Here is a 72,089-nt window from a genome sequence, read left to right on the forward strand (position 1 = left end):
AGCCATGTCGTGGATATACAGTAAGTTGTGTACTGGGGAAGAGTTATTTTAATTTCAAAGAACAGTGTGAGCACACGAGTGATAAAAATGAGCGATGAGACACCCGGGCAGCAGAGATACAGCAGTTAGAGCATGAAGCCAGAGCAATGATTGAGCTGTGAACCGTGTTCATTCAGCTCTTGTGATCCAGGTCCCTTCTCTCATTACTGGATCAAAAATGAAACCACATTCCGAAATCATCCTCCCAGGTGACCTTGAGCCGCCCACCGCTTCCCACCTCAATTTGTGTTTACCGGCAGTTGCGTCTAAGCCCGTCCAGCGGTGTCTCAGCACTACATCAAAATGGCACGCAGGGGCACGGCACCTCATGCCGCCGCTGTGGAGTACAGAGGGGGGGGGGGGTAAAACAGAGAGGATGAGAGAGAGAGAGAGAGAGAGAGAGAGAGAGAGAGGTGGAAGGTGAACTAGCAGAGTATGAATATTGAATACGTAATGTAATTTCCTTCATGTGCGTGTGCGTCCACACTGTCAAAGGGATATTAGTGGCAGGAAAGATTCTCAAGGGGCACAGCTGCCTCCACTACTCCAGCTTGGCCCCTGCACCTGATTCTGCCCACCTTACTGAATGAACCGATGCTGTACGTGTGCTGTGAATAATTACTACTGATTTTACTGTACAGTCTGAACTTTTCTTGAATCGTTTAATGTAGGCAGTAGACGGCAAGATCCGTGTGTGCCGAGTGAAGCTGATGCTTTATGTGTTAAAGCTGCATTCTCTCTAGTGTCCACCAGGGGGCGACTCCTCTGGTTGTATAGAAGTCTAGTCTAAAATGACTCTACTTCTCTCTTGATTTATTCCCTCAGTAAACATTGTAAACGTGAGTTTATGGTCTCAATCTCTAGTTTACAGTCTTCTTCAATACAGCATGATGTTCATTTAGTACATTATGGTCCATTTAGAGTCAAACAGACCATAAAGAGGGGATGATTTAGGGGCGGGGCTACAGTGTTTGTGATTGTGATGCTTGTATTGTTTTCACCTGGTGAGTCAACAAAACATGTCACTGGAGACACCTACTGTAGCAGAACCACTCCAGAGGAGGTTTTGAGTACTTTAGCAGGTTTTTGACATTCTGTTAACAGATATTGTTACCGCTATAATGTCACAAACGTGCAGGATGCAGCCACAAAACTTGGGAGATGCGTGGTCAAGATCAAAATGAAGGCAGATTCCGGAGATGGGTTCCCCCACTTTTCACACCTGGCCCAACTTGGCGTTGCGGCTGGTGTGATTCCTACTTAATTTTTAACAGGAGGGACACCAACTGTGTGTTTCTTTTGGTTCTGTATTTTTTTTTAGATCCAAGACGAAACTGACGGAAGGGGTTGACGCTCTGTCCACCACCTTTGCTCAGAACGATATGTCTCAACAAGGAAAGGATCTATTGCTTGGTGAACTTTTCATTTATCGCAATTATCAGGTCAGTATTTTGATTTGTCCAACACTTTGGTTTATGAACAAATACATGCAAAACATTCCTATCAACCTCAGCTGTACCGAATGTGCTAATTAGTGAAAGTTAGCATGCGACTGTGCTAAACTGAAAAAGTGAACATGGTTGATGTTAATCTAGTTTAACATTGTCATTGTGAGCGTGTTAGAACCCTAAAGTTTGTGCTTGTATACATTCTCACAGAGCTGCTGGCTGTATAGACTCTCCACTATTCATGTACCTAAATGTATCAATGTGCTTCTGCGATTATGTCCATCCATTTGAATTAGCTTAAGCTAAAGGAGCATCACTTGTATGATATACAATGAGTGGTCCAAGGCACCGTGTCTATTATGTTGAATGATCTAACCAGCAAACACACAATTTACCTGCAGAGTATGAAGCAATCCAATACAAAGGCCTTCAATATCGTTGTCCCTATGTCTTATCACTTATTAGGTTCAGTGTTGTTGACATCGTCTCAGAGGAATGTTCATTCAACTCTGTAGCAAGTTTTGAGCCAGCAATGGTGTTACATTTATGTATTGATTGAGAAACGTTTTATCATATTCTGCAATCCATAAACGGGGGTAAAGCCTGAGAACCACTTACTGGTGATGCCCAACGCGTCTAAGAGTCGGTATGTTTAGCTGCATCGTCAGCTCAGCTTGTTTACAGACGGACCAACTGCTGTCTCTGGTGTTCATTGCTGAAATGCTCCATGGCAGTGCTCCAATGATGATGATGATAAAATGACTTGCATACATTCTTCAGATGTATTTTTTTTGTCTCAAACTTAGACCACCAGACACAAATCAATTGCTTCCCTTCAAGCATTTCTCTGTGCATTAATTGACTTGACTTTGAGGGTATATATTAGGATAAAGCAGCAAGGTAGCAGCAACCTTTAGCTTAGCACAAACTACAAACTACATATATTTAGCCTTAAAGTACATCTTTGCATATATTACACAGCTCAAACTGGATGGTAGAGAGACACTGCTGCAAGCAAAGTGACTTTTTTCCAAGATGAACTCCTTCCCCAAAGTTTTTATTCTGCATATCTGGCAGACAATTAAATATCTTCAATAATGTTCCCCATACAAGGAATGCACACTGTGGAACACAGATGTATTTTTGATGCTCTTAGCAAGCTCTCAGAAATGTGTTCACACAAACACGCACACTTGTCTGGAAACCCCTCCGATGCCTCAGATGTTCTACGCCACAGGGCATGTGTGGGTATTTCTGGACTGCGAGGTGATAATTACAATTTACACTCGGAGGGCTGCTGCAGAGATGCAAAGACCAGTAGGAGGCGTGATAGCAAACAAAATGCAAGTTGAGATAACCACAGGGTTTGTACGGAGGTCTGGGAGAGACAGAAGTGCACGGAAAAAGTTGTTTCACAAAAACATGAAATGCTACAGACTGTAAAAGACACATAATGAAAGAACTATTTAAACGTGAAAGAATATATGCCACTGTTTGTTTCCCATGTGAGCATCTTGAGGTGAGATACAGCAGAACAAGGTGCAGTGAGAAGGTCGATGTGGTGCATTGTGTCACCCTCGTGTTGTTAAAACATCATCATGTCAATAGGTGTGAAGCCCTGATAAAGAACAATAAAGAATCCAATATTCATTTCATCCTATAATATTAAATTGATGAAGGAACAATTCATATAATAAAACAACTAGCAAGTTCTAAAATAAATTCCCAAAAGTCTGGAAAGACTCTAGGAGTGGCTGAAGCCCAATGCAAGTGAAGAAACCAAGGCATGCTGTCCTTATGGCACTTTTGTACCAAGTTATCTGTCATTAAACCCACATGTCAACTCAAATGCTAACTGGAAAATCACTTGGCAACGTCACAATCATTGGATGCTTTAGTAAGGACGACAAAGGAGACGCAAGGAGTTCAGGCTTTTAAAGAGGAACAGACTGAGCTGCTTGAGCTGCTTGGATATACGAATAATTCAATGTTGACATCTCGTTTCACAAGGGGCACGAACAACGGTCTCCTGGGTGAAACATTTAGTTTGAGCCCTCCTCCTCAACCCCGCCCCGCCCTGTGTGGGTTTATACTTTGTGGTTCCTCATTACGTGGATCACATGCAAACTGATTTTGTGGGATGTCTATGAATTGCAGCCTGCTCTATAAGCCCACTGATACACAAATACAGCAACGTTAGCACAGTGGAGTTTAGCCTCTCTGTGAAACCCAGAGGAGTTCCTCCAGTGAAAAGCTTAGCAGCAGTTCATAAACTATAAAGTGAAAAGATGAAGACAGAATGAACTGAGCCGCTTTTGCTGGTTGGACTTTCACAAACAAAAAGTTTTCCTCATCTCTCTTGCAGTCAAACACACTCACAGCATAAGGCCTTTGCTTTCACAAGTCATCTGTTCCTGCCGGGTAACAGACCCTGCTGCTCAACACCTATCTGACTGCAACTGCAGACCTCCTCCCTGCATCACGCCACGTCAGCTGTAGCACTTATCACAGTCAGGTGGTTCAGGTCAACGATTGCTTGTTAATGACAGGTGTTAAAACATACGCAGCCCACGTGGCTAAGCTCCGTACCGTTATTGAGGAACGTAATTAGCCTCTCAGCGTCTGGCGTCTGTGCTGGTTGTCGATACCTTTGACCTTACTTTGATCCATGTCGTCAGTTTCGTGATAAACTGGATTGAAGCAGAACATTGTCTCTCTTCTTCTGGGACACCAGGACGGCAACGAGAAGAAGCCGAGCCAGAGTCGGGGATCAAGTGTGTGTGCGTGAGTGTTTCTCTTAGTTGTGTGAGTGACCTTTTTGTTCACCTGCTATGACTCTTTAGTAGTAAAGTCAGTCTAACATACACCTGCTATGACTCTTTAGTAGTAAAGCCAGCATAACATACACCTGCTATGACTCTTTAGTAGTAAAGTCAGTCTAACATACACCTGCTATGACTCTTTAGTAGTAAAGCCAGCCTAACATACACCTGCTATGACTCTTTAGTAGTAAAGCCAGCCTAACATACACCTGCTATGACTCTTTAGTAGTAAAGTCAGTCTAACATACACCTGCTATGACTCTTTAGTAGTAAAGTCAGTCTAACATACACCTGCTATGACTCTTTAGTAGTAAAGTCAGTCTAACATACACCTGCTATGACTCTTTAGTAGTAAAGCCAGCCTAACATACACCTGCTATGACTCTTTAGTAGTAAAGCCAGCCTAACATACACCTGCTATGACTCTTTAGTAGTAAAGCCAGCATAACATACACCTGCTATGACTCTTTAGTAGTAAAGCCAGCCTAACATACACCTGCTCTGACTCTTTAGTAGTAAAGCCAGACTAACATTCACCTGCTATGACTCTTTAGTAGTAGTCAGCCTAACATACACCTGCTATGACTCTTTAGTAGTAAAGTCAGTCTAACATACACCTGCTATGACTCTTTAGTAGTAAAGCCAGCCTAAGATACACCTGCTATGACTCTTTAGTAGTAAAGCCAGCCTAACATACACCTGCTATGACTCTTTAGTAGTAAAGCCAGCCTAACATACACCTGCTATGACTCTTTAGTAGTAAAGCCAGCCTAACATACACCTGCTATGACTCTTTAGTAGTAAAGCCAGCCTAACATACACCTGCTATGACTCTTTAGTAGTAAAGCCAGCCTAACATACACCTGCTATGACTCTTTAGTAGTAAAGCCAGCCTAACATACATCTGCTATGACTCTTTAGTAGTAAAGCCAGCCTAACATACACCTGCTATGACTCTTTAGTAGTAAAGCCAGCATAACATACACCTGCTATGACTCTTTAGTAGTAAAGCCAGCCTAACATACACCTGCTATGACTCTTTAGTAGTAAAGCCAGCCTAACATACACCTGCTATGACTCTTTAGTAGTAAAGCCAGCCTAACATACACCTGCTATGACTCTTTAGTAGTAAAGCCAGCCTAACATACACCTGCTATGACTCTTTAGTAGTAAAGCCAGCATAACATACACCTGCTCTGACTCTTTAGTAGTAAAGCCAGACTAACATTCACCTGCTATGACTCTTTAGTAGTAGTCAGCCTAACATACACCTGCTATGACTCTTTAGTAGTAAAGCCTGCCTAACATACACCTGCTATGACTCTTTAGTAGTAAAGCCAGCCTAACATACACCTGCTATGACTCTTTAGTAGTAAAGTCAGCCTAACATACACCTGCTCTGACTCTTTAGTAGTAAAGCCAGACTAACATTCACCTGCTATGACTCTTTAGTAGTAGTCAGCCTAACATACACCTGCTATGACTCTTTAGTAGTAAAGCCTGCCTAACATACACCTGCTATGACTCTTTAGTAGTAAAGCCAGCATAACATACACCTGCTATGACTCTTTAGTAGTAAAGCCAGCATAACATACACTTGCTATGACTCTTTAGTAGTAAAGTCAGCCTAACATACACCTGCTATGACTCTTTAGTAGTAAAGCCAGCTTAACATACACCTGCAATTACTCTTTAGTAGTAAAGTCAGTCTAACATACACCTCCTACGTCTTTTCAGCAGTTTTTTCAACAGGAGACTTTGATCTTTGCTAAATCAAACAGGCTGTATGTCGTTCCATTCAGACCACACTGATTCACACTAGTTCTCAATATGCGGATGTCATATATTTGAGTTTAAAACATTTACATATATTTAAACAAATAGATATGATGGATGGTGCTATTATGATGAATCAAACTCCAACAATGGCTTCTTCACAGAACCGAACATACACACACAAACCCAATCATGTGAGCCCACACACACTTTGTGTGTAGCTTTGCTGGAGAGGCTTTGATGAATAAAAATCAATTACGTTGTCTGAGTTTGTAATCAGCCTCTTCACACCAAATGACTTCAGACAAATTTCCCTTCAGACAGACGGAAGCCCAAAACAACAGAGGAATGAGAGACATGGGCTTTAAGTTCTGTTTTATTTTATGGAATAAAGAAAACACTGAATATTCTGTTTCATTTTAACAAATGGCTATTAATCACACATGCTATTAATGACACATGCTATTAATCACACATGTTATTAATCACACATGCAAACACACATATTTGGTGAACACCTTGTTTGATGAACTGATGACACTGATCATGACAATCTGACTGCTTGACAGATGATTTGATCTCAATCCGTTTCTGCGGTAAAACTGCATTTCAAACTGAATTTATTTCCTCCAGAGCAGTGAAACGCATTAAGTGTTCGCCTCCTCTGCCCCCCCCCCCCCCCCCCCCCCCCCGCCCTTCCCATCCGTATAGAGAACCAGTAAGGCCACAAACAACCCATAATGCAACATGCTAACTCTGTAATACAGGGTCCAGTACCCCATGTCATTTCAATATGATGAAAGTTTACACTAAGTTGAAAGGATGATTGAGTAATTGCTATTATCAATACAAATAAAAACAAACTATTGCATTTATTCCCCTCATTACTGAAAATCTAATTAAAAAATAAAAATGATAGGAAAAACATTAGGTGGTGAACAAAAATAGTCTCACACAATACCAAAGGCAATTAAAAGTTCACACCTGATGTCAGCAGTGGAGTTATCATTTTAACTCGGCCAGCATTGGTTCAGCATCGTGTAAATGAAAGAGTTGTTTTCAGATTCATTGGTCCATAAAACAAAAGGCCACTGGTGAGCCTTGACGATTATTTGTGCACAGGCAAAAGATCAAAATAGAAAACTGTTTCCTCTTGGATTACTTATCCCAGGAACAGCAGCACACAAACAACACGTACAGGATAGGCTCCTCCCCCTGTCCTTCTGCTAGAGTTAGTTAAACTATCTGCCCTCTTTATCAGTAAAATAAACAAACAGGGTTTGACCACCAGCTTCACCAGCGCTGTAGAGCAATGCTTTTATGAGCGGGTCCTCATGTTAATTGTATCACTGTTACTGCATGAGGCCACAGCTGCACACTTCAAGGATGTGATACAACTTTCTAGCTGGTGGCAGCAGGAGGCGCTAATGTACAATAACAGCTACAATATGTGAAAGAAGATTGCAAGCTGATGTTAATGACGCATGTTTCAATGCTTTAAAACCAAGCCAAGTTGACGTAGTTGCCAAACTATGTAATTCTAACTTCTGGGTCCATCACATGATGCCATTGGACACAAAAATACTTTTCCCACAGACTTAAATTGGGACAGAGACGTCTATAAATCAACGGATAATTTATTTGAGGTAGTTCAACCCAGTATGAACACTTAAACAGCCCTTATTTAAATCATTAGATAGGGAAGCAGGGCGGCTCTGTGTTCCCCACTGTGTCTTCAAGTCCCCAGTGTGCCTATGTGTGTGTGTGTGTGTGTGCGTGTGCATGTGCATGTGCATGTGTGCGTGTGCGTGTGCGTGTGTGTGTGTGTGTGTGTGCATGTGTGTGTGTGTGTGTGTGTGTGTGTGTGTGTGTGTGTGTGTGTGTGTTTGAGTGTGAGTGTGTGACACCTCTCTTGGCTCATCACACACCTGGCAATAATCAGCTCATGAAGATCCACAGAACAGAATGATTGGTTCGTCATGCTTCAAGACTGATTTTTACAGAATCAAATTGTTGTCACGCAAAGTAGCCAGTTATGCACATTGAAACAGTATATAAAAAAAAAAAAATCACGTTAGACAAATTCATATTTATTAGGACCCAAGCACCAGCGATGGTCCCATGGAAACTGAATTATTAATATTTATGCAAATAGTTGGCTTTTAGAGGCCAACAATAACATGCTCGAAAAGCTGTGCAACGTGGCACACTTATCAAGACTGGTGAGAAGGGGGGGGGGGGCTTTTACAGATGTATTTTTTATTTTCTGAAATGAAATCCTCCAACAGAGTTAATCTACTCGTTCACTGTAAATCCAAATTCGCTCATTCAATTTAAAGATTTTTTGGAAACGGCACACAGAAGTAATAGTTTGGTGCAGTAAGTGACATGGAAGTTATGAATACCTTAAACACAAAGCTTGCCTGACTCTGGCCAAAAGGTTTGGTTGGTTTAATTATAACATTTTTATTTTCATAACATTATGATGCAACATTTTAGAAAACAGATTAAATCATAAATATATTGATGCTGATACTATTTACATACTAGATTGTAAGTATACATTGGCAAGCCTTACAGGAAAAACAATGTGTAAAAAGAACATTTGATTCAGCTGTGGGGAATTATATTGAAGCTATCCAACCATATTGTGTACAATGCCTAAAATATCGTCACATAAAGCATAGGTACAAAAACGTACATAAAGAACAGCAATATTTTAATATACGTCCAATTCTTCTTTTAACACTCAAACACAGAAAAAATGCATTTCTGTAATGTCACCCAGTTTTAGGAAACGCACTATAACAATAAGAAGATACTACAGCTCCTGAGGTTAACATCATCTCGCTCAGAGCAAAAGTACAGAAAAACAAGATGCATTATGCAAATTACGTTGTTTATCGTTTTTCATATGTATCATATTGGGTTCGGTTCAGGCTGCTGAAATAGTAATTTTACCCGTTAATACATGGTTACTAATTAATGCATCTTTGCTTTATGGACAGACATACAGACTACTGGACATAAACATACGTGGTTTACAGTCACTACTCCCTAAGATAGACGGGGTTCTTCAGCAGGGTCATGCATACTAAACTCTCACTGGAAATAGGCAACACATCATATTATTTAGTTTTGCATCATTAAATTGTGAGTAAAGGACTTTCACACCACTCAGCCTTGAAGATAAATGAGTAAATGTTGTGATACAGCAGCCAGAGGAATGAGGGATGTTCACTTTACATTCCGTGTGAATACGTGTTTTAGCCCTCTCTCGCTTTTGAAGCTAGAGCTCTTCAAGGAAAATTAAAACTTTTTGTTTTACAGATAATGAAAAGGACTTTTATTCAAATTCAAAATCTTGACATTTTAATATTTCTTTGTGGATTTCACCCCTCTTGGCAGATCCCCTTTAAAAAAGGAATATGGAAAATCAAACATGCCAATTTCAGTAGATTGTGCACTAGGGTGATGTCGCCCTCAGGCTTACTTTAAATATTTGAATAACTACTTACACGTCTCCAACTTCCCCAATATTAGGAAGTACAGTAAATTGAACGTACTCTGCTTAAAGCTTTGAATCCAACACGGTGCTGCTGCTTTAGGCTTCATTTCAGATATCTGTTCAACAAACGGTTACAGCAAAGGGAAAGATTCACACAACATCTCAATGCAGTTATCTGCACACATGTTCTGTTGTTAAATCTATGATTCCTGATTCAATGAGGAAGAGCAGATGAAGATGAAATCAATGAGAAAAGCAGAAATAAAAAGTATCAGGACTATTAGCTTGTGTGGTTTTGATTGTAGTGCCACCATCTTTGCAGATCAGCACTGTAGTGTTTTGGCTCTCTGGGCAATACATGTTTTTTTTATTAATTCATGCATTCTTCTTCCTTGTCAAAACAAACTTCTACACTACCCACAATGCAAGTCGATCGCTGGCAGTTCAAGATGAGATTCAGGTGTGTTTTGCTAGTAGCGGCTAATGTAGCCTTGAGCAGCTAGCCTCAAACAGAGATGAGGAGTGGGCTGCAGAGGTCCGGCTTCTTTTTATTTTCCTACCGATTACTTCCCCAATGGTATTCTCCCAACCAATGAAGACTCAAGTGACATCACTTGAGTCACTTTGTTAGATTTCACACAGCTCCCTCTGGAGCCACAAAAGGCTCCGTACACCTGTAAATAAACACATGTATTTGTAGGTTTTCCATCACATTATTAAGGTTGATTTTGACTCCCTATAAATCTAGAACATGGTAAATAAATGAATAAATAAAAAGAAAATTATGAAAACATTGGTGGGTTACATGATCTGCAAACGTGTGAACTTACCCTTGATTATATATTTAAAAAACATTTCAATGCGCCTCAGAAAGGACCTCAGGCATGAATTTTATATCACCACATCTTATATATATATAGATATAGATATATCATACAGTATATCATCATATCTTCAGAAAGGATTTTTTGCACATTCTATCATTTGCTTGTTTTACTAGTTTTTGTGAACGCAGAATCATCACAGTGCCCTTTAGCGAGTGATCAGCAGCAGTTAGCGCTAACTTTACTGCCCAAAGCAGAGCATTTCCTCAGGCTCCATCATAACTAAAGCATTTCCCTTGAAAACACAGCTAATCTTAGTTTCAGGTGATTATACTCTAGAGAAAACCTGCTACACACTGGCCCTTTAACAGCCGTAGCAAGTTACACGGTCATTATCTAAGCACTGTATCCTTGAAAAGTCAGGTCCAAATAACATTACTATGCACACACACACTCAATCACACACACACACACACACACACACACACACACACACACACACACACACACACACACACATATATATACTCAGCAGACCAAACTACTACAGTTGTGTCTTGTTGTGTTTACTGAAGCCTCGAGCCTTCTGTACGCAGTGTGATTGGTTTTAATTAGACAGGCTCATTTACTTTATTCATCAGCATCAGGGAGTAAAGTCGTATGGGTCAGTAGTGTCTGCTGACAGCAGGGTTTGGTCTCTAATATGCATTGATCTATATTAAAAGAAAAGATCATCCTCTGGCCGTACCCCAGTCTCTCCCTGTGGTCCCCACTGTGTCCTCCATGTCCCTGGTTTGCCCCTCTGTATGTATGTGTGTGGGTGTGTGTGTGTGTGTGTGTGTGTGTGTGTGTGTGTGTGTGTGTGTGTGTGTGTGTGTGTGTGTGTGTGTGTGTGTATTCCCGTCTTCACACTCACGTGGGCCCCGCCTACCAAGCACACCTGCCTGCAATGAGCTCATCAACTCTCCCAGCTCACCACACACCTGACTTTAGTCAGCTCATTAAAACTGCTGAACTATTTCATTGGAAATGCCACAGAAACGTTATGAGAATGGGATAAGATTGTATTATTTTTCCTACAGAAAAATATAATAAAAAAATATGTAATTGCCATTAGTTATTGACTGCATGAATTGTGCTAGAGCAGCGCTTTTGAATACATAAGGTAACATACTAAGACCTTATGGAAAATTCACGACTGACTTTTTATGGCGACACCTTTTGTCTACTATTGTTTATAATAGAGCTGCATCATATATCAGAGGTTTGCCTGTCCTATGGAACACATCAGGCATTAGACTTGGTCGATACATTGAGTGAAGAGTCTGCTGGTGGGAGGTTTCAGGACTGAGCGATTTGTCCTGGGTTGATTGTGACTGATCAACATGAAGGGTCTACAACTATAGCATTGTGTCATACAAATCAGTGTTTTACAATGATACATAAATTAACCTTGTATCTTGAAAATCAATGCATTCTAATAGCGGGTTTAGGTAAACACTAACTTGTGGTGGTTCTAGTGTTAACTTCGCTAGTAGACAGCAAAATGCTTTACTCATGGGACTGGACTTTGGCCCACCAGGTCTGATACACTTTAAGTTAAAAATCAATCACTGAAACAAAGGAGATTGTGTATACGGTATAATTACTAACTACTATGAAAAAGAAAAACTTTGTTCTCTTTAAATAAATGTGTGACACTCAAACCTGGGAGCTGCTAAATGTCGTGCATCACGGGAGTTTATGGAGGCAAGTGATATTCACAACTTCAGTTTCCAAATCACTCCACACCCCAGATTTAACATACTGAGATTTGAATTTGTAGACTTTTTTTTAATCTCACATCCCTAAATTTAAGATTACTTTTGTGAAACTGATGTTTCATATTTTGACACTGAGAAGTTGCGCAGTTCCAGCTCTCCTGTGGTTCTGTTGCAAAGCAATAAGGGAACGTGTGGCATCTTGTGTTAACGCAGCTGTAATCCTAAATCATATAGACCTGCTTGCTCAAATAGAAGTGATAACAATTCACACCAAATGTTAAAGGTTGTAGTAGTATTAGCATGCAGATTGTTATCAAGAACTGCAACAAAACGGCAACACACATTTGCTTTCTATGTGTCATTGCCGATGTATTTGCTTGATGTAATACATTTTTTGTGTGTGTGTGTGTGTGTGTGTGTGTGTGTGTGTGTGTGTGTGTGTGTGCACTTTAAATCCTATCCAATAGGGGGCTCCTGAGCCAACAGGGGACATTATCTCATGGTCATGTTTTAAATATACTAAAAATCATGTCTAAAACCTTTAGGTGAATATTTTTTTATTTTAACCAAGAGGTAACTTCTGGGAAAACACCTTAAAAGTATTCTATTCTATTTTTGTTTTAGCAAAATGAACAGAAACAGAAGTCCACACTTAGTTGGAGTGACGTGGTAGTCCACTGTTGGTAATGTAGGAATGTGTGTGTGTGTGTGTGTGTGTGTGTGTGTGTGTGTGTGTGTGTGTGTGTGTGTGTGTGTGTGTGTGTGTGTGTGTGTGTGTGTGTTGGGGAGGGGACTGAATTAAGTAAGCATTCACATATTTAAATCATATACCTCCTGTTGTTATTTGGGCCAAACGTGTGAGCTTCCCCCACAATGCATTGCTATTTCAAAAACGTTTATGCTGCCTGAAAAAGGACCCCAGGCATGCATAATCACAATGAATGGTAATACCACATCCTGACTCATTTTTTCAGTCTGGATCTTTAATGTCACTGCTTCTATCAAGTTGGCTGTTTTACTTAAGTTTAGTGAACACAGAGTTATTACACTCCCCTGTGGCTATAATATCCTCCACACTAACTCTCAGTGGAACGTTATCGTGTCAAAGTAGCTCTCGTAATGTTGAAGACCGTTTAATATCCAGCAATTCAACATTTACAACGACAGTCTCTCACAGTCAGCTGCACCTTACAGTGGATGTTATATGTTTTACTGCAGAGCACTCAGTCAGACTGTGAATGATATGTGGAGCAGGTTATGGTGAATGTCAAGTCTCTTATGATCATAAATCAAGCGATACAATAAAAAAAGCGCAAAACATTTTAATGGTCTGCAAAAAATGCATTAGCTGCACAAATTTTCTTCATATCCATAAGAAAAAGTTACATTTTCATGTCATGGAAAAAAAATGCTACAAATGCAACAGAATATACAGTATACTCTGTTCCCTCAGAGTACATGTAAAGCAGTACTGGGTTTTATCCTGGGTTTCTTATTCAAAATGCAGTGTTATGATTAAAAACCTGCACCCCCACAAACAATCTAACGGCCTATTCATAAAGCATTAGTGGGCTGCTCAATGTAAACCCAGTAATCTCCAACTTCGTCATGTTCCAGGCATGTACAAGAGGTAACGAGCGCGCCTCCTGACAGTCACCATGCAGAGCAGTGACAGCCCATTAGTGTTATTAATGATGGCTCCTTTTCTGGAGACTATTTTTATATTATTATTATTATTATTATTATTAATATATAATACTAATACTGTCTGTAAAATGTTTGCCATGGGTGCATTAGTTTTGTGATGCAAGTAGTTGGTTAACAAAAATAAACTGCTAATTAAAAAAAAAAAACACAAGTCTTCTGAAAGCCATGTATTGTGATTATTTATTTGAACACAATAAGTAGCTTAAATACGCTACAAACACTCCACAAAAGCTCTGACAGTCGCCAGAGAGAGGTGTCACAAGGGGGTCGGCCCACTGCCCCCAAACTGCTGCTGAGAAGTGTACAAATATGTTCGGTTCGTTATAAAACTGTGGGGAACACCGCCTCATTAATATATATATATATATATATATAGGAGGCGGGGTGGAGATATGAGGTTTAGTCACAAGCTGTTTTTAATACTTTTCATTGGTCAAATATTTGCAAAAATCCCACAGACCAATAGCATTGATATGCTAACAAAGAAAGACAAACTATGGAGGTACTAAGGTTTCCACCCTACAGCAACGATATGGTTAACGCCCACTTTTCTTTTTTTTTTATTTATGTGAAAAGAGTGCAGGGCAATACATTTTGTTTAGTCGAGGCACTACAGGAAGATCAATAAGGGCTGTGTGCACATTATAAATTAGTACACTACAGACAGTCATGCTGTGAGCAAAAGTTTAGTTCCCGCAGTCCTCAAGTCTTCAGGTCAAAGAGCAGGAGAGAGTATCACCAGCCGGGAGGGGTGTCATCAAGGGAGGAGGAATAGTTTGTTTGTATTCATTTAATTATTCATTTATCTGCCAAACACCATCTACTGTGTCCAAAAGAAAACAAGCACACAGTCCAAGGACACGAAACGTGGTCAGAAAGGGCCCAGTACACAAAGAGCAGTGTGTGTGTGTGTGTGTGTGTGTGTGTGTGTGTGTGTGTGTGTGTGTGTGTGTGTGTGTGTGTGTGTGTGTGTGTGTGTGTAAGGGGGTGGACGTGGGTGTTCACAGTACTGCAGTTGCTCCTGGGAAATTCAATCCGCCAAAGTTTCTAAAGTTAAAGAGCGAGTTAAAGAGTGAGAAAGTCTGCTGAAAGAAGAAACCGCAGGAACGCTGAGTTAATGTTGAATGAATTGTGAATGTGCTAAATGTTTCATGGCCCGCCAAAACAAGCCATTCATTTTACAGCGCACGGCCGTGCACTTCGCCTCGCCGAAGCTGCGCCGCATTGGTAGTCAGACGGTGGCGTTGTGTCTGTCCTAGCCGTCGGCAGCAACACGGGGGAGTCGGGGTTACGCCGCACCTTCACAGGTCTGCGTAGATCAAGCACAGCCCCCCTCGAGCACTTTTACAAAAACAGAACTTTTTACCCATTCTGATCATGAGCGGGCCGGGACGTTACCCAGGCAGCGTGTCACGGGGTCGTGCATGCATAAGGGTTAGTGCTGCCGCTGATACGTGACAGCTGAAAGCACTGCTCTATTGGTATGAGCAGAGTGAGGCTGCTGGTGAAGGGAAGATAACTGCACGCTTACTGTGAGTGCGATGAAAACCTTTGCGAGTAAAAAGCCAATACTTTAAAATAAATCAGTTCCACATGATGTCAATGTGTTTGTTCAATCTGCCGTCCCTCACACACTGTGTCTTTGTTCGTCTCGTATCTTAAAATTCTTATTGTTGGTGGATCAACTGCTGGCTGAGCCAAAGCTGCCCCTCCTCCCTCTACCAGCAGGACCCCCAGAGGAGGACAGAGGACAGAGGACAGAGGACAGGAGGACAGACACTGACTTCACTCAGCATTGTGAGGTCAGGGATTACATGTATTTTATTAACATCTGTTTCCAGATAGATATTAATAATGACTTAATATGGAGACTTTGCTGTTATAGAAAACATTTAGTAATATTTAAAATACAAACTAATTTGTATCCTTGTCTGAGTTTTTTTAATATCAAAAGTATTTATGAAGTTCAGTCAGAGAGATGCTCTTCACACTCCTCAGTGTCTCTCCTGTGACATCGCTGCTGTCAAACTTTAGAAGTGTTCTCCTCTCTGCTGCTGTCAGTTGTCATTTCAGCTCAATCAGAGGTGACCCTCCTCCACCCCGGGCGCCTCCAGTCAGCATCACAGTCATGCTCTTCATGCATCATCGGATCGCAGCAACTCCCTTCACCAGCACCAGCACCAGGGTCTGGTCTTAGATTCGGCCTTATCTGACCTCAGCATCACGACCCCTCTATTATCCTACTTTTCTTCTACATGTATAATCCATCATGGTTCATTTTAATGAAGTCTCTCCTGATTGACCGCCTCTACCTTGGATATGTGGACGTCTCTGTGTTGTGTTCCACTTGCGCTAAGGTTCCATCACGCCTACTTCCCGGCCGTCCAACGTCCTCCAGAAGAGTTTCACAAGTGGAGCGTAAACAGTCTGTTTTTAACGTCCACTTCAGCGGTAAATCACGAGGACCTCCAAATATTGACACTGTTTCCGCCATTAAAAAGATTCTTGTTCAGCCAACATTGCTGCTGCCCGTCCCCCTGTTTTTAATCAACTGTGAGACGTGCAATGGAGGGCATCCCATTGATGTTGTTCATGTAAGACACCAACCATTCTAAGGCTCCAACTTATTGGAGGGATTAAGGAGTCCTCACTGTGTGTGTGTGTGTGTGTGTGTGTGTGTGTGTGTGTGTGTGTGTGTGTGTGTGTGTGTGTGTGTGTGTGTGTGTGTGTGTCTAAAAGATAAGCATTGGCATAGCCTCCCTTAGAGGCCTGTATAATTGAATCCACTGAAGCTTCAGAGAGAGTGTGTGAAACATCAGAAGGGGTCATTTCCTTCAGCCAGTGTTTGAACTCCCGACACTGGAGACCCGGCCTTGTTCTTGCTGCCGCTCCCCACACCGAAGGCCCTCTGTCATCCTTTTGACCCAACACACCGGATCAGATAACAGTGTCTTTGGCACGCGTCTGTGTGCGGTGGAGCGGTAGTGAAATGCAGGCGAAATAGAAATCTTGTCATTTTCACAATCTAAACTTGTGACTTGTATATTATGCTTTATCATATAAATATGAAGGCACACTTGAACGGATGCTTAATATGCTATATATATATATATAATATAGTATAATTTACTGAGATATGGCGCTCACAACATCTGATTACAGATAGAAGAGCTGAGGAGACATAGACATGCTCCCAGTTGATCTAGTCAGATGTGGACAGTAGCCAGCTGTCTCTGGGCTTAACTCTGCTCCAACAGTCCGATATTACTGAGCAGTCATCACGTAACAAATGGAGGGATATTTTACCGAGCTCAATAACTGCATAAAGACGATTACAGCTTCATCCAAACTGCTCAGATCCTTTTATTCCCAGCAGGACTTCTGATAGTGTGGACGCTTTAACAATCTGATTCCATTACTGCGGCTCAGAATAACATTCTTGACATTGTGATGATAATTGGATATAAAATCTATTGTCTTCTAATAGAAATAAATCCACACACTGTTAATTATTTTCCATGATTATAAATGCAACATCTCGGTCAGACAGACCTCATTAGGCATTAACCTCTGTTCCTCTCCTCAGGAACACATTACCTCTAAAGTTCTTATGTGCATCACGTATTAATAATAATTTGTTCATCGTCAAACAAAACACTTCTCTATACTAAAGGCATAAGAAGAACATATGTAAAATAATAATAATTAATGATTTACAGCCTTAGCCTCACTTTTGATATCTGGATATTATTCCAAGTGTTTCAAAAGCGTCTTATTTCATTCTATTTATATCATTATATTGTTTGAATTTCACTTTGAATACCACTTTTTACTGTCAGCATCACCGTTTCATCTCATTTCAAATAAATCTCCTCAACTCCCCCAATACATGGTTTGTGTAGGGGGAACGCCTACACAAATGCCTGAACACCCTGGGAAGAGGAAACAGGCAGAGGTGAGTTGTTGCAAAATTTAAATGAACCTTTATCTTGGCAATCTATACACAATATTATTCTGCCACATAACTAATTAGACAATCAAGTCTGTTCAATCAGTCATTAACTGCCGTTGTCTATTTGTTTGTTGGCAGGGAGAACTAAAAGGAACAGCTGTGCACATGGCTCCCAGCATTCACAGTCCTACAATAAATAAATCTATCCAATAACAGTGTGTGTGTGTGTGTGTGTGTGTGTGTGTGTGTGTGTGTGTGTGTGTGTGTGTGTGTGTGTGTGTGTGTGTTTTCCTTTGTAACGTCATCACGTCACATTTGAAATACTGTCTGCAGCATAGGTAACAGCGCTGCGTTGTTGCATTATAACATCTTGATTAAGAGGCGTGACTGGGTGAGCATATCTGTCATAGCGTGAGACTGGTTTACATCTTACCTGACAGAAGTTGTAACGTCTCTGTGGGTGATTGTGTGTCTGTTACCTCTCCACTGTCTTGTGGCGTACCGCAGGGCTCGGTTATGGGGCCTCTGTTATTTTCCCTTTATTTGTTACCTTCATAAAAAATGATAATGTGTCCTACCATTTTTATGCAGATGACATACAACTCCATCTGTCATTCAAACCCAGTGAGGCTTTCTCATTAACGAGGCTCCTGGACTGTGTACATGCTATTAGAGACTGGACGGCAGAAAACGGCGTACAACTCAACGGCACCAAAATGGAGGTTCTAGTTATTGCACCAGATGAAGTTGTCCCTACGATCAAGCAGAGTACTAGTCCACTCTCCTCTGCTGCCCATTTCAACCTGTGTAGAGGTTATTTTTGATTGCTCCATGTCATTTGACCCCCATGTTAAGCAGCTGTCCAGATCACGATTCTTCCACATGAGAAATATCAATAAACTGAGATCTGTATCAACAGCTGAGATGATTATTCACGCCTTCATCTCTTCACGCATCGACTTCTGTAACACACTTTTCTCGTCACTCAGTGTTGCTCTTAACCGTTTGCAGGTCATCCAAAATGCTGCCACCAGATTACTCACTAGGACACATCAACGGTCTCACATCAGCCCCATACTCATCTCTCCACTGGCTCCCTGTAGCATTTAGGGTCCACTTTGAAATGCTCGCCCTCACTTACAGAGCACTACACGGTCACACTCCTGCATATGTGGCTGAACTACTTCACCCTTATTCACCCGGCCGCGCTCTCAGGTCAAACATGTTAAACTTTCTGTCTGTCCCCCACACTGTCTTAAGACCCGTGGTGACGGAGCTGTTGAGGCAGCAGCACCAAGGCTGTGGAATGATCTGCCTGTACTGTTTGCTGAGTCTGTGAATTCGTTCAAAAACCAGCTCAAGACCTGTTCTGACTGTTTGGTAACAACTCATGTCCTAGGCCTGCTTTTAAACCACGTTTTACTTTTGTACTTTCTGTTTTTTGTGCATTCCTAATGTAAATTATTGGTCCTTATATGGTCACATTGTGTTTTTTATGTTTGTAATTCTGCTCCTGTTAAGCACTTTGTGCTTTATAAATACCTTTTACTTACTTACTTACTTTCTTTACTTACAATCAGGCTCATTGGATTCACAAGAGGCTCGGCTTTTCTTGCCTGTTTAGGGACCCCAGTATGCAGAAATATTCAACTACACTATTTTTAGAATAGTCAAAATAGCACATGTATACTGCATGTAAACAGTTTTTTGCCCAATAATGAATGGGATTGTCATAGAGGTCTGTGAAGGGGAGACTCGTGGGTACAAACAGAACCCATTTTCACTCACACATCTGGAGGTGAACGGTCAAGGGCCCCTTGTGAATGTGTCTTTCACCAAAATGTGTGTTATTTGGCTAAATGGAGGTCCTGGGTCATAAAGAGTCCTATGATACCCGTATTCTCACCAGAATCTGGTGTCATATAGACTCTGAAAGACACTAATGTCGGCCGAGAAAGCCGGCATCCTTGAGGGGGTTCAGAAGTTTGTGGTTTCAGATGATGATTGTAATTAACATCAGAAAAAAACCCAAATTTACCAACGAACATTTGACAACCAGCTTTATGATTCCAGTTATCCAATGATATGCTTAGTGAGGCCCGACAGAGAACCAGACCGAGATGAACTTGCTTCACGATCCAGGCTCCTGTTATGTCTGCATCAAAATCAAAGATCCGAGCAGGAGACACACAGATCCAACACACAGGCAGAAGATGCAAGCTCAAACCTACAGGAGACAGATTCTCTGCTACTACAACAACAATTCTCGAGGGAATTTGCACTTTTCATTTGCTCAGCTGCTGGAGTGCTCTGTATTTATTCACCTCAAGCAACCAACGCACCATCAGTACAGCTGTTTACTGCCGTGGAGCAGAGGAGGAAAGCTATATTTGAGTTAATAGGGCCCTGGAACATTGAGGCTTATTTGGTGACCATTACACCGGGTTTAAGAGGCTAGTGGGATGTGTTCATTCAGAGTAAATTAGCTTGAGACCCAGTGTAATTATACAACACGGTTGTAGACTAACTGCTGTTGAAAAACAGCTTGGGTATTACTGCATGCCAGATAGTGTTAGCATTATTTCCTCTGAGTGTCCATTCTTCAGCCTTCTTGCTTCATTGTGGACATCTACCTGGTGCTTGTTGTTATAATCTTTATACAATATTAGGTTGATTATGTGCTTTACCGACACATTCTCACAACAAACTCGTCAATTGCCAACGTTTGGTCAGCGGCCCAAAGACTACATCCACACCACTACATGTTCCTTATAATATACCTTTACCTAACCTCCACACAAACCCGGCGTCTAAGAACCCCTAAAACATGGACCTTTGAAAACGCTGATGAAGCAGTTTTAGTCAGGATGAACAGAAACGAAGACCTTTGAAAGCGATGACTCAGACACCCACATTCTTTCTGTTTTATGTTTAACAGTCATGACGTGACCTTCCCTGATTCGCCACGGCCCTAACACGTGATCTTCACGCCTCGACCACCAGTGGTTCACTTCAACATGGATACCGGTGACGTTGCTGACCTTGTTGTCAACAGGTAGGTAGGCGGTAGGCAAGCTAATATTCCAGCGCTTTGCAACAATCCCAAGTCCAGCGGCACTACCAGCCCCGGTCATGTGACCAGCGTGTTCAGGGCGTTGTACTATGGACAGAGACTCTTTGTGAAATGGCACTAAAACGGTAGTCTGGATGGAGATGGTTTTGGTTTTATAACATAGTGTGGATGTAGCCTACACTTCACACTGTGACGCATACGGGTTGGACATGGCAGGTATCAGCTTCCCCTCGTTTCATGCATGGTGTCTTTTCAAAATAAACTTCCTTGTTCACAAGAAGTTAGGTTTAGGCAACTAACGTCACGACTGACGTGACAAAAATGTCCGTTTTTTTTGGTTTCGCACTGGACACAAACAGCAGTTTGAATCTGTTGAAAACACATTCAGCTCATCAGTCCAGCTGGTGTCATGAAGTGAGACAGAAAAAACAAAAGAATGATATTGAATACGTATTGAAAATGATTGCTGCTGCCTGTTTATGCACCAAGACCTGTAATCCCATAAGGCCTGTGAATCCCCTGAAGTTTCTCTCTTCTCCTCTTTCCTTCCCCACTTCCCTCCTTCACTCCATCCCACTTTCAAAAGGAGACATTGAATAGGAGAGACAGTCGACTACGTCTTCGACGAGAGGGAGACAGAGACGAGCCCGGTGCTCCGGCAGTTCTGGCTACTTTGTTCAGTTTTATCTCTGACAAAGACATTGCTACTAATTTGCCCAAACGAGCTCCTCGTTCTCAGTCTGTCTCTGGTCTTTTTGTTGCAGCGCTCTCTCACACCATCAAAACGTCCTCTGAAGCAGCACAGGGCAACCTAGCAGCTTTGACGGATAGCTGTCTCTCATGTTGGAGCAGAAACAACAATACAAAGGGCTTCAGCGCCATCCACAACAAGCCTGTGTGTGTGTGTGTGTGTGTGTGTGTGTGTGTGTGTGTGTGTGTGTGTGTGTGTGTGTGTGTGTGTGTGTGTGTGCATGTGCGTGTTTCCCAGATTAGGTGAGCGTTTGCTGAGCCTCGTCCGTCTGTATAAGAGTCTGCATCGATGTCAGGGGAAAAACAAAGGAGCAAATCCCCTACGCTCATTTAAATTCCCAAAGAGCTCTCCATGTACTCTCCTTCCCATCTGGCCTTTCTGATCCAGTAGTTCAGCCGGATCCTCCTCCTCCATCCACATTCCTCTGAACCACTTTGAGACGCGGAACTAGAGACAAAGGGAATTGATCGTCATGCTGGTTTTTAATCTTTTTAAGCATTATACACAAATTAAACAAGCAACTGTTTACGAGTCCTAATCCCGAGTCAGACTCTTTTGAGGACGAGTCTAAGTGAAGACGAAGTCAAGTCTAAAATCAATGTGTGCACGTATTAAGTGCATCTTGAGTCCAAGTTGCGGACTGGAGTCCTGATCTCTGGAAGCTTCTCTGTTGTTACTATGAGAAACACATCGAAGCTAGAATGTGACAAACACACACTGTAGTTCCTCTCAACGTGTCAATCCAGCAAACACAGCAGTGTAAACAAGGAAGAGCAAAGAGACTGTGTATATATATGTATATATATATATATATATATATATATATATATATATATATATATATATATATATATATATATATGTAAATACTGAGTAGACTGTGCATGTTTACCTCCAGAACAGTGTCGGACTGAAACCCCCTGAGTGGGACAGACAGTGACAGACAGAAGGAGATATTTACTCAAGATTTGTAGATTCTTTTTTTTCGGTGGAAGTCAAATTGCATTTGTGTTTAGTTAAAATATGGCTTCGAGGTTTTGCACAGCGGAAAGCTGTGTGTTTGGTCTCATGTATTAGAAAGCATTACCATATAAAGTGGAGGAGGACATGGACATCTATGGAGACAATACTGGTATAATTCTACCTCACCGGAGCTCACCGCTCAGCATCACAACACATGACCAAAGAGGGATCCAACAGCCGGGTAGTAGTTTTAGACCATGCAGTGCTGTGCTGGTGTCCCTTGCTTAATGTTCCTGACTTTTTCTTTTGCACTCCATTCCTTTCTAGACATGTGCAACAAGCTCATAACATAATCCATCTTGTTTTTCAACTGTACAGCAGACAGCTGCTATGTTATCATGAGGAGGCTCACCATAAAACCAGTCTTTGATCAGCATCACGGACAGCAGCTCTGCCAAACTGCATCAACGCTAATATGAAAGCAGTGAACAGCCCAAAGTTATCTCAGACACACTTTACAGGTGTACATATACCAACATGTTAGAGGTGACTAGTACAGTTCTACTGTGTCGGTTCCCTGATCCCACTCCATCATAACAAAGAGAGACCTGTACTAACCCATTAGAGGTCCATCCTGTGGGCCTCACGCTCAGCAAAGTCACTAACATCACTGCTCAGGAAGACGACTGCACGGAACGTTCAAACGAGAGGGCCCAAAAAATGATTATCAAAAGGAATCTACTGAAGGCTGATGTGGTTTTGAAAACATCCAAACTGATTTTTGATTAAATCTATGATTACAGGTTTGGATTCCCGGGCTGTACGGCCCTTCTGTGTGGTTTACGTGGTTTAAAAAGATCAACATCAGTGCAGCATGGGTGTAGATGTCCTGACTTGTAGTCCCTATAGATGCTGGATCCTCCGGTTTCTATAAGTCATTAGTGTCTGCACGAGACTGTGCCTCATATCTCATATCTGCCGGCTTCCTGTTCGCTGTCTGCGGCTGTAATAATGGATATCTTGTCTGTAATTCATCACTTTAATTATGTTCTAATACATCCATGGGACGCTCTGTCTATTTGATTGGGATTGTTTTTTTACAATCCTGATCATGACATGTTGCCGGGTTGAGTTGTTAAATGTGGCCTGTTGGATTATGTTTCTCATTAACACATCCATTGCCTGAATATTCGGGTAATATTATAGGCGGAAGTCGCCCGTTATTGGCTTCACGTGCCACTGAGCAGCTTTCATGGGGAGGGTCGGGGCCCGGCTCCAGAGATGTATACGGTTCTCTTCATGCATCCGTGGCTCCTGGTTGTCTACTTGTGACTTCTTGTTGGAGAAAACAAACATGTTGCGTCTTTGAATCAATCATAACAAACTTGTCCAACTGTGTCTGCCACGATGGGGGTAACACAGAGAACCCTCTACACTGGCCTTTACTGGTCCCCCAGTGTCAACAGGGAGAGACCGATGGAGAGGCAGTGGAAAGAAGAGGAGACAGGAGGAGGTATGATGAAAAAGATAGAAAGGACCAGGGAGAGAGGGAGCGACAAGAAAAAGCGACAAGAGAAAGAAAGGAGCGATTTTTCCGCTGAGTCTCTTCTGTCATTCAGCTTCTCTGCACAACGTTTCTCGTCTCCTGTCCGTCAATCAGCAGGACGTGGAGCATCAGTCCATCCAGTCTGAAGCTGAGGTTATCGCTGTCTGGTCTCCTACTGGTTCCTGTGGGTCGATGCAGCGTCTGTGACGGTCTGCTGCTCATTCAGATCAAACATTCATTTTCTTGAATAGGAAACTAACATTCTCTCCCTGCTGCGTCTCTGCTTGAATCTTTGTTCAATCTGTATTTTTATTTTTGACCAGGAGGTAAAGTTATGTTATTTCACACTAGACGCTGCAGAGTAGAGTGTACAGTGTAGGGTAGAGTACACACATATATTGATAATATAAAGAGACAATATTAGAGACAATCTACAGACATTAATGTCTTCACAGCCTTTTTGTTAGTCAAAGTAGTTCGTCGAGTTAGTCGAAACATTCTTGAGGAAAACAAAGTGGTTTTATTGTTAAATTTATATTTATGAATAACATCATCATTTATTGTAAAAAATGATTCATTTTCATTTCTTGTGTTTTTGGAGAAACCATTAAAGATAAGATCATTACAAACCTGCTGAGGTGCGCAGGTCTCGACACAGGAGTCATCTCTCATTCACCATGTAGAGAAGGAGTAACGTTCTTCTTAAGGTACGCCTCACTGTCCTAATTCACTGTCCGGTATTTATGAAAGCATCCAGACCTCCAGAACATATCTCATGAACAAACCCATCATACCGACATATTGAACACACACTACTCTGTTATTAATCTGGGGAGTCAGCTGGGTTCAGGTTCTGTTTTCTTCTGGTTCTTTTCATTTAGAATGTCGTGTTTTAATGCTTGACAGATCTTTTATACTTTTGCTCACAGACATGGTGGTAAAGCTATTGTTTAATAAATAATAATGAATTAATAACAAAATATGTGACAATTATTAATACATTGACCTATTATTTCATATACACACAAATCAAATGATCGAGTTCTTAATAAATTAAACACATGAAATATTTATTGGATTAAATTAATAACTAAACAGAAACTAAATGAACTAATTTACCTTCAAACATTGTGTTCTTTACCGTCTTCATCGTGGCCTAGGAGCCGAGTTATGACTTTACAAACAACGTGATTTTGTAGGTAGATTAAAAATAATATCCAATACAAGGACCAACTAAGACTAGGACTAACATGTCAACTAAGGTACTTGTTATTTTGCATCAAGTGTCTTTAAGTTGTTTATTCCCAATGGGATGCTTCTCTGAAAGGTGGGCTCATGAAACCTTTATGACGGACTTAGAGTTCATGAATCAGTTTGAGTGCTCTGAGTCTATCCAGGCACAAGGTGGTGACCAGTTTCAAGGTTTATTACTTAAGATTTTGTCATCCTTGTATTTATCATACTTCAATTTTCCTCATCTTTCCAGCGACACTACACACACTAACGGGTCCAACCTGAATGCAGTCCAGCACTCACCTGCCAGCATCCGCTCTCCTCCTGATGACACTCATCCGGTCCTCTCTGGACCGGATGAGTGTCATCGTGGGAGCTCTAATGATTCGTAATTATTACCCCAGGACTCCACAAATCATACGCGTAATCATACGCTTCTCCAGCACGAAACCTCACTTTAGACGACCTGCTGTTTGTGCCCTGACCTCCCAGAGAACTCTCACCCAGCCATCTTGTTCCCCTGATGAAACTTCTTTTATGAGCAGGGATGAATACTAAAATCTACTTTTAAGATGTATTATTAGGGATTTGTGATGAAATCATTATTAGAATGGGTGCTTAACCTAAAAAAAGACGATGTATAGCAGTGCTACTAATCTTTAGACCCTTGACTTATGCAAAACTGCAATACCCTCCCTAATATTTCACAACACTGTAACGGTATTCAACTGGTACAACGGTTACAGGCTGATGTAACGTCAGTTTTAGCTCCAGGCTTTTTATTAAAATTAAAATGTGTTTTCTATGTCTGATGAATGTAGACTTCAGTACCTGTTTACAGACAAAGTGTTTCAGCTCCGTTTGTGTCAAAAGCCTACAAACAGCAGAGTTGGGAGGCGTGAGGTTTCATGAACTCGTCAAATACAGCTGCTTGGTCGGTGCCGTTATTGAACTGTATGAACTGACTGAGCTGGAAACGGGCCACCGGCTCTGGCTTGCACTGTACGCTGCCTCAAGACTGCTAACAGTGCAACTTTACACATTGAACCACAATGCTGTTCTAACTTGGGTCATGATGTAGCACAGTGAAAGAAATGAAGCACTCTTTGCTAGTTTGGTCACTAAGATCCACATGCATCTCTCAAAAAAGGCACTTTTGTCCTTCTAGCTAACTGTTAGAGTGTGATGAGGAAAATAAAGCCCTGACACAGAGGTAAGACGGACACTTTTCTGATTCATACTGCACATGAAAGCTTTTTCATGCAACTGTTTGATCAGGCTTTTATATAATAATTCTCACAAGGGAGGCTGGACTAAATTTAAATATGTTGGAAAAAGTCACAATTTCCTCCCTCACCTTCAAGCCTGAGACGTGAGACAAAAAAGACGACATGAGAAGACTGGAAACATATTTTATTGAGGTTCAATTATGTTTGAGAAACATTTTGAAACAACAACAATAAATAGCGAGATCATAAAGCCAGCGAGTGTCTTCACCATCCATGGACCTTTCCAACTCCACCTGAAGAAGAGAAACAGGAAACATGAGCGACATCATTGGTGAGAGCAGAAAAGACAGATAGAAATATGATCAGAGAAGGTGATGGGGAGTAATACTCTCTCCTTATCTTTACTCCTACCCTCCTCTGGTCTCCTCCAGCTTAATACATGAACACACCAAACATATTGACATCTAATGCATATTAATGAATACAAATGAAGTGTGACAAAAACACCGCCCACATGTAGTGCAGAATGTATTCGGGATGTAAATTATTAACTGCAGGTGAGAGTTATGCAGTATTTTATTTTTAGTTAATTATCATCCAGCACACATCAGTGAGTCGTGGGGGGGGTATCAGACACATTGAGATTGTGATGAAGTGATGTGCAATGTGCTCATAGAGTTTGTTTGGTGTGCTGACTTGCATTACTGTTTACTCTTCATAAAGAATAATCATCAACTGATATGAATGTGTTGGTGCAGCTCTGAGCTGCTTTACGTCTGTTTGTTGTGTTGTCAACATACTATCACTTCACTGAGTTTATAGAAAACTGACTTTCCTTGCTTTGTATCACTTTCCATAATACAGCATACTGTTCTAATCATTCATAAAGCATATCTAATTATATCCAACAAGAATCCCTTCTATGTGATCATAAGTGGCCTCTTGTTCCTCTTAGCTGGCTTCTTCTTACTTCCTTAACACTAGGCCTACAGACCAGTCTAAACTCTCTATGTCAAAACCAGCTCCTGTGGTAAATGGGATAACACTGTTTGGCTTTTTCATTTTTCATGTAATAGGTTCAAATGAACCACTTGGTTCTTTGCACTAAAGTACAGTCTCTAAGAATTGGTTGCTTTTTGCCAGACTTGTGAGTAACTTCAATTACCAGGTGTTGCACCGTGGCTTCCTGGTGGTTCCCTCCCTCAGACTGGTGGTTCTCATCCTGAAGGTCGGTGGTATATCGGCGGACAGCAAGCTAAATCAGAACGGTCATTAGAAAACAAACAATGCAATTTCAAACGTTCCTCTAATCTTAATTGAATTCAAGTTACAGAGTAAAATAAAAAGTCCTAATAAACAGTGTGAGACTGGATCAAAAACAAGGACATAGATCATCATCAGCAGCAGAGAAGAAGCTGCAGGAGGGCGGAGCTCCAGAGAGGTAACAGTGGGAAAGTTACATCTTCAATATACGTTCAAAGTAATGTCAGGTGGAGTGAGGGGTGTGGAACAGCGCTAGCACCAGGGAACAGAACACTAACGAACTTCAAATGACAGCCCCACAATGCTAAACGCTAGAATAGTAACACGTCACAAGAAAAATCCACCGTCAATGTTGATTTTAATGTGAATGTACTTACAGAAGATAAATAATAAGTTAGATCATAGATATTTATTTTACTACTGTATAATATAAAATATACAATAGTCCATGGTCAAACATTACGTTTGTAGTGTCACAGATATTGATAATGTGTCTGTGTGTGTGTGTGTGTGTGTGTGTGTGTGTGTGTGTGTGTGTGTGTGTGTGTGTGTGTCAGATATGCTGTACAACATGAAAGACTAAAGAGATTAATATACTCACCGAAAGAGGAATCTCCTCTTCGTCTATATTTTGTCTCTGCAGAACAAAGAGATTTTACATCAGAATTACAAGTTTGTTGTTTGACATCAATTCATAGGCCCATTTATATACTATATATATGAATATATAGAATGAAGTTATGAAATAACTTAGATGACAAATTTGATCTTTATGTGGAGAGCAGGCCTTTATTAGACCTCGTGGTTTACCCTCGAAGATGGCCGACTACTACTACACTGGTTCACTCCTGATTCTGACGTCTCACGGGAAGACGACTACAACACGCCACCTCAGTCTCGCGTTGTTTCCCCAAACTAAATTACATTCAGCTTGGCTTTTTCATTTGTAATTTAATAGGATAAAATGAACCCCTTGGTTCTTTGCACTAAAGTACAGTCTCTAAGAAGCAGAGAAGAAGCTGCAGGAGGGCAGAGCTCCAGAGAGGTAACAGTTTGGGAATCCCCAGTCAACACGCAGCAAACAAACTTCAAATTCAAATGACAGCCCCACAATGCTAAACGCTAGAATAGTAACACATCACAAGAAAAATCCCCTGTCAATGTTGATTTTAATGTGAATGTACTTACAGAAGATAAATAATAAGTTAGATCATCATAGACCACAACTGGACCATAACCAGTAGAGTCGGTCTCACACTGGACCTAAGAAGAGAATGGTAATAAACAGAGATATTTATTTTACTACTGTATAATATAAAATATACAATAGTCCATGGTCAAACATTAAGTTTGTAGTGTCACAGATATTGATAGTGTGTGTGTGTGTGTGTGTGTGTGTGTGTGTGTGTGTGTGTGTGTGTGTGTGTGTGTGTGTGTGTGTGTGTGTGTGTGTCAGATATGCTGTATAACAGGTAAGTCAAAAGAGACTAATATACTCACCGGAAGAGGAATCTCCTTCTTGAATATATTTTGACCCTACAGAACAATGACATTTTACATTAGAATTACAAGTTTGTTGTTTGACAACAATTCATACGCCCATTTATATACTATATATATGAATATATAGAATGAAGTTATGAAATGAGCAAAGAAGAAAGTCTAATCACAAATCACACTACTCCATCTGGAAGCCTGCCCGTCAGATGAGCGTAACATAAATATTGCAATCAAACTCTCCGTGTCACATAATTAACTTTCGCCAAACTTGAAACGGCAGTTATTCAAGAGCTGTGTCACGCTGTCATTAAAATAATAGAAAAATTCAATAACGTCGCTCAACAACAAACAAAGGCTTTGCTAACAGGCTATGCTAACAGGCTATGCTAACAGGCTAGCTGGTTCGGCGACAATATAAATAACCACATCTTGAATCGCAGCTATCTTATCAGTAAGTCTATGAACAAGTATTTAACACCATTACCACCAATAACCTTACCATGTCAGTGGTTATATACTCTTAGATGTGGAGGACAGGCCTTTTTTAGATGTTGTGGTTTACCGTTGAAGATAATCGGCTACTAAGTCACTTCCTTACGACGGCTTCTGGAAGGCGACTACGACACGCATGCGCATCAGCCCAGTCTCGCTTCATTTCCCCAATGGTTTCTAATGGTTTTCCCTGATTTTCATTTAAAATAAACTGTCAGATCAGGTTTGTTTTAATAAGGTTTTACTAAATAAATTAAGCTTTGTGATTTTTCACACAGGAAGCCAAAGCTCATTTATATTCACTGATATTATTGCTAGACTGCATTGATAGTATCATACAAGTGTACCTGGTCCAAAACTGTCAGTTCTTGCTGTAAAGTCTGTGCATGTTTACGGCCATTTCTGATTCTGAACCATTAAAAACCATAAAGAAAATTTCAAGCAACATAATCGTCATCGCCTGTTAAATTAAAATTAAAAACAAGTAACAAAACCAATCTACTGTACATTATCAAATCATTTTATCATACCTGATATGTTGAGTTCTTGTACAGTTATCCAGTTGTCTTGTTTCGTGTCAGCCGAGTTGGTCTTCACTACGGTACTTGTTCAAAAATAAATCCACTTTGTAACGTCAGTTGCTTTGCCATGACTTTGATTACTACAGTATATATAATATAGTGATCCCCACTCAAACACACTGTAGTATCCATATTTGTAGTCCGTTCCATACGGTCCCACATCTGTAAGAAAATGAAGAAAATCTTAATTATAAGAGCATGACTGGAAGAAACTAATCAACCTGCTTCTAAAATATTTTAACAAGCTGAACTAACCCTGAATGTAATCTTTTCTATTGCTCATGAACCGGTTAATCCATCACTTGTCACCTCAGGCAAATTCTCCCCACCCTATCAACTGAATGCACTATTGTAGTTACATCTACTAAATGTACCTACATCTGCTGGACCTGGCATTAATATAGCCAGATGAGAGTTAGGACACATTACAGAGTGTAAGTCCATGTGAGTAAAACAAGTTAAACACTGTTTTGGGGTGACTGTGGGGAGTGGAGAGCAGGGCTGTCCTTCAATTTAAGGGTTGGTGGTTTGATCCCCGTCTCTGGCTCTGCGTGTCAATGTGTCCTTTTAGCGAGACACTTAACCCCAAAAATTGCTCCCGTAGCTGTGCCTACGGTATGAATGTGATCTGAATGTGATTACAATTCAGATGTGAATCTGAATTGTAAGTCGCTTTGGATAAAAGCGTCTGCTAAATGACTGTACATGTAATGTCTATAGATTTGAACTCTAATGTACTCACTAGAGATGGAACTGTTTCATTTGATTCAAGTCTCTTTTCTTTATAAAAACTTCACTCCACCAAGACCAAGGCCCTCTCTCACAGGCAGGAAGTGAATGATTAGGTTCTGCTCCACATTCCATTGAGTTCTTCCTTGACCAGTGAAAATAAACATGTATTAAAGGAATCAATGAAAATCATCAAAACAAATAACAGCCAAAATGCGTTCACAACCCTACACTTCCTTCTCTGGGGAGCATTTCCCACCACACAGACAAACAACCCAAAGTTAAAAGATAACAAACACATTCACTGAAATGTCCATAGAAAATATTCTTCATATACTTAAAATTCAGGTAGGTTTACCTTGTTGGGAAGCCTCGTTGGTATCACCTGTCTGAAAACAGCTCCTTTTGACAGTTGAGAGAAGCAAATGACAGTTGATCACTTTCTCACACCCACTAAGCAGATCAACCACATTGCTGTGGTTAAGCTGTGTCACTGGTGTCACTGGTATCCCTGCCCTCTGTACTTACGTTTTGAGATTCCAAAATTGAACTACAGTATTTTAGAACAGGTGGATCATCTACAATCATATCACATATAGGTTGTGTTGAGGAGGTGGGGATACTTGGACCCAGACATCCCCAAGTCATCCCACCAGTTAGGCCCATCACGTGCTACAGCATTCAATTCATGTTGCAAGAAGCCATTCAATCATAATTTGCCAATCTTGTTTTCTTTCAACTACAAGAATGAACTTGTTTGTTTTCAGTTGAGTAATCAGGTTCATCCTCTCTACCCATGAAACACGTCATCCTACATGAAGAATGTCTGATGAGATGACTCTGCTGTACTTTAACTCGTTCACAGTGTGTTTTCAGTACATCAAAGTTAATTGTAACATTTTGGTCATCTACAATAGATGGTAAATTTAACTTTTAAATTGCTGTTTAAACACAATACAGAGAACACATTCCTCTCATGAATGATCTCAACAGAGATGCTGCTCCAATTTTAAACATTGAAACAAATGTATGTATAGGAGGAAGGCGCTGCTCTCTGCAGTTACACTGTACCTGTCATGTTTATCCTTCCTAGACTTCTGGCCAAAAAGTATGTGTTGACCAGTTCTGTGATGTCCAGATCATCAGACTCTAAAGTGTCCTCAGGGGGACAGACAGGCACCAGGCTCTCCTTAATGCCCGTGTGTCTTCTCTCTGGTTTACTGGTCAGCAGGTGTGAAACCTGGGTGAAAAGCTGCCATTAACGTGTGCATTGTAACTGCGTCATGTTGCCAACACTTAGCGTGTTAGCATGTTCACTTACCAACTTGCATTGTGTTTGGGAACTGCAGCTTCCAAGGTGCTGGTGGGAAGTACAGTAGAGTTAAATGGTAGAACTTGTGAACAAAGTCTTCCTCCTCTGACTTCAGACACTTCCTGATAAGTTTGGTTTATTTAGGGCTGAACGTTCCTGTTGGAGCACATGCACACCCCACGACGCTGTTTGTACGTGACGATATGCCGTATTTGGCGAGGGCAATCTCGGTTAAACTGGTTGTTGTTTTTTGGGTGGGGGGTATTTCATTTAATCAGCTAAAATAAAGTATTTAATTGGCAACAGAAGAAAAATCTTAATTGATGTCAAGCTCGAAGGAAACGTTTATTTATTATTCAGAAGCCTGCAACAGCTCACAAATCTGTTCGTTGAATCCCATTAGTGCTTCAGGAGAATCCAGCAGGTGGCCTCGGCTCCCAGGAGCAGCAAACTAAACATCAAGCATCCAAAAAACACACAAGCGTTTGTCTGATTATCGTCCTTTTTCACGTAAGAATGTATGAAATTAATTGCCTCTCTGGAGTCAAGTGTTTATGTGAGATGAAATTTTAACATTTCAACTACAAAAGAAGGCAAAGAAAGACTCAGCAATACAATCAAGTACAAATGCTGCTGATGCTGGAATGTGATCCAAGCGAGCCTCGTCTTCGTGTGCAATATGTTAACTGCATAAATATTATATAGACATCATGGCTTTAATACTTCTGTGGTTGATCATTGGACTTCATCTAATTACTACCTTCTTTAGTCCAACAGAGAGAAAGATACAGTGAGACAGAATTAGAACTGGGTATTTATACATGTGTCTCTTTGTGTGTTATAGATTTGAACATCACAAGCATGTTAGCGCACACTCTCACAAGGACATGCAGTACGAATATGTATAATGTAGATGAGGTGGAAATGAATCTAATTAATTTCCCTGTGAGAAATAAACGTCATGAGAAAACTCTCAAATGTCTTTAAGTAGTTCATTGAACAGACACTATAATAGTATATACTATAAGATAATATAATAATAGTTCAGCTGAATGGTCAGAGCTCTTTCCCCACGGATGGTTCGGAGGTCTAACAACAATATGGAGTATACGTGCGTCACACAAACTGAACTGCTGGTTCCAGCTGCACATGATCTCGTCTCCGGCCTTCGCAGGTGAACTCCCTGTTCTGACGTCAAGGCCTTGGCAGGTGCTGCTGTTTCTGCTTTTGTGGAGCGGAGGCTAGGAGCTCTCACAGCCGTCAGCTTGAGATTACAGCAAGTCAGACAGAGGCGACCTCTGTTTGTCTGCATGCACACAATGTTCAGAGTTCAGCGATAAAAGTTACATCCAAAAAGAACATATGATAAATTAAATATTACAGTATACAAACATGCTGCACATTGGGCTGATTCTGTGTCGCCATAAACCAGCAGTGTCTATTATAATGAGGCCCATGAGATGTGATATGCAGTGATGGAAGGTAACTAAGTACTTTTACGCAAGTAATGTACCGAAGTACAATTTTGAGGTACTTGTACTTTAAGAATATCCAATTTATGCTGCTTTATACTCCACTATATATTTCAGGGTTATTTTTGTACTTTAAACTCTGCTATTTGTTTAACTGCTGGTTGATTTGATTTGACATACAAAAAATGTGATCAACTTATGAAATATGATACATTGTTATAGATTAAAGGCCCTACATACACACAGTATTAATTATTAAATAAGGGAAATAGAGAGTTTCATTCTGCATGGGCGTGTTCATTTGCTTTCACTGCCAACGATGCCGGCTCACCTGTATGCTTGAAATGTGTCGAGAAATTAGCAAACAACAGAGAATGTAATGTAGAAAGACACTTCCAGAACAAACACACAGATGAACAGTAAGACTGGAGAGAGAGAGAGAGAGAGAGAGAGAGAGAGAGAGAGAGAGAGAGAGAGAGATTTATCAACCGCTGCAGAAACTCTCCTCTTCATCAGAGTTTGATGTTGTTATAACAGGTGAAATAGCAATAAAGTGTAGAGAATTGTCTTTATTCTTGTTCTAGAAATTCATAAATACAACAAACTATAGTTTTTGTATGTATAATATAACTATATATAAAACTTGACAAGCTGTGATATCAAATAGCGTTTCCAGCTCCAGACACATTTTATTTGGTGAAAAATAGGACAAAACGGCTCTTTGGACGGTAAAGGTTGCCGACCCCTGTGTCAGAGCTCTACGTAGAGGTAACCAATGAAGAGTTAAAAGAGATTAGAAGTTACTTAGGAACTCATAATCATGTTCTGTTTACTATTGGGCAGTATCTCTATTCATTTTATAAGTGATTTGCAATAATATTGTTTATCATACCTGCTGTAAAAAAGGCCAAACTGTGTTTTTCAATGCATTTGAAGTATATTTTGTGTGTCAAAGTTCATCACAGGCTTATTCAGGTTTTGGTAAGTACTGGTTAAAGAAAAGGGTCAAATACAATTGAAGCACAAGATAAAAGGACTTAATAAGAGGCAGAGACCTTTTATTGTACGTCCTCCATGTTTGCAAAGTGCTCACAAAGGACTTGAGCTCACCTATTTGTAGTTCTCAGGTTTCCATAGTGTGTTGTCATGGGCCTTTTCGTTGCTAGGGATGTTTTGCATTTGTTTGAATCACATACAAAGCACATGATGTGCTTTAAGTGCCTCTGTTTGAGGCACGCTCACAAAAGTCTAAGTATTCACTTTGAGTGTGTAAGCAATCGCTAAAACACGTCCGTCAGGTGAGCTGTTCCAACATCGAGCGGGCCGCAGATCTTCATTTTGTTGTTATATATGATCACATGCTATGTAATCTGTTTTTACACCAGTTACAGATGCTTCATATGAGGGTTTTTAGCAGTTTGACAGAAAGATGGGGATAGAGCGAAGGGCGGCCCAGAGATGGAGAGTGAAGTGCAGGACAGGTTCTGGGAATGATATCCAGCACGATATATTAAATGACTGTGGACACCTGTGCTCTCACTTGGTAGAATAGGTTTTCTGCTATTCGTCAGTGTAATTGAGGTGGCCAGCCCTCTCAATAGAAGTGAAGAGGCTCTAATAGTTTATTCATCAAGAGATGAATGTGCTATTCTCAATCTCTTTGCATCAGTCGGCTCAGTGACCTTATACACAGCAGCGTTATGAGTTTCAAGAAAGACTCGTGATATTTATTGTTACATTTTGACGAGACATTACTTTTTAAAAAAAGTTCAATTTGTGTGTCCTTCCTCCCCAGCTCTGATTTGATTTAAGCACTCTGTGTATCAGTGACCATCAGTTGTATCCCTGACTTACAGAGGGACAAAAATCCGTTCTGAAGCCTTGGCAGAGTTTCCTCATGGCTGCATGTGAGATCATTTTGGTCCATTACCTTACCATGAAGCCAAATGACCTTAATGCTAAAATGCTTTCGGCAGTTCAGCAGACGGACGGACGGACAAAAAAAAGAAGACTTATCTACCTATTAATCATTGGTAAAATCGATTTGTGGCTAATGTACCCGCTGCTGAAATCATGACCATAATGGAACCAAGCAGTTAATGTTTTAAACATTAACTAAGGACATCAGCCAGATGACAACTTATGTTGGCTGTCCTCTGTAATTAGTCACAGTGTAGACAGCATAGCTTCTGTATGTGGTGTATTGTTATACGTCAAAAAAATCTCAACTCAAGGTCCACTGACTAGTTTTTGCTGGACCATCATCTCATGGACTTGATCAGACGTGGGATTGCTTGGCTGCCGTGTAGATGTGGGCAGAATGTTTGGATCGCCCTGTACCAAAGGAAGCTGAAGTAGTTGGAAGCTCTCTTGGAAGCGGGTGAAAAGATTTTCTTCTTCTTATCCTTTTTGTCCTTTTCTCAAATCCTGTGACAGCTGCACATTTTGACTTCTTGACATTGCGAGACGTTGTGAGACACTTTGGGTCCATTTCCACTCAGTTTACCAAGACACTTACCACAAGCCTAAACTACTATAGTCTGAACTGCACTTCACAAACAATCGAAGGGTTGACTCATTTAGAAAAAGCACCTTGAAACGACTTGATGAAAGTTGCAACCCGAACAACAATAAGACTACAAACAACCCATAATGCAACACTCTCTACAGGAGACATTCTTTCCATCCAGAAAATGCTATTAATGATACATTATTGTCTAGTCATTGACTACAGTATGTGTTTTCATTCTGCGTGTGCTCACAGTCCAAAACTACTAAAGAAGAAAACAATGATACTTGTCTGCTGGATTAGTAATCGTTTAATCTATTAGTCGGACCAATGGATATTTAGCCAGTTCTAATATTTAGTGGTGTTTATTGTTAAAGTAATGGCAGGATTAACCTGATAAGGGGTCCAGGGACACAACTGTGCTGCTGGGAACCTATTATCCACCAATCGTCCCGGTCTGTGTCATTTTTGAGCACTTTTTTAAACTGCTACCTTGCCCTTGGGCAGATTTTCCATTTTCGATCAAATTAGCACAAAGTAGTTGATACACAATAAACTCTGAGCTAATGGGCCGTTGCTCTGTTTGTCCAATTGGTGTTCCAGTCTTTGTTAAAGCAGCACTCCACTGTCATTTATTCTACAAGGACGGTCTAACTGAAGACACTATTTGGTTGCAATATGGGAAATATTGGATCCAGCTTTTTGAAACTTGACCCAACGAGCAGCGCAGCACTAAATGTTGAATACCTTATTATATCCAACACACTTTTGTGGCAGAAAATACAATAGAAACACTCAATTTACAGTTTTTCTTCTTCCTCATCTTTTAAAACCAAACCAAGTGGCTCATTTACATGAACGCTTCTGTCTGTGTCTTAGGGGACACGACTCCGTCTGCTGTCATCTCAGGCTGTGTGGAGCATGTCACCACATGAGACAGCCCCAGACCTCACCACCCAAACATTACATTTTACTCAACTAAAAATCCTCTCAACAGATAATGATTAAAAAATGGTATCTCATTTGAGAAATGTAGTCTAATTCTGGGCTAAAGCTCACTCAAACGAACGAGTGATCTTGTCCCAGGAGCCCCCGATCTCTGTAAATGTGAACGGCTAAGACTTCATTCACAATACCAATTGTGAGCAGTGCAGCAGTCTCATTATTCAATGTATGTATGTATGTATTAGCTGGATGACCTAAGGGAATAATTGGATTATGACAAGTTGGGCGATAGCTCTGCTAAAATGCTAAAAGGAGATTCTGAAATGGAAAGCTATGTTGTCGACCTGATGGGGATGAGGTGCTAGTGCACTACGAGTAATAACCAATTATGTGGCTGCTTAAAAAAACAAACACACAGATAATTTTCTTTATATGAAACTAAGCCAACGTTTGCAAAGCCAGACATCATAAACTCTATTTCTTCATATGGAATAGCAAATTAACCCTTTTTACCAAAAGTTCATAGAAACAAAAACACAGCTGAAAGATCATTTAGACGTTACTAGTCTACTAGTTACTAGTTATTAGTTAGCTCTAGCAATGCTACCGACTGCTGTCAGTGAGAATTTGCACATTTCAAGTAAATTTAGGTGAACACAAAAGTGACTCTAATTGAATGCTAATGTCGCAGCTTATTTTGAAATTGCATTGTAATTTCATCATTTTTTTACGTTCGCACTTCATCAAGCCCCCTCTCTTCCTCACTCTCTGTTGTATCTATTGCTGTTGCTACATTTCCAGTTTAATATTTGAACAAGTAGCGGCTATAATAGAGAGAGGCAGCCCACACCTCTGTTTACCTCAATAGTCTTGCAACCAGCTGATATTAATTTGCACTGACAAGGGGCAGGATTGCGTTGTAATTACTGATAGATTTCAGCTCGTGTCTTAGCTTCCCATGCCTTTTTGCACCTTCCTTTCTTCACGTGTTCAGGTGACGTGTTCAATACGTATTTCACCCACTGTATATATTATTGTAGTATACAGAATTGCCTGTGAGGGTGACAAAAATAAGATGTTCTGACGTGTTTGTCAAAGTGTTATTTACTGCTTTTTTTCGTGTTGGAATAAATGTTAAATATTTATCTGCAAAGTAGTAATGCGTTTTTGATACCTTAACTGTATTGCATTAACCCTCCTGTTATGTTCTGGGTCAAATTGACTCGTTTCAAAGTTTGAAAATCTAGAAAAAATAGTTTAAAGTACTTTTTCTGTATGAAACTTATTCTGCTTGCCTTATTTAGTGTAATCAACGTTTAAAAAAATAAATAAAAAAATTCATGCATTTGCAACAACCCCCTGCAGGTTTCTATAACAGAGATGATGTTCGGGTCAATTTGACGCGTCAGTGAAAATGGAGGCTATAAGGGGTCAGAAGTGTCAAGTTTAGACCATTTCTTTCTTTGAAAACGTAATACAAAGTATTTCTTACTCCCTCCCACCATGTTTCACCCCATTTCTCTCACACACACACACACACACACACACACACACACACACACACACACACACACACACACACTCTTTCTCACTACCCCACATGTGCGAGAAATACAGATACTATTTTGACGGGAACCTTTTATAAACTCCACCCACACTTAGCAGGGGAGGGTTGCTTGAGAGTCCGACCAACATCACACTCTGCAGATGCAAACAACACAGCAGAATACTGTAGGACAACATGAGCAACAGAAACAAAGGATGAGGCTCTGGAGCACATCCTTGATCACAACAGTGAAATAGAGGAGGATGTGTCTGAAGATGAAGACCATCTTGAGGTCAATTCAGATTATAATGGTTCTGATTATGAACCATCAGATGTGGAAACTGATATACTTGTTCCTCCAAGCGAGACATTTGTGTCAAAAATTGTGAAATACAGTGGTCATCCTCACCCAATACACGTCAGCCAAGACTGTCTGCCGAAAATATTATAAAGACAAAATGTATTTGAACAAAGCACACCGTGACGACATGTCACTCGTGTTCTGTGTAGACACAGATACACACACACACACACACACACACACACACACACACACACACACACACACACACACCTCGTTCATTGTGCTCATCTCTTGTTCATTTTTGTAAATTTCAGTTTCTTAACACTGTAAAAACGAGTGGGTTATCCTAATTGAACTATGATCTATGGAGGGGTGAATAACTCCATTCCACTAAATACTGATTGAATTGTTAGTAATGGAGTTGGTGATGAGGTACAAACTATATTTATTAGGATTTTTTGGTTTCTGACCACTTTTGGATAATTAAACATGCACCGGGTCAAATTGACCCGCAAACATCATGGCTGTACCTAAAAAACGAACATAACAGGAGGGTTAAATCATACTGGGATGTTTGCTGAAATTGATTAAATGTGGCACAGCCCTACCCACAACATTTTCCACCAGCCGCCACTGTTTGCATGTGATTTGCAAAAACCCAACCATCAAAAGGGTTTGTTGTCAGACAAACTGCCACTACCAATGAGACTTCCCAACAAGGTAAACCTACCATGTAAGTATATGAAGTAGATTTTCATTTTAGTGACTGTATTTTTTTATCTTTTTGCTTTGGTATGTTTGTCTGTTTGATTGATTTTTATGAAGCTTGGAAACTCAGTGGAAAGGTGTAGCACTGGTCAAGGAAGAACGCACTCAAATTTGGAGCAGAACCTAATTTTTGGGCAAATGCATTCGTTGCCCTCCTGTCAGCGGGGCGCACAAAACAACAGACGCCTTTAATACAGTTCTGTTAACAGCGTTACACTCTTCTCTTGTCTACCGTTCTTTTTCTGAGAAACTTGACAAGGAAGTGTGAATACAATGCACAAACATTACTCACATGCACTTACACTGTAATGTGTCCTAACTCTCATCTGGCTATATTAATGCCAGGTCCAGCAGATGTAGGTACATTTAGTAGATGTAACTACAATAGTGCATTCAGTTGATAGGGTGGGGTGAATTTGCCTGAGGTGACAAGTGATGGATTAACCGGTTCATGAGCAATACGATTACATTCAGGGTTAGTTCAGCTTGTTCAAATATTTTAGAAGCAGGTTGATTAGTTTCTTCCAGTCATGCTCTTATAATTAACATTTTCTTCATTTTCTTACAGATGTGGGACCAAATGGAACGGACTACAAATATGGATACTACAAATAAAGCTCTAGCGTAAGTTCAGACAGGAAGACTATACTCTTGCATGCCTAAGCCTGTAGTTTGTTTACCATACATCTGCCATCACTCCTCATACATGCACACTCATTATGTCCTTGCTGTTATTGTTTGGGGCTGTCAATCATATCAGCTGTTTAGATCAGCTGTTCTCTAGCCAATAGCACGACACCGTTACATGGTTAGCCTATCATCTCGCTGCAGTCTCTCTTAAATATGATCGTCTCTCTACTTTCAGTACGTTCATGCTAGTAAACGTACCCATCTCCGCCCAGTCTTCATCAGATTCATCTTCTTCATCAACTCATCATTCTATCAGCCTCATCAGCACCATCACCACCAGTGTCTGAACTCCATGGCAGGGGGATTTATCTTGCTGCTGCTCAGGACAGACGGCCTCCATTACAAATCTCCCTGTAAAGTCCAAGACAAAGACTCTGAAGACTTTATCATCACATATCATTTGTTCACAAGAAACAATTATCTTGTCTTCATCTGACTCAATCTCCTGATTGAAATGGAACGGACTACAAATATGGATACTACAGTGTGTTTGAGTGGGGATCACTATATTATATATACTGTAGTAATCAAAGTCATGGCAAAGCAACTGACGTTACAAAGTGGATTTATTTTTGAACAAGTACCGTAGTGAAGACCAACTCGGCTGACACGAAACAAGACAACTGGATTAACTGTACAAGAACTCAACATATCAGGTATGATACAATGATTTGATAATGTACAGTAGATTGGTTTTGTTACTTGTTTTTAATTTTAATTTAACAGGCGATGACGATTATGTTGCTTGAAATTTTCTTTATGGTTTCTAATAGTTCAGAATCAGAAATGGCCGTAAACATGCACAGACTTTACAGCAAGAACTGACAGCTTTGGACCAGGTACACTTGTATGATACTATCAATGCAGTCTAGCAATAATATCAGTGAATATAAATGAGCTTTGGCTTCCTGTGTGAAAAAACACAAAGCTTAATTTATTTACATTACATGACATTACAGTCATTTAGCCGACGCTTTTATCCAAAGCGACTTACAATTCAGTATCTATCTACACCATAGACGCAGCTACGGGAGACATTTTGGGGTTAAGTGTCTTGCTCAAGGACACATTGACATGAGACTTAGTAAAACCTTAGTAAAACAATCCTGATCTGACAGTTTAAATGAAAATCAGGGAAAACCATTAGAAATATGGGAAAAATTCAAACTTGGGGAAACAACGCGAGACTGGGCTGATGCGCATGCGTGTCGTAGTCGCCTTCCCAAAAGCCGTCGCAAGCAAGTGACATAGTAGTTGGCCATCTTTGAGGGTAAACCACGAGGTCTAAAAAAGGCCTGCTCTCCACATAAAGATCAAATTTGTCATCTAACGCTGAAATGGTAAGGTTATTGGTGTTATCCAATTGTGTTCATAGACTTACTGATACGATAGTCGATTCGACATGTGGTTATTTATACTGTCGACGAACCCGCCAGCCTGTTAGCATAGGCTGTTAGCATAGCCTGTGTATTGCTGAATCATGTTATTGAATTATTCTATTCTTTTCATGACAGCGTAACCCAGCTCTTGAATGACTCACTTTTGTAGTCCGGCTAAAGTGAATTCCGTCAAACGGAGAGTTTGATTACAAAATTCATGTTACGCTCATCCGACGAACAGGCTTCAAGAAGCTTCTAAAATTCAACACCTATAGCCGTCGTATCAAATTCTTTATGTAGTCAACATCATATTGGGCTCTGAGGTTAATTTTCTGTGCCTTCATTTCAGATGTGAGTGGGTACGATTGCTCAAAAGATGTGTGCTTTGTCTCGTAGTGGCGCTTCACATTCCCGCTTTTAATAATCACCACGGCCTCTGAACATGTGAGACACTCTGGTGTTAAACTGTCTGTAGGAACGATCATCAAACCAGAGTCTGTCCATTCTTGTTAAAGACTGGTCTCTGTCCACGTTTCTCTTTTTGGAGAACGCCATGTGAAATACCTTCTGTGACTGTTGGGTCTCTCTGAGCTGGTTAAAATAGATTAGATGATGATAATGATTTGACTTTCTTCTTTGCTCATTTCATAACTTCATTATATATTCATATATATATAGTATATAAATGGGCCTATGAATTGTTGTCAAACAACAAACTTGTAATTCTGATGTAAAATGTCATTGTTCTGTAGGGTCAAAATATATTCAAGGAGGAGCTTCCTTTTCCGGTGAGTATATTAGTCTCTTTTGTCTTTCATGTTGTACAGCATATCTGACACACACACACACACACACACACACACACACACACACACACACACACACACACACACAGACACATTATAAATATCTGTGACTACAAACTTAATGTTTTGACCATGGACTATTATATATTATATACAGTAGTAAAATAAATATCTCTGTTTATTACCATTCTCTTCTTAGGTCCAGTGTGAGACCGACTCTGCTGGTTATGGTGGAGTTGTGGTCTCTGGTGATCTAACTTATCCGCTACCTTATGTAAGTACATTCACATTAAAATCAACATTGACGGTGGATTTTTCTTGTGACGTGTTACTATTCTAGCGTTTAGCATTGTGGGGCTGTCATTTGAAGTTCGTTAGTGTTCTGTTCCCTGGTGCTAGCGCTGTTCCACACCCCTCACTCCACCTGACATTACTTTGAACGTATATTGAAGATGTAACTTTCCCACTGTTACCTCTCTGGAGCTCCGCCCTCCTGCAGCTTCTTCTCTGCTGCTGATGATGATCTATGTCCTTGTTTTTGATCCAGTCTCACACTGTTTATTAGGACTTTTTATTTTACTCTGTCACTTGAAATGTAGTGAAGTACAATACTTGTGATAGAAGGTACTTAAGTAAAAGTAAAAAAAAGTATTGGTACAGAAACAAAACAATTTGTTTCAGGAACAAGAGTATTTCATTTATTTTACTTCCACCCTGCATACAAAATTAAGATTAGAGGAATGTTTGAAATTGCATTGTTCGTTTTTTAATGACCCTTCTGATTTAGCTTGCTGTCCGCCGATGTACCACCGACCTTCAGGATGAGAACCACCAGCCTGAGGGAGAGAACCCCGAGTCTGAGGGAGGGAACCACCAGCCTGAGGGAGGGAACCCCGAGTCTGAGGGAGAGAACCCCGAGTCTGAGGGAGAGAACCACCAGCCTGAGGGAGAGAACCCCGAGTCTGAGGGAGAGAACCCCGAGTCTGAGGGAGGGAACCACCAGGAAGCCACGGTGCAACACCTGGTAATTGAAGTTACTCACAAGTCTGGCAAAAAGCAACCAATTCTTAGAGACTGTACTTTAGTGCAAAGAACCAAGTGGTTCATTTGAACCTATTACATGAAAAATGAAAAAGCCAAACAGTGTTATCCCATTTACCACAGGAGCTGGTTTTGACATAGAGAGTTTAGACTGGTCTGTAGGCCTAGTGTTAAGGAAGTAAGAAGAAGCCAGCTAAGAGGAACAAGAGGCCACTTATGATCACATAGAAGGGATTCTTGTTGGATATAATTAGATATGCTTTATGAATGATTAGAACAGTATGCTGTATTATGGAAAGTGATACAAAGCAAGGAAAGTCAGTTTTCTATAAACTCAGTGAAGTGATAGTATGTTGACAACACAACAAACAGACGTAAAGCAGCTCAGAGCTGCACCAACACATTCATATCAGTTGATGATTATTCTTTATGAAGAGTAAACAGTAATGCAAGTCAGCACACCAAACAAACTCTATGAGCACATTGCACATCACTTCATCACAATCTCAATGTGTCTGATACCCCCCCCACGACTCACTGATGTGTGCTGGATGATAATTAACTAAAAATAAAATACTGCATAACTCTCACCTGCAGTTAATAATTTACATCCCGAATACATTCTGCACTACATGTGGGCGGTGTTTTTGTCACACTTCATTTGTATTCATTAATATGCATTAGATGTCAATATGTTTGGTGTGTTCATGTATTAAGCTGGAGGAGACCAGAGGAGGGTAGGAGTAAAGATAAGGAGAGAGTATTACTCCCCATCACCTTCTCTGATCATATTTCTATCTGTCTTTTCTGCTCTCACCAATGATGTCGCTCATGTTTCCTGTTTCTCTTCTTCAGGTGGAGTTGGAAAGGTCCATGGATGGTGAAGACACTCGCTGGCTTTATGATCTCGCTATTTATTGTTGTTGTTTCAAAATGTTTCTCAAACATAATTGAACCTCAATAAAATATGTTTCCAGTCTTCTCATGTCGTCTTTTTTGTCTCACGTCTCAGGCTTGAAGGTGAGGGAGGAAATTGTGACTTTTTCCAACATATTTAAATTTAGTCCAGCCTCCCTTGTGAGAATTATTATATAAAAGCCTGATCAAACAGTTGCATGAAAAAGCTTTCATGTGCAGTATGAATCAGAAAAGTGTCCGTCTTACCTCTGTGTCAGGGCTTTATTTTCCTCATCACACTCTAACAGTTAGCTAGAAGGACAAAAGTGCCTTTTTTGAGAGATGCATGTGGATCTTAGTGACCAAACTAGCAAAGAGTGCTTCATTTCTTTCACTGTGCTACATCATGACCCAAGTTAGAACAGCATTGTGGTTCAATGTGTAAAGTTGCACTGTTAGCAGTCTTGAGGCAGCGTACAGTGCAAGCCAGAGCCGGTGGCCCGTTTCCAGCTCAGTCAGTTCATACAGTTCAATAACGGCACCGACCAAGCAGCTGTATTTGACGAGTTCATGAAACCTCACGCCTCCCAACTCTGCTGTTTGTAGGCTTTTGACACAAACGGAGCTGAAACACTTTGTCTGTAAACAGGTACTGAAGTCTACATTCATCAGACATAGAAAACACATTTTAATTTTAATAAAAAGCCTGGAGCTAAAACTGACGTTACATCAGCCTGTAACCGTTGTACCAGTTGAATACCGTTACAGTGTTGTGAAATATTAGGGAGGGTATTGCAGTTTTGCATAAGTCAAGGGTCTAAAGATTAGTAGCACTGCTATACATCGTCTTTTTTTAGGTTAAGCACCCATTCTAATAATGATTTCATCACAAATCCCTAATAATACATCTTAAAAGTAGATTTTAGTATTCATCCCTGCTCATAAAAGAAGTTTCATCAGGGGAACAAGATGGCTGGGTGAGAGTTCTCTGGGAGGTCAGGGCACAAACAGCAGGTCGTCTAAAGTGAGGTTTCGTGCTGGAGAAGCGTATGATTACGCGTATGATTTGTGGAGTCCTGGGGTAATAATTACGAATCATTAGAGCTCCCACGATGACACTCATCCGGTCCAGAGAGGACCGGATGAGTGTCATCAGGAGGAGAGCGGATGCTGGCAGGTGAGTGCTGGACTGAGCACAGAACACTGAAAGACTACAAACAGACTGTTGGATTCTTCCTGAAGGCGACGATCAGTGGCTCTGAGCTGTTTGGTGTGATGTTGTTCACTCAGATCAACCAAAAAGGCAATGAAAAAGAAGGCATTTCAGGTTGGACCCGTTAGTGTGGCATTTCATTGCCATCTCAATGTGAATAAACCATCACTGCATTATGGGAACTGGCTGATGGGGAGCAGAACTACAGCTGAGTATACATTATTCTAAACAGGGTTTAAACATGTGTTCACAATGGAAAAGTGACAAGATGCATTACAATGCGTCTCATATCCAGATTGTATACAGATATGATTTAACCTGAATCCATTTACACCTGGTATTAATATGAGTCTCCAGTGTCCACATTGACATCTGATTGAGGTCCGATGGCTCGGCCCAGCTCAACCAACCGAATGTCGCACCCTCCTCTTGTTGGCATTGCAGCCAGGACCGGTTGTCACTTTTCTCCACCATTTTCCATCATTCCACCGTTGCCTCATATATGGCTCAGCTGCAATATTATTTCCCAAGTTTCTCTTTTATACTTTTCATCGGACAAAAATGGAAAGCAGACAATTGGTCTGGTCTCCACAGGTGTCTTGAATATCCAGGTTGACAAACTTTCTTGCGAGTAGCTTGCCCGCTGTTTTGAAACGTGATTGGGTGATTTGTGGTTAAAAACTATCCGATTGCAATCTGATCACCCAAAAGCTATCGTAATGCAAGTTGTAAAGGGAGGTAAAAAACAAACACATGCAAAACCAGCCGGTATAGATACTAAACATGCTTGATTTTTGCACTGTACACTGAACTCCAACAACGCAATGCACTGAGGAAATAGAGGAGCTGCTCATTACTTGAATCATTTAGCATTTAATAATTAAGCCCCAGGAAGACCTTAACAAACAAAAGATAACTTATTGCATAATTCATTGTCAGTATAAAACTAACAAACCCAAAGTAGCCGTGATGCCTGAAAATGAAATGTAAGAGCATCAGTTGGTGCAACATGTCAACAGATAAAAAAAATGTAAGAACCTACAGATCTGAACCCTGTCCCTGATATTTGAAGCTGCCATCACGCTGTTCACCTACATCTGTACTGAACCTACACTTGAATCTATAAATTCCTCCAACGCTCTGTTGGCAGCGTAGAAGAACATTTTCTCCCTATTGTGGGCGGCGAAGATGCAGCCAAGCAAGATCCTCCTTTACCCTTCACAAAGGCTACAAATGCTTCACTTCTCCAATGTCCCTTTCTTTTAGGTGTGAGGGTGACGGTGGGACAATAGAGAGACGATGACCTTTGCATTGGGCAAGTAGCTTTACTGCTACACACCTTTACTGCTGGGGTGTATATGTAGTATATGTGCTGACCATTATCCAAACCCCTGATCCTATTCAGGGTCGCGGGGCGCTGGAGCCGATCCCAGCTGACATTGGGTGAAGGCAGGGTTCACCCTGGACAGGAAGCCAGTTTATCTCAGGGCACATATAGAGACAGACAAACATTCACGCTCACATTCACACCTACGGGCAATTTTGAGTCTCCAAATAAACTAAGCTGCAAGTCTTTGGTCTGTGGGAGGAAGACGGAGAACCCAGAGGGAACCCACGCTGCCGTCAATGCACTAATGCGATTCAATTATTCATCAAAAGACCTTCAGGTGTAGAAGTGTGCAGCTGGAGAAGGCAGGAACAGATGCTGGATCACTATACAATGAATACGTCAGCAGGTAGGATTGGCTTTTTATACACGAGTACTGATTAACTTTGAGGGGCATGTACAGTACATTAGTTTTTTTAATTAACCAAACTACTTAGTTAGGTTTAGTCAACCAAACTACTTGATTAGGTTTAGTCCACTAAACTACTTGGTTCACACAGAAGACAAACAGCAGTCTCTTGGGTGTAAGCTCTGTTTGTTGACACATCCACCACCCCAAATAACTCATTTCAAACATATTTGTCATCCGTCAAAAGCAAATTGAATCCATGGCAAAACACGTTCCACTCTAAATGTGTTTCACAATGCAGTGTTGTTGTAATGGAATGTAACTTTTAGGAGACGGGGCTGGAGGTACAGTTTCTTTTTGAAAACCTAAATAACAAACTACAGAAGATTTATATTACATGTTGTGATTTGGTGCCACTGGAAAGTGTATTATCTTTTAAATAAAAATATATATTTACTTATTTTGAGTCTACATACTTCATGCCACCCCAGCATAGGTCAGTGCCCCACTTGAGCCACCCAGGTCAAAGTCTGTCCACACCACTTCAGCTAAGAGGTGGAGAGGGTCGTCCTCCAACTAGATTGGCGGTTCGATCCCTGGCTCCTTCAGTCCATGTCAATGTGTCTTTGGGCAAGACACCTAACCCCAAACTGCTGTTCCTGCAGTGTTTGAGTGGGTGTGAATGTTAGTTAGTCCTGAGAGGCAGGTGGCACCTTGCATGGTAGCCCCTGTCGTCAGTGTATGAATGGATGTGAATGGGTGAATGATGTGGAGTTGAAGTGCTTTGAGTGGTCGGAAGACTAGAAAAGAACTGTACAAGAAGAGTTCATTTTGAACCATTGGCCGATGGGTCCTAGTGATCAGGTTTGCAGTTACACATTACTGGGTAGTAGTGTTGTGTGTTCATCCTGAGGGAACACTTTGTGCCCAGGATGCTCAGTATATATAGTGATACAAATATATACATAGTATAATTATACCATGCAAACACTGGCCCCAGGTTTTCTGTGTGGTAATTTGATTAAACACAACATTATTTTCTGATTCACACCACGTGTGCACATTATGAACTAAAATAATAAGGTTAAAACAAGACTGGGCCTAGAGCCCATTTTAATGACTCCACATGACCACAACATGATGCAAATTGTTGTATTTTAGTGCTGCAAATTGCAATTAATTGATGTTGATTAATTACCAATACCAGCTGACTTTTATTTGCTGTACACAGCTCACCCCACAAACATTATGACCTTGCTTTTAGTAGCAGGCTGGTGAAGTCTACTGGAATTTGTGTAAAACTACAAAATAAAAAAGCTGAAAGTTACAACTGACAATTACCATATTGTGTGATTTCATAAATAAAGTGTTCACTTGCTGGTCATGAATTGGGACTGGATGATGAATACAATGCGTCTCTGTCCACCATGTGACGGATGTCTGTGAAGAACATTTTGTCACTATCTTCAACGTGGGCCTGATGTGGCAGATTCAGCCTACATGATGTCTGGAGCCACTCTAAAATGTACCTAAAGCAACAGAAAGGAAAGCCAAGGAGAGGAATTAATAATGAGGCAAAACCAAACAGAAGGCTCTGTTACATGAGCATCTTCACAGTAGCTTTATTCCTCACATGTAACAATCAGCCTAGTGTGGTTACCACTTATCTTACAGCACCAGCAAGACAGCCAACAACATCACCAACAAACATCTTTCACTTGAATTCACTTGTTTAAAATGTACCTAAAATCTGTGTTTAAGTGGTTTAAAGTTCCAAAAGTACACATAATACTGTATAGCCAATGCAGTTGGCTTTGTTAGTGTTGTTGAGTCTAACTTTCATGACGTTTAACATCCCTTCCGTCTGGATATTGAACAGTGTGAATCAGGTAAACCAAACACTGTGTGAATGTGCCTGCAGTAACATCTCATGACCTATATGTACATACATCTGGCCATAGCATCGCCCAAGCTCTGTTTTTCTCTTGCTGCCACTCCCTCACTTTGTACACAAGCAAGCCATACAAATCACAATGAAAGAAATGAGTTTGAAGAGTTATTATTCTCTTTGAAAGAGGGCCAGTCCTGGGGTGGAGGCTGATTTCACTCATTCTCAGTCTTTGATGAGTGCATTGATACCAAAAGCATCAGTACTGTGATACCTGGCTTTATATGAAGAAAGCTGTGTTTTACACAAAATAGAGATTTGTTTTCTTTAGATTACTGCTGAACAATGACTGTCAGCATTGTGACAGCGTTGGCACCACCTACTTTTTAAGGGGAGATTAGCCATCTCTTGGCCACAGCCTGCAGCCCTCAGCCCCCACAGTGGCTTACTGAAAACAGCACTACAGGAACAATGTGGTGACTGTAGGAGGGCTGTCCAATACAGCTGTAATCCAAAAAGACTGTTCAAACATATCCAAGTTAAAAAAGGACGAGCATACGGAGCTGAAACAAAAGAGGCAGGAAGTGGGAGCAGCCACAGTAAGACCCAAACAGATTCCGCTGAATAATTCCTTTCAGAAAGATACAGAAGGGAAGTGAAGGCAGCACACAGTCTGTGGGAGGACTAGCACACAGTGGAGCTGGTCTCACTGAACTGCTGCTAAATCAGATCTAATGCATAGCTAGAAATTCAATTATTAACTGTCTGAGAAGATCAATACCAATCTCTATTAAATAGCCTGGAGAGCATTAGCTTAGCTTAGCATACCAGGGGAGACAGTCTGCCTGGCTCTGTCTACAGTTAGTTGTACATAAATGTAATTTGAAGCGTTGAGCAGAGCAGGAGCCACATTCCACAGAGAGGATTCTTTTTAAACGTGTGAGCATCGCGCCTTGTCTCCCCCTCCATCTCTCTCCGCTACCGCTCACACCTTGACTTTGAAGCATGAACCCAGACAAGCCCAACCCAGAATGCATCTGTGGATTGGCCGCAGCGGCTGCGTGGGATCGGTTCAGACTTGTGTGATCCAAACGTTTCCAATAACTTCAGACTTCAAGTCCAAAAGTCCACATTTATTGAGAAAGGATAGATGTAACCATTTCCAAACTTCACAACATGTTTTTACCGAATGAAATATTCAGCTTCAGTCCGTATTAGTTATGGTTTATCCTTTCAATAAAAGCTGTTTCACTGCGGTCAAAAAGGGTTAGGGTGGGTTAGGGAGGCCCTGACAAGTATAATATATGTAAAGATAAAAAGACAAGCTCATTTGATTCATTGCATCACTTCAAAATGATACATTCAAAAATGACATTCTGTACCGCCCTAATTGAAATACAACGCAGCTTGTTCTTTGGGTGTTTTTTTAAGGGAGCGGTGAGTAATTTGAGTGGAGGGGAGAGACGTCTGACGGGGGGGATGGAAATCCTCACTGGCTGTTGTTTGGCAACAAATAGTTCCATCATGAAACATCCCCTTAAAGCCACACACGTTTACAGTTTTTGTTTGTGCATGTATTAAATTATGAAAACACTGATTTAACCTGTTAAAGCCATAGTTTTTAATTTAAACTCATTTAAATGTAAGGTTACCTGGATATATGTTGTTAAGTTAATCTAAGATTCAACACTGTGCTCCCCTTGTTGTAGAAGCTGGATGTGAGTGATGAAAGCACAGACAAACTTCAGTAACATAGAGGCGCTGATGGAAACTGTTGTAGCTTTGTCACCATGTTCTGCAGGTCCTTGTTTTCTGCAGTGCAGCCACTTCGCCTTGATGTGACCTGTTTTTAATGAAAAATACCAGAAGTGGCTGAAAGGCTGCACTTGTACATCGTGAGCACAAAATCCCATTGACAGCGAGCACCTTGGTCTTAATTGGACAGCATCCACTTGTCTGGCTGCGGCGGCATCATCGCCGGATGATTCATCACACTTCACATGTCTTCCATACCTCAGTTGTTATTTCTCCAAATTATATTTCCCTCTTGCTCCCTCAGTACACATTTACTGCGACAAAAATCCCCATCACAATACTCTACCTGCTGTAATTGGTTCTTCAACCAGCTCCTTCCTGTGCTCAAGGGGACCAAATAGTCTAATGATGTGTGGTAAGTATCACCTCTGTAACTGCTGAGATCACCCCGAGAGGAAGCAGATGCATTCAGCTGTCACTTCAACCTCAGCAGGGCTGAGCAGAGGTGGCCAGGGCCTCGTCATCACCACACGTGGTATCCGGCTGCTGGGTTAATAAAGGTAAAGAGTGATTGACGGAGCTGGTGCAGTCATTACAAATACAATAAATGGTGTCCTGAAACACTAGCAGGTGTCGTGAGAAAACAACGTTCAGTATAAAGCAATCTCTAAAGCAGAGCACAAATCAGTCACCTTTATTTTTAGACTTGTTCTTCAGAATGTACACAGTTAATCGAAGTACAGATATCAATATGTGATGTCCCGTCAGTTAACGCCACACTCTGACAGAAGCAGTGTGGATTCAATGTTGTTAGTGTCTATCTTTTGATATTTCACTTGCACAAACTGAAGCATCATGGACAAGCAGTGACAGTCAGTGTGGACGCACTTGAGCCACTAGGTAACAGTCGGTTTACTGCAATAGTTCAATTTCTCTCAAGGTCTCAATACCAAATTTAGAGCATGTCTATTACTGTCACATGGCTCCTAAACGTGGCAAACGCTGAGCTGACGGCTAACAGTGCAAAGAAAGGCAACAGTGCTGACAGAGCTAACGGTGTTAACCTGACGGTGTCCAGACCGTCATATCATGTCGTTATCCGCTGTAACCACTGCATCATCGCAGTGGGGCACATTGACATGCACTAACATTTGCAAGAAAACAGGCCTTGACTTTGTAACGAAAGCACAGAGAAGCTCGGATCACGACACACACAGAGGGAGAGCACTTTCATTCTGCGCTCAGCAGACATACCTAGAATAGTAGTTCTCCTGAATATCGTACAGAGAACCTTCATGTCCAACCCTGTTTCTATAAGCCATGCCATGTATTCATGTACATGGGTCGACACTCTCTTCTCTTCTACATGTGAACATGAGCATGCCAGAGACGTCAGACAGGGAACGTGGCGCTGTGAGAGCTGCACTTAAAATCAGCCATGCTTCCACAAAGAAGGGGAAAAAGTTCACCTTTAGAAATTGCCTTCAAAAAAGAAAGGTGACACTGCCATCTACTGCAATTGCTCTTTGTATGACTCAACCTTCACTGTCTTTTCGATGACCAATACATCACTAAAGCATTAGTTCGTTGTTAGTAGAACATCAGTAACATGACATGCTATTCATTTAAGAGAAATATATCAAGTTGTCTTTAACTCAGCACACAGAGACACTGATATAGGTCCAGATAACAAGCAGCTTGCTGTAGCCTGCTTGTGTTCATTGCGCTGGGCTTGTACTGCACATGTCTCACCCCACCTGTATGACCCAATAAGCCCCTCAACAAAACACTTACTGCCTCTATCTGATCGAAACACATGTAGGAGCTGGTAGGTGAGCGGGGTAGAGACAGGCAGCAATAATTCAGCTGAACTATGAGCATTTCATTCAGTGTAAATTGTATGAGCGAGTATCTCATTTGAGAATAATCGGTGTACTCTACTGTAAATGCTGTGCAAGCAGAGGCACAACAGCACGGAGGCAGGGACAAGAAGAGGAACGGCCTCGCAAAAGTAAAACATTGCTGTATCTGCCAAAGGCAAAACAAGAACACTTCTAGCCAACTGCTTTGTTTTATTCCTGTTTTAAAAGGAACCCCAAACTTTTAAAACAGTAAAAGAGTCTTTCTTTAAGTGCTCTCCATCTGTCCGAATTTATTAAGCAGTGGAACAACAGATACGAGCTGCAGGCACTCGACTCAATAATCAAAGAAACAGAGGAAGAAAATGTCCACAAAAAACAACATGAAGAGAGCCGGCGCATGAATCAGGGATACACATGTATTTGAAGTATTTTCCTTCTTACAGGGTGAGGATTATTCTGCCAGTCAAAATAACGGTGAATGGATATGTACTGTAATTACACAGATAAAGGATCCAAGCCAAGTCCAGCAGATGTACATGCACCATTTCAGGCACTCAGCCACTTCACAGGCTTCGTCAGCTGACTGTTTGAAATGATATGACAGCATGGCGTGTTATGTTCTCATGCATTTATTAAGTAGACAAAAGTCTAGCACATTGCTACGGAGGACCTGAGAGGCAAGTGAGAGAAACGAAATATGCTGGTGATCCATTTTCAAAGTCTGATTTTAAAAAAGCCTCTCCTGTTTTTAAGACGTAAGAACAGCTGAAAAAAAGGTTTTGCCAGTTTAATGTTTAAGTTAAGAGTTTGAGTTCCTCAAACTCTTTTTCATTTGTGAAACCGGTGGAGGGAAAAAAAACGAGGCCAGTTGTTTGTTGTTGTAATTCTCAATTTGACCACAAGAGGCTGAAGTGGTTTATAACCCATGTTATAAATAGGATTAATAGCATCCATGTTTACTTCCAGGGAAGTTTTAATTTCTCCATGCACTCTAAACACAATGCATATGTTGTGTGTTAGCATCTTTTGCAGCATTACTGTCATGTCCTTCTTTTGGCTAACCGACACTAACGGCAGATTAATGCAGATTAAAATACAACACCAGCACTGTGGTTGTGCAGCAAAATAATCTGAACTCAAAGGTCCATTTACGGATTTAAAACTTGGAAAAGCTCAGCGGACTTTTGAGTTAATATTATTTAATTGCACCATTTGTTGTCAAGAATGGACATTGTCTTCAGAAACAAGTTCAACAACTGATGTCTTCACAGCTGCTACACGGCTAGCAGCTGCTCTTACATCTGAATGTTGAACCCACTGGCTCAGCTGCATCTGGTTCCACAAGTGTTTTGCTACAAAGTGTAAGCTGTACCACCAGTATTAACTGAAAAGAGGAAGGAGACAGTATTAGACATGTCCACTGGTGTCCCTCATCGTCAGTGTCAGGATGTCCTCCGATCACATTCCTCTTAGTTCCTCCAGAAGAACAAGTCGTTCTATGGGATTCCTCTTCTCTGCTGTTTTTGCCAGAATCGCACAAAGGTATGAAATAACACACAAAGCAATACATTTCTCAAAGTACACCTCTAATAATTGACAAGGACATCAAAATAAACGTGGGCATTAGCACTTATTGTTGCCATGCCGACAAAATGCTCCTGTAATGAACATGTTGTGCCTTCATTACAAAATCAAACTACTTTACAAAGCCTTTACGAACTTGTTCAGAATTTAGTGGACTGTCTGGGTACAGTGTGTCCCTTTTATGGAGGGTGAACAATCCATTATTCATGGAGTGAATACAGGAAAATCAATGCTTTAGCATATTAAGTCAGGGATAAGAGGGATGTCTTCACTCATAAAAACTGGGATTAAAAGTTTAGCAAGTACTGTGCAGCTGCACCGTCACTCCGACAGTAAAAAGAAACGGACTGCGGTGCTGACAAGGCAGGGGGAGAAATTACAATGTTCATTAAGCTGCCTTTAAATCCTCACTCAGCTGGGAGCAACGTGTGACACGCTGGTTAATGCTGCTGTACACCGCACTCACACACTCACACACACACACACACACACACACACACACACACACAGAATACACATGAACAAAAATGTATGGGGCATCATTATGACCATGTTGTGCCATGTTATGAGATGTTAGGTTCATCCTATCTAATACTAGTGATGTCAGGTGATGTAAGCCCCAAATGCCACCAGCGCTGGGTCCGGTTGTGAACAACACGAAAAATCCATTCTCCTGTGAAGCTGTGCTGAAACACAGCAGCACTCACAATGATGATGCTAGCATGTAGATGTTCAGCATGCTAAGTGTTTTAGCACGATAGCATGCTAATCAGCGTTGGTTGTAAATCAAAGTGTTTTGCCCAAACTGATCTCTTGACTTTGCGATGGAGCTGATGAAAGATTAATGGTCAAGAGTGTTGACAATTCATCCTTACATTCATCCTCATGCATTGATTGTGTTGTAACTCTGTCATGTTGTTCATTGTGAACACATGACATCTGTCACACTTCTGTCCTCCTGAGAGAGGATCCTCCTCTGTTGCTCTCCCACCGGTCTCTCCCTCTTTTCTCCCCTTAAAGGGTTTTTTGGGGAGTTTTTCCTGTTCTGATGTGAGGGTCCTGATGTGAGGGTTCTGATGTGAGGGTTCTGATGTGAGGGTCCTAATGTGAGGGTCCTGATGTGAGGGTTCTGATGTGAGGGTTCTGATGTGAGGGTCCTGATGTGAGGGTTCTGATGTGAGGGTTCTGATGTGAGGGTCCTGATGTGAGGGTTCTGATGTGAGGGTTCTGATGTGAGGGTCCTGATGTGAGGGTTCTGGTGTGAGGGTTCTGATGTGAGGGTTCTGGGACAAGAGGATGTCGCATGTGTGCACACTGTAAAGCCCTCTGAGGCAAATTTGTAATTTGTGATTTTGGGCTATACAAAAATAAATTGAATTGAATCCTCTGGGGACCATGAGAATGAATTGGGGGGACCAAAGACATTGGCATACATTGTCTGAGAACCATGAAGATCTGAATTAAACGCTGGTGCCAATCCAACCAGTAGTTATAAATAGATATGTCCGGGTCCAGACACAAACGTCATAGTTGGTCCAGGAAACACACCGTCCAATTACATGCGTTGTAAATCATACATGATGCTACTCAGCCAATCAAATCAGTGTATTCTGATAAGCATCGTCCTCAACTCAAGCTAGATAATCACACACACGGGAGAGACGGGGCGAGAGACTGAGTAGTCAGAGAGAACGTGAGATAGAGAAGTCATTTCACGTGACGTTCTCCACAAAGAGAAAAGTGTTCAGAGAGACCAGAGTCATGAACTAAGAATGGACAGACTCTTAAATGTCTTCCCACAGACAGTTCAAAACCAGAATGTCTCATATGTTCAGAGAACGTGGTGATTTTTAAAAGCGTAATGTATTTTAGGATCACCCTCTAATTTTGTGAAGTGCAAGTGTTTATTGCTTATTACAGAATAAAGATTTATTATGTAGGCAAATGTGACGGCCTACATCTTCTATGCTTAACTAACAGCAAGTTCCTTTCTACCATCTCACAACGAATCACTGGTGTGGATGTTCCTCTTCAACTTGAAACTTTAGCTTTTCTCTTCTCATGTTTGTCTTATATGTCGACTAGCTAAGAGAAGCTATCAGTGTATTGAGATTCACTGCTGTGATGCTGCTACTGCTAATGCTAATGGTACCGCGCTGCTACTGTGATGCTGCTACTGTGATGCTGCTACTGTGATGCTGCTACTGCTAATGGTAATAGTACTGCACTGCTACTCTGCTACTGCTGACGCGCTGCTACTGTGATGCTGCTACTGTGATGCTGCTACTGCTAATGGTAATAGTACTGCGCTGCTACTCTGCTACTGCTAACGCGCTGCTACTGTGATGCTGCTACTGCTGCTGTTACAACTGGAAACAACCTCATGCTGTTGGGTTGCTAGCAGCTAGCTTCAAAACATTCAGCAAGATGATACTTTTGTTTTGTAAAAAAGAAGAGTAAACACCAAAAATAGCTAATGGAAAAAACGAATGAACAGACAGCGGGAGGACGTGTTGGCTGTCTCCCTTCATAACTATGAGCAGGACAAAGTGGAGACATATCTGTCGCTCATCCTGACTGATGTGCTAATGTCTGAGGTTTGTTTTTGGAGTGATATAATCCATCATTTAAATGAACTTAATGGGGAATAACAAGACAGGGATGAAGCTTGTTGAAACCGCAGACACAGTTCTGTCGCTCATGCTGAATGATTTATTTACTGTTGAAGTTAGTTTTTTCTCACTGACATATTCCATCTGTCAAATCAACCTAAGAAGGAGCTAGAGGGCAGAGATCAAACTGTCTGCCAGCTTGTTAAAAAGCAAGAAACTCGACACATTTCACAGCAATCTGATTGAGTCAAAGATATAATGAACTGCCACACGAACAACATTTTACTCAACGCGCACAAGTTGTTGATTTGTCGCACCAGCAGCAGTTGTTGCTCGCTCGCGACGCAACATCTCCATCAGTGTCAACCGCTTCAACGAACATTTGCAGACGTGACCTATTCTGCTCAAGAGAAGAGACTTCCTGTGACGTGGCCCATCTGCTGCGGTGCTGCTTTAATGTAATGTGAGAACACTTGGGGGGGGGGGGGGGGGGGGGGGATATGTGGTGATGCATGAGATGGGTTTCAATGTGTGAAATAAAAAAGACTTCTGTTTCTTTACACAGTATTAATCACTTCTATCTTGATAATGAGTGATAATGACAAGCACTATTATTATTATCGTCATTATTATTATTATTATTCTTATTCACATTATTTATTGTTATTCTTATTATTATCATTATTATTATTGTTATTATTGTCATTATCTTGTGCAGTGCCATGTTCATGTAAAATGTCACGTATAATAAGTCTATTTCAATGCTGCATTTATTCCAGATAGAATGTTCAGATTAACCCTTCCACACAAACTGAATGAAACTGGGGATTATTATTAAGTAAAGGCACCGATAACCCGTTTGAATTAAGCTCAGGTTAGAATGGTTTTATCTGGTACCGAGGTTCTACAACCTCACAGGTTGAATGTATTACGACCTCCTTTCAAAAGCGTTGGGGGGGGGGGGCAGCATGAGGTATTCTTAATTAGCTGCTGATTGACTGAGAGACAACCAGCCAGCAGCAAATGGAGGACGAGGTTTTGACGGGTTATCAGCCCGGCTCAGAGCGCTCGCGTGGAAAGAGGAGACGAGAGTGAGACGAGAGTGAAACAAGGAAGGTGTGCGCTGCTTATCTCTGACAGAGGTCAGCTCTCAGCAGAGACGAGACGGAGAGGGATTAAGTCCAATCCTAATTATGGGAAGCCGGGAAAATGATGTTCCGGCCAATCAATGCGTGAGGTCACAGTAATTCCCGTTTGTGTCACAGCGGGACGTGAAATGTAAATTGGTCACTCGGATAGTCGGGGAGGCGACCTCCAGCACACAGCTGCAATCTGCAGACAGGAAGATGTTTTAATCATCAGACTGTAATGTAATGCAGAGGACCGACTACGCGCACAGAATGTATTCATGCAGAGGAGTTGTGTAGTAATGTTTTCATCTTTATTAAAGATGATAAAGTAAAGGACAGATTTACTTTTATTGTTTAGTCTGTTTTGTTTTTACAAAGGAGGTGTTCTGCGTGGCCATAAAGCCTCATGTTGGATTATTTGCCTTAACAAATGGTGCAAAATATACCGTCAAAACCATGTTTATCTGTCCTGTTGAAGCTACTGTGAGGAACTTTTAACTGGTTATGAAACAGTCTCAAATTAATATTGATGTCTCTGTATGACCTTCATAAATAAACGCGACGATCGGCGAGAAGACCAGAAGCTCCTTCAGCTCCGACTCCAGCGGAGCCTCTGAAAGCGACCAGCAGACAGACCCAGACCCAGACCCGGCTCTGGGTTAGGAGGAGAGCTAAATCCAGAAGCAGCCAAAACCGACACCTCGCTGCTGGAGACCCAGGCTGTATTATTGGGCCCCGCTATAGAGACAGGAGGCACAGGAGAACCAGAACCAGGACTGAGTGGAGCAGACTGTCAGAGAGGTTTTCTTAAAGGAACTTAAAAACACCACTTCCGTCTACAGGAACCTCCAAAAACAACACAAAATGAACGTTCCTTGTCGTAACTTTAAATAAAAAGGAGTCCAGTTGGGGAGAAAAGCATGTTGAACTATTCCTTTATTTGGTGCAGTTGTGACCACAACTTTGTAGACGAGCAGCAGTCATCAGAAAACCCCAGGGCTCCAGACTGCTGCCAACATGGTCGCATATGCGATCATCTTTCGTGAGTGTGCCAGTTAAAACTCCACGTGGTTGCACTCGTGCACGTGCGTGACGGTCGTCACGGAGTGGACACATCGTCTATTCCACCTCCAGGGAGATGGAGCTGGAGCTCGTCACAGCTCACAGGACCGTATTTGTGCGTGTGGAGCAGAAATCTTCCCTCATGAAGATGCTTTTACGAATACTGTACTGTGTGCTCGTATCACACGCCTGATTTTTATGTGCACTTGTTTCCAGACTGAATCATCGGCCTAGCCTTGGACGTAGCGGTGCAGAGCGGGCGATGGATGTGTGGAACGGTGTAAAACTTTACGAAACAATACATTTAGCTGGTACCACGCTCCGCTGTACCGATGTTCATGGAGAGAGGAGGAGGCTGCTGGGTGGGAGCAAATCATGCTGGTGTGACCGATCTAGAAAGTTGGTAGCACCCCCCCCCCCCCCCTCTCCTCTCACACACACACACACACACACACACACGGTGCCTAATAATATTAATGGTGTTGATATTGCCTCTCAAAATGAGTTTAATCTAAAAAGTGATTGAATTCCAAGTAAGTAATTAAAACAAGTAATTTGAGGAAGTAATTGAACCTCATATTGGGGCCAATTATTCTTGGCGTGCAGGAAGCTTGTTAATTGAGGTGTGAGGAGGCGAGATCCAGTATCAGACTGAACTGTCTGCTGTAATGAGGGAGCCACATGGAGAAACCGGGGCAGCACCGAAGAGAAGCGAGAGAGTTGTCTGTCTGCATTTGTTGCCTTTGATGATGACTGGCTCATGAGTTATGAGTTATGATTATTGGTTTACTACTCTCTTCTCTGAATATTTAGTGCAGAAGTGTTCGTTACGTGTTAATATACACAACAAACTATACAAGTATGCCTTAATTTAACTCCTATACATGGGGGGGTGGGGGGGTGACAGATCAACATTACAACATATGGACTATGAGGCTGCATCAGAACTATTCAGACCAGCAAACAAACTGGTTGTATTTCTCTCCCCCAACATGTCTCTGCTTGTAGCTGCAGACATTTCTCACTCAGACTTAAATGTCCGGTGTGTAGGATTTGGTGTCACCGAGCGCTGAGGTCGTAGATTGGAACTTCTTCTGTGGGCCAAGCGCAGATGGCAACCTTCGGTTCTGAAAAGTGAAGCTGCATTCTCTCTAGCGTCCATCAGGGGGCGACTCCTCTGGTTGTATAGAGGTCTATGAGAACATGACTCTACTTCTCTCTGGATTTATTACCTCAGTAAACATTGTAAACATGAGTTTGGTGATTGACAGGTCGCTACCAGAGGACGTCAAAGCTGTGGTCCACAAACCAGGTGACTGGTGCAGCATGAGAGAGAGCGCTGGGACAAACTTAGACTAGCGAGCGAGGTGGCAGAGATTTAGTTTAGCAGTGAGGGTTTCAAGTGAACGTACACTTTGTGCAGAAATAATGGCTGCAGCTCTAACGGAGGCTTCCAGTGTTGTCTGGAGGATGAAGCAGGTTGGTTTGTCCTGTCTGGGCTACTGTAGAAACATGGCGGCCGGCTCCGTACAACAACAACAATTCTTATCTTCAGGTGATTATACACCAAAGAAAACATACGTATTAATATTCTATTCCATTCATGCCGATAGATCCTCCTAAATGGAGAGTCTTTGTCCTAATTAGGATCCTCCCCTTACGCCACTGTTCCTCCTTCATAACATAACAGTTGTATGCACACAGTGAACATAATGGCATTCTGTGTAGATTACAATATCTCTGGATGAGTGCGGTGCCAGCTGTCTGAGTCACTAGCAGAGACCCTGGAGCTCAGCTGCTGCACTACTGTCTATTTGCACAACAGCAACGAGCAGAGAAAGTGACAAAGAAAAGATATTAACATTTTGCATTTTGCAGTCGAGTTCTTAAGTTGAAACTAATATATGAACTGCTAAAGACACAGTAAAAGCAAATACCATAATTATCATCATAATCATAATCATGCACTATTGTCTTTTCAGTTGATTTGTGTCTCACATCATGCTTAGGAAGGATTTAGTTTCATTAACCGAGGAAATTAAATGCATATTTGTCTTGTTGATTTGTATAAAAAAATCTAACTACAATTATAATACAAGCTGCATTACAGTTTTTGGCTTTTGGTTTTCTGTCACAATCGTCTCTTCGGATGATGAAGGAAGATGAATTGTTCTCTCCAGTCTCGCCGAGGTGATTGTACCTGAATCAACTCTGCTCCATATTGGGAATTTACATTTGAGGTAGAACTGGAGGACGGCTGACGTTTGAACAAATAAACGAGTGTTTTGTACAGCAGAGTGTTAGTCCACAGTGTGTCGGATGTCTGCGACCAACGTGTCAGTTAGAGTGCTCTATGTCGGTCCATCATTCATCTTCAGTGCCACGGTGTCACCCCTTAAAGCAGCGCAGCGTAGTAGTCTGTGGACTGTATGAATTCACAGCAAACTTTTCTATCTATGAAATAAAGTCTGGTCCGACCTCAGTCAGAGCTATTGCCCAGACTCTGTTGGCAGGAGTGGAACAATGCTTTGCCAGTGAGTGCTGTTTTTCCATCTTTGCCAGATTAATCAGCGCTGTGGTACGGCGCCACGACTAACGCTTTGTCTGTTTGCGGTGGCTGAGGCAGCTCATGGAGAAAATGACTGTGCCGGCCAAGCCAACCCTCGCTCCTCTAGAGAAGTGGAGAGCAGGAGCTGGGTGTGTGTTACGCTGTCAGCCCTCCACCCACACACACTCCACCGGGCCAATGGTGACATCACATCCAGAGTACAAAAAAACAACCTGTGTCTGCTAAAAACAACAACAAGCGAGTTGTATCTTTTGCAGACATTGCAGATGTTATTTAAAATGGCCTTCTTAGCATTGGTGCTATGCAGGATGTACTAGAAGCTGCTGTACTTACAACTAGTTATCCGGTTCAAATGCTCGATATCAGTGCTGGCAAAAAAAGAAGAATAAAAAGCACACAAACTCATTTTTACAAATAGTTTTTTTTGAGTTCAGCATGTAGAAGGTCCACACAGGTTGCTACTGTCTCCAGGATATAGCCACAGCCTCGAGTCCAACATTGGCAAAGCACACAGCCTCTCCTGCTCACTCAGCTTTTCTATTTTACCAAGCCGACCGCTAGTGAAGTGTAAAATCACCTGAGTGAGCTTTGAATTTCCAACTTCTGACCTCCAAGCGTTCCAGGTGGCAACGCTGACCGTAAACAGAAAACATGGCTGACCGTGACAAACTGACGTTTCTGTGTACACAGTTGTACTCTCAGCCGTGCAGCCTGCTTGCATATATATAAACGAAACTGAGGAGGAAAAATGACGCGTGAAACTGTCAGAGATTGTTCACCATAATCAGCCACCTGAATAACAGTCAGGGTTTATAAGTAGGAACATCTTAAGTGGGTTATAAATCGAACATGTTTCAGATTGCGAGTTGTCTGGAGGGAGGGAATTGATCTGAAAGGACAGGAGAGTAAACAGAGCATAAAATATGAACACGATAAGTGGGGTCGTGACAACGATTATGATTTAAATAAAAATACACTAGGATGTCATAACTCATCGAATAATTGTAGCCTACAGCTTGAGATTTTGGAAAATGTTGCTTTACTTCCAGTGAATGCCAGAACCCTTTCCTTAACAGGTACTAATACTTCAGAAAACTGCATGTACTAAAGCAACATGGACCTGAACTCCCCAGTACTAGTTGGGAGACAAAAAAGTTACACAAAGGCAAACTTGATACACAAATGTAACAACATTACTGAACAAAGTGAAGCTGTGTTTGTACTCTCACAGTGCGTTGTTGGCTGCACTATTCCCTGAAATGCCAGAGGACATAAAAACAAAATGTACTGTTAAGACTCAAGAAGACGACCAGTGTAGCCGACAAAACACCATAAACCAACCTCCACAATGCAGAGCAGGGATTAACTATAAACTCATATCTCATACTCTAGTTTATTGCATTTATACAAACCCTGTAAAAGAAGAAGTCAAGTATGAAATGCATTATGAAAAACAAAGGTTGAATATCCTATAAACAGTTTGATTTATTAAAATATATTATGTATTAAGACCTCCTGATGCTAAAGCATCTGAACGTGAATTGTTCATTTCATCAGAGCATTATCTGTGGCCGTGATGACGTCATGTTCTGGCTCATGTTCACCCCCCCCCCCCCCCCCCCCTCACTCCACAGCAGCAGAGAGAGTGCAGAGGCAGAACATGTGAGTCCAGTCTTCCGGACTCATTGATCCGTTATCTGAGGTTTGTGCACGTTACAATCTGTGGCCCGACCATCAGCAGCCGAACTGTGCTTGAGGAATCGATGGCGCTGTCCGTGGTGCTGAAACACAGACGGGTTTGTGATTGTGAGTAAGTTCTGCCCCTCTTTGTGAACTACATATCTGGTGGTTGTGACAGAGATGAAGTGATGTTTTTACAGTCATCCCTTGAATCAATAAAGACCTGGTTCAGTCTCTCGTTCATTAGCGTTTGATTCATTGCAGCAGTTGACCATCAAACAAGGAAAAAAGGCCACAACTTTACAGCCCACATGTCAGCGCATGTCTCCATGCTCTAATACCACAGGTGGTCATCCTTCCTTTTCTCTTTTTTCATTCTTCCATTATTCCCCACTTTGCTCGATGTCAAGGCAATGTCCAGATAGCTGTTTCAGGGGGCAACAGAGCGTAGCATCACAGCAGGAAAGAAAGCAATCAAGTCGTGAGAAACGTCCATGTTAGAAGAAAAGAGAGAGAAAGATGGGGAATAAGAATGAAGAGAGAAAGAAGAGGTGCTGAGCTGATGGACATGTGGAAATACAGTACTAACGAATGGATATCTTTGCTGTGAAGCTCCCGTCTGCAACACTGTCAGGACATCCATCACGGTGCGGCTGCAGGGTGATCCGTCACATGAATACTTTATAGCTCCAACATGATTTGGTTCCGCACACCTTCTCTATTCAGCTTTCAGAAGAATTTCACCGAGTCCAATCGTCCTCAAATGTAAAGCTTAAAAAAAGTTCCAGAAAATCCACTTTTCTAAATGTCTGCAGAGATGACAGAAGCACAGACCTCGCCTATTGATATTTAGTAAGTTAGGATTACAGAAAGAGAAAAACAATATATAAATCCATGTGCAGGAAAACAGTGGAGAAGAGTGTTGGCCGAAAACCCTGATTATCAAACATGTCAAAACTCCTGAAGCAAAAAACAAAAGACTAGATAAGAACAATATTCATCCTGATGGGATGTTGTGTGAATAATTTAACAGCGTAGACAGGATGGGCCGCCTCACAGAGCGCCCAAAGTTAAATTAAGTGAAGGTCGGGATGAAATGGGAAATGTCTTTTAAACCATTAGATCACATCCACACTCATATTGTGCACTTATTTAACAATTTATGCAAAAAACAATCAATTTCTTGTATTTTATATAAATTTCCAATCATCTTTGCTTCCTGTAAAACAATATATGAGGTTTGATTATATAAGTTTGATTACATAAGTGCCAACCAACTCCAACCAATAGCATTGTCACATCAATCCATCAATCAAGCTGCAACTTTTATCAACAAAGTCAATGTGGAACATTGACTTTGTTATCTGTATGAAGCAGCGAGGTCAGCCTGACGTCAACCTTTGGTTTGTAGACTGCTGTAGAAAGTCGTTTTCAAGCAGTGAACAGAAGTGACCGTGTTTGGACTGTGGATGACGTAGAGACGCCGTATACAACTCTGTCAATCACAGTACCTGTCAATCAGCGTGTAGCCCCGCCCTAAATCATCCCCTGCTTTATGGTCTGTGTGACTCTAAATGGACCTTCATGTACTAAATGAACATCATGCTGTATTGAAGAAGACTGTAAACTAGAGATTGAGACCATAAACTCATGTTTACAATGTTTTAGTCATTTTAGACTAGACTTCTATACAACCAGAGGAGTCGCCCCCTGGTGGACACTAGAGAGAATGCAGCTTTAACACATGAAGCTTTGAAGACCTTTTCAGAACCGGAGTTTGCTGTCTGGAGCTTCAGTTCTCTGCAGTTCTGCATCACACTACATTCGAACTCCATCCACGTCTTAGCTGTCTAATCAAATGCGAAGGATTTCATTTAAATCCCTCTTGTAACTGTACACCACTCAAATATTCCCATTCACTGGGAAATACTCACAGTGAACAAGATAAAGTCTGCTTCACTGGGACTTAAAATTCAAAGAAATGATAAAATATAAAATCAAATATTATACTAACAACAAGATTAGTCCCCTGAGAAACGGCCCTGCATGTTGGTATCAGTTGTTGATCCTGTTGGTGCCAGCTGCTCTCATCACACCACGACATTGACGCTTGCCACCGCCGAAGCATTGAACATCTTCTGCAGACGAACGACGGAGCCTCCGTAGGAAGTAATGTAGGCTCTGAGCCTTCCTGCTGTTTTAGCTTGATTAGCACGTAGCTTGGAGTTTATCCAGCGGAGATGTCGAAGCCAAACAGCAGATGATGCAACCTTTCATTGAAGTCGATAGATGCAAAACACCTCGAGACGTTTTCACATGACAAGAGCAATATGTATCTGCCCATCACCATCGCCATCCTCCATCCTCGCTTTCAAAGTGACTTCAAGTGAGTAATGAAAGGCGGGATGACTGAGCAGCGAGCAGTGCACCGAGAGTGATAGAACAGACCTTTAGCTGACCTTCACAGCTGACGGATCCTGCTCGGACTTCAAAATGCACCTTTTTCTGTCTCGGCCCGCACGCTGGAATCAATGATGGTCTATCAGCGTGTGTGTGTGTGTGTGTGTGTGTGTGTGTGTGTGTGTGTGTGTGTGTGTGTGTGTGTGTTTGTCACTGACCCGCCAGCAGCAGCGTTGAGTGATTTGATTCAAAAGGACTTTGAGGATTATGAAATCCACAGGTTAGCAAGCAAGCGACAACCAATTGGAACTGCAGCCCGAGCGCAAAATTCAAGAAAATGTGTTTAAGAAAGTGTGTGTGAGACAGAAACGCCATATGTGTGTTTTCACTGCTCTCACATTCACTGCTGCAGTTACAATTTTCAGGAAATTCTTTTTCAAATGCAACACATCAATTAAACACTATCAACAATAAAAATCATCATGACAAAGAATGACATGAACAAAAAGTTGACTTTAAAGTCATTAAAACTTCATTAATCTGCATTGGATGGATGCAATCTAGTATGTCTAAAAAAGTCATAGTAGTTTGGGGTTAAGTATCTTGCTGAAGGACACATTGACATGAGACTAGCAGAGCAGGAGCTGGAAATTGAACCAATGACCCACTGATTGAAAGGCGGCCCTGCTCTCCACTTAGCCACGGTCACCAGTTGAGAACCTCTGACATAGTATGTTTATAAAAAGTCATAGTATAGCATGTCAAAAACAGTATAGTATAGTATGTCGAAAAATGAAAAAAAAAGTCATAGTATAGCATGTCGAAAAATTGAAAAAACTGTCATAGTATATTATGTCGAAAAAAAAGTCATAGTAATAGTAGTTTGGGGTTAAGTATCTTCCTGAAGGAAAAATTTGACATGAGACTAGCAGAGAAGGAGCTGGGATTTGAACCAACGATCCTCTGATTGAAAGGCAGCACTGCTCTCCACTTAGCCATGGACACCAGTTCAGAACCACTGGCATAGTATGTTTATAAAAAGTCATAGTATAGCATGTCGAAAAAAGGAAAAACAGTCATAGTATAGCATGTCGAAAAAAGGAAAAACAGTCATAGTATAGCATGTCGAAAAAGTGAAAAAACAGTCAAAGGTTGAGCTGAACCTCGGATATCACGTCGGTCTGGCGTAGTAAGGATCTGTCTCGGGGGCGGGGCCTCGATGGAGTTAACCAATAGTGAAGCCTGTTAGAGGGCTGAGCACATACTCGTAGAACTGGAGTTACATCTAGTAACTGTGACTTTGTTTGTCGTCTCTGTATACCTGGGGCCTGTTGTTCGAAACCTAGATAAGGGATTAAGCCGGGATATGTTGGTTATCTTGGCTGAATTTAGCCGGCAGTCGGTTGTTCGAAAGCTGGATAACTTTATCCTGGTCAAGTTACCATGGTGATTTATTCTCTGCAGCTAGCCTGCTCCAGACCAGGCTAAATGCCAAGCTTAGTTGATTCTGTTGTCTTATCTTTGGAGTCAGAAATGAATGTGTTTTATACAGTCGGTCCATGTTCTGATGAAGGCTACGCATTGGCCTCGTTTTTAAACAAACAACACGTAGGCTAAACTATTATTTAAAAAAAATAAATAAAACGAAACATGATCAAATAAAAAAATAAATAAAGTTAGCCTATTACGACAGTTCTTTTTCATAATTGGGGCCTATTCGTGTGTTCGTCATTGTAAATACACACCCTTCATATTGTTTGCCAGCTCAAATCTGATGTTATTGCAGTCATTACAGTCATTAGAAATGGCTGCACTTGCAAAGGTGCTTGCAATGAATTACACGACTCATTTAATCAGTCCGTCTCCAAACTTCCAGACAGCAGCGGTGCTTCATTTTATGAGAGGTGTGTCACCTTACGTCAGCATTCAGATCCGCTGTTCATCGGAGGAAAGTGTCCACACCTGTCGTCTCATCAGTGAATCTGTGATCGATCTCTGTGGTCTACTGAAGGAAGCCGTGGCCGCGCACTTACTCAAATTAGTTAGACCTGGCTTGACAAAGCCGCCCCTCAGCCTGGCTCGGCGTTCGAACAACCAATTAAGCCAGGATGAACTTATGAGACTTTGTCCAACCTGGCTTTCCCACTTATCCTGGATGTCTTTGTTCTACTTTCGAACAACAGGCCCCTGGTTTCAGAACCTCTAATAATGCCAAACTTTTAAGTTTTTTTCAGATTTTCAAGTATTAACATTTCTTGTGACTGCAATGAACGGTGGAAGGATAATGCTACTGTAACTGACAGAAATGGATCATTGTCATTTTCTTCTTGTACCATCATGCTGATTCAGACTGGTTAATCATTCATCAAAGACAATAACAAAACAGAGCCATGATAGTAAAATACTCTGCACACCGACTAGTTCTAATGCTTTGGGTGGATGGCACAGTATGTATCAAAACAGCAGCGGCAGAAGCAGCAGCAATGGGCAGACTGACATGCAGCTTCACTTATCTTGTCTTTTCCAGGTGGCTCACATTCCACAAATGAAGCTCTAGCGCAAGTTCAGACAGGAAGACTATCCCCTCATGCTAGGCTTAAAGGCCTTTCTCCATACGGCTCTCCCACTAGCAGCTCATACTCTATACCGGCTGTCACTGTCAGAGGTGTCATAGACTCAATCAGCTGTTAGTCAGCCGGGTCGCCCTCAGCCAATAGCGCTCAGGCACACCCTCTTCGTCAGCCTATCAGCATGCTGCTGTCTCTTTTAAAGGTGCTGCATCCCCGCTGCCAGCGTCTGCTGCTGTTTCATGCGACTCCGTACCGACGGGCGTTCATGGAAAAAACCTCAGTTGTTCGGCTGCTAATCATCGGGCGTTATCCCTCCTTACGATGGCAGACTCAGACACAGAGCTAATAGATGCCGACATGAACGATGCGGCTTCTTTCACATCCACAACTCGGCGCAGCGCTCGGATCGCCACCCGTCATGAGGAAACCGGTCTCGAAATGCAGGAGATGCTAACCGCTCAAGGCATCAATCCGGCTCCGGGCTTAGACGTCTCACAACTTCGAAGCCTGGCGAATGAAGTGGGCCTCGGATCACCAGCCCAGGACGAGCCCATCACCGCAGCTCCTGGCCGCAAACGAGCAAAGAAAACTCACCACGGAGCTCCTCCAGCTAAACGTAAGGCCGGCGCCTCCAGCTCAGCTCAGCTCAACCAATCTCCGGACCTCTCAGCAACTCTTCAGCTGATGGTAAATTCCATACAGGCCATAGATGCCCGGCTCCAGTCCATAGAAGACAACCAAGCATCATCTTCCTCGGCCAGAAACAGTGCTCAGAACCTACAGTACGTCACACCGCCGGCGCCTGCACCCCAGCAAGCGTTCGATCTCATCCTTCCTCAACATTCTCTGGCCTCCGCCATCCCCAATCCCTTTCCAGGTAGGCCGTATATTCCATCTGGAGCAAACATATCGCCTCGCTTAAGAGCAAAAATCCTGCAGGGGAAAGATATTAACCTCATCAGCCTCATATTGCCATCCCCCGAGTGCGACGGTAAAATCACCACCGGAGAGAATTTCACCGCACTTATCAAATCTGCTGACCCAAGATTGTCAAGAGACATGACAATCGCCGAATTTCTAGTCGCTTTCGGCATTTTTCGGGATGTTATATGCTCCGTCTACCCAGATCGCCGACAAGAACTGGACGGGTATTTAGGGCTGATTGGCGACCTTAACCTCAGGTACGGGAATAACACCTTCTTTAAATACCACAAAGGGTTCTCCAGCAAAGCCGCGGTTTATTTAGCGCAATCCAACATCCGCCTGAACTGGGGGGTCTTGGATACCGAGCTGCTAGTCTTGGTAGTGGGTGGCTCGCAGCCAGTGACTTGCCTAACTTGCGGTACCCCGGGTCACTCTGCACCTCTCTGCCCAATGGTACCATTTCTTCCCTCGGAGCTAGGCGCTAAGGCCGAATACAAATCTGACAGCATGTGTTTCAACCAGGATCCACGTCCCCCGGAAAAAACTGACAGCCGTGGCCGAAAGGTGCACATTTTCAACAACCAGCCTGTATGCAATAACTTCAATGAAAATGTATGCACTTACCCCAACTGCATATTCCTTCACATCTGCAGCTTCTGCCAAGATGCGCACCCCAAATCAGTATGCCCACGCAGGGCTCGGCCCCAGCAGAAGCGTCGTGGGCCAAGGACTTATTGATGGTCCACCCCTCCACACCAATAAACATCCCAGCTCTTGCATCAGAACTGTCTTCCCATCCTGATTCTGTGTTTGTCGATTACCTGCTCTCCGGCCTCTCCCAAGGTTTCCGGGTTGGGGTCGTCTCACCGCTAGCATCATCTTTCGTGTCCAAAAATCTCCAGTCCGCGTTAAAAGAACCCGAGGTAGTGTCTCATCTTCTTAAAAAAGAGGTCGAAAAGGGGTACGTAATTGGCCCTTTCAAGGCTTCGCCCTTCTCTGTGTTCCGATCCAGCCCCATAGGAGTGGCAACCAGGAAATACACCGGGAAGAAAAGATTAATTTTCGATCTTTCTGCCCCCCACACGGGATCAGCACCCAGCGTGAATAGTCTCATTCCTCCCGAGCCATTTTCCCTCCACTATTCCACCGTTGACAACGCCATCAAACTCATTAAGCTAGCCGGGCAGGGCGCATGGCTCTCCAAAACGGACATCATAGACGCATTCAAAATAATCCCAATACATCCTTCTCAGTGGCATCTCTTCGGGTTTAAGTGGGAATCTAAACTGTATTTCGCAGTGCGCCTCACGTTCGGGTGTAAAAGCAGTCCGGCAATCTTCAATCAAATATCCGAAGCCCTTTGCTGGATCCTCTTAAACAGAGTCCGCGTCCCCTCTCTCCTCCACCTGCTCGACGACTTTCTCCTGATAGACCCTCCGCATGATAACACAGGCGCATCACTGAGCAAACTTAAGCTCATGTTTAAACATCTCGGCGTTCCGCTCTCCGACGAAAAAACAACCGGTCCGACTACTTGCCTCGAGTTTCTGGGCATTACGCTGGACACCATCGAAATGAAAGCTTCTCTTCCAGCAGAGAAACTCGAGCGTATAGGTGACATTTCTCAGTCCTATACTACATCGGAAGTAGTAACAAAACAGGATCTGCTTTCACTCCTCGGCCATTTAAATTACGCAATGCGCGTCGTTCCCCAGGGCCGCTCGTTCATTTCCAGCTTGCTAGACCTGGCTTCATCCGTGCCAAATTTGCACGACGTCATCTCACTGAACGAAGGGTGCCGCTCCGATCTGCGTTGCTGGTCACGGTTGCTAAGGCATTGGAACGGAGTAACATTCTTTTATGATGACGTGGTTCATTCCTCCGACTCTATAAAGTTTTTTACAGATGCAGCGCCCTCCGTGGGTTTCGGCGGATACTATCAAGGCCAATGGTTCGCCAACAGCTGGCCTCACTCATTCCCCAAGCTCGATCCTTCCTCCGCTCTGTATGAAATCTATCCGATCGCAGTAGCTTGTCACATATGGGGGAAGTTTTGGAGACGAAAACGCATCACGGTGCAGTGTGACAATCAAGCAGTCGTAGGGATTATTAACAAAGGCCGCTCATCCAGCCTTGTCATCATGCCTTTCATGAGATGCATTTCATGGCTATCCGTGACTCAAAACTTCATATTAACAGCTCGTTTCGTGCCAGGTCATACCAATGTCATCGCTGA

At 41.8% G+C, this 72,089-nt stretch overlaps 3 long non-coding RNA genes across 3 annotated transcripts; 2 read left to right on the forward strand and 1 right to left on the reverse strand.

The window, feature by feature from the left end:
* Window positions 1-26,801: 26,801 nt before the first annotated feature.
* On the reverse strand, window positions 26,802-30,645 carry LOC137866019 (uncharacterized). The gene is made up of 6 exons (XR_011102091.1): window positions 30,420-30,645; window positions 29,398-29,433; window positions 29,086-29,160; window positions 28,499-28,534; window positions 27,800-27,889; window positions 26,802-26,927 (listed from the first exon to the last, which is right to left on the reverse strand). It is a non-coding gene; the product is annotated as an uncharacterized lncRNA (long non-coding RNA).
* Window positions 30,646-41,203: 10,558 nt separating this feature from the next.
* LOC137892433 (uncharacterized) lies at window positions 41,204-43,175 on the forward strand. The gene is made up of 3 exons (XR_011105419.1): window positions 41,204-41,401; window positions 42,877-42,912; window positions 43,130-43,175. It is a non-coding gene; the product is annotated as an uncharacterized lncRNA (long non-coding RNA).
* A 725-nt stretch (window positions 43,176-43,900) lies between these two features.
* LOC137866250 (uncharacterized) lies at window positions 43,901-44,952 on the forward strand. Its single transcript, XR_011102102.1, has 2 exons — window positions 43,901-43,954; window positions 44,827-44,952. It is a non-coding gene; the product is annotated as an uncharacterized lncRNA (long non-coding RNA).
* The last annotated feature ends 27,137 nt before the right edge of the window (window positions 44,953-72,089 follow it).

Source organism: Cebidichthys violaceus, unplaced genomic scaffold (genome assembly GCF_023349555.1).
Source record: "Cebidichthys violaceus isolate CVI_PGR_0920_01 unplaced genomic scaffold, fCebVio1.0.p SCAF_8, whole genome shotgun sequence".
Taxonomy (NCBI): domain Eukaryota; kingdom Metazoa; phylum Chordata; class Actinopteri; order Perciformes; family Stichaeidae; genus Cebidichthys; species Cebidichthys violaceus.